At 34.7% G+C, this 60,402-nt stretch overlaps 4 protein-coding genes across 5 annotated transcripts; 2 read left to right on the plus strand and 2 right to left on the minus strand.

Annotated features, from left to right (window-relative positions):
- Positions 1 to 3,988: 3,988 nt before the first annotated feature.
- On the plus strand, positions 3,989 to 4,972 carry LOC100371818 (5-hydroxytryptamine receptor 4-like). The gene has a single exon (XM_002733971.1). It carries the CDS (start codon positions 3,989 to 3,991, stop codon positions 4,970 to 4,972), a length of 984 nt encoding a protein of 327 aa, XP_002734017.1.
- Positions 4,973 to 14,904: 9,932 nt separating this feature from the next.
- LOC100371967 (adenosine receptor A2a-like) lies at positions 14,905 to 15,888 on the minus strand. Its single transcript, XM_002733972.4, has one exon. The coding sequence runs from the start codon at positions 15,886 to 15,888 to the stop codon at positions 14,905 to 14,907; it is 984 nt and encodes a 327-aa protein (XP_002734018.3).
- Positions 15,889 to 26,463: 10,575 nt separating this feature from the next.
- On the minus strand, positions 26,464 to 40,016 carry LOC146737998 (uncharacterized). 2 transcript variants are annotated; one of them, XM_085504444.1, is made up of 5 exons: positions 39,936 to 40,016; positions 36,939 to 37,135; positions 34,008 to 34,084; positions 31,206 to 32,948; positions 26,464 to 26,745 (listed from the first exon to the last, which is right to left on the minus strand). In XM_085504444.1, exons 2-5 carry the CDS (start codon positions 37,117 to 37,119, stop codon positions 26,728 to 26,730), a joined length of 2,019 nt encoding a protein of 672 aa, XP_085360570.1. In that variant the 5' UTR covers positions 37,120 to 37,135; positions 39,936 to 40,016; the 3' UTR covers positions 26,464 to 26,727. The 2 variants fall into 2 exon arrangements, with proteins under 2 accessions (XP_085360570.1, XP_085360569.1); XM_085504443.1 differs by lacking the exon at positions 26,464 to 26,745 and having other exon boundaries at positions 29,789 to 32,948.
- A 70-nt stretch (positions 40,017 to 40,086) lies between these two features.
- Positions 40,087 to 43,481, plus strand: LOC144357908 (uncharacterized). The gene is made up of 2 exons (XM_078011958.2): positions 40,087 to 40,389; positions 43,228 to 43,481. The coding sequence occupies exons 1-2, from the start codon at positions 40,197 to 40,199 to the stop codon at positions 43,479 to 43,481; spliced, it is 447 nt and encodes a 148-aa protein (XP_077868084.2). The 5' UTR covers positions 40,087 to 40,196.
- Positions 43,482 to 60,402: the final 16,921 nt, after the last annotated feature.

The raw sequence follows: 60,402 nt of genomic DNA on the forward strand, positions 1-60,402 counted from the left end.
ACATTCATATGCAAATGACTAATCTGTGAAACAAACAGGGGCGGAGACAAACCACTCAAATGTTTGGAAACACTCATTGTGTGTCAGATAGCTACTGATAACACATCCTAACATTGCTTTGTCTTGAGTTTATCTTTGAAACTTATAGGCACACAGATTGAATTGAAAAACATCACGTGCAATAGAGTATTTAGTGCAATTAACTCCGGTCTCGAGATGCTCAAGAAAAACAAAAGTGTTGCGTAACAACTATTTAGTAGGAAGGCCACTGTTTGCACTTCATTGAGACAAGTGTGATGTATACATAAGCGGAATCAATGAAATGCTTCCAAAGTAGTCATACGTAAATTCACATGTATCCCTAGTGACATATGTCATGGGGTTCGAACCATCTGAATTGAATCAGGCTGGAAATTCACTATTGACGACTGATTTGGTTGTATATTGAACGAAAATCATAAATTATTTAGCCTTTCACATTTAGACTTTTGATAGTAACATAGAGGTTTACAGACGCTTTAGCCGTTGCCGGGTGCGTTGGCCGTACGACCGGGCCACAGTCGTATCTCGTTCATAAAGGTTTTACCATGTACCTTTTAGGGGTCCTTAAAATTGCAATATTTCTGTGCCTGACGTCTGTCACCAAGTTGCATTGATGTTGTCATGACGATGCTATGGGGCGACGCCCTCAGTGGTGGAGTTCACATGTCGTCATGACAACGCATGCAAAGTTTAAAACTATTGGTTGAACGATTAACACTGTCGGTTATAAAAATGGGGGTTCTAGCGTGATAAGGGAGAAGAGGACCGGGGCATATGGTGACGATTGTAGTTGTAAAGAATATCTGGCTGTACTATACTACTGATGTCCTTATGACTGAATGGTGCGTTTAAGTGTCGACCGATCCTAGTGTACCACTCACTGTCTTGCGAGTTACCCATTCCTCGTTACAACCACTCCCTGTTCATTCAACCTGACGAGCCACCCGCCTATAATAACCGTGATAGACAAAACCCGCATTGTTTACACGTCACACCGTCGACAAGCCGCGCTAGCGTTTTAGCATTCGGACGCGCTCACAACTTATTGGAACTGGGACCCAAAACGCGTAATTTATTGAATGTGGTTAGATTACAGCTCAAATGTCTTTCCATGTTTGAGAGCTAGTGATTGGTGTGATTGTGATTGGTGTTTAGCCAAGCCTAAAACATAATGGGGAAATTGTTTACTGTCAAACGCAATACAAACTATCTACTGGAACTAGACCGGAGTGTGCGTCTCTCTCAGTCTATAAAAGGGATATATGTGTCAAAATATGGTCAAACAGGGACAGGCATGTTATGCACAATGATTACACAGCTCGTTCATCGAGTTACGAAGCCGGGCAATAATCAGATATCAAAAGATATCAGACACTATGTGTTATATCTGAGGTCATGGTTATACACAAATTAATGATTTTGGTCAAAGTATAAATATAATTGACATTCTACTGTTAACTAAGTAACTCAATTCTCGTTTCATTCAAAATGGCATTTACAGTGATAAATTGTGCTAAAGTGAACAAATAATGTCAAGGTCTACTATATATGCTAATGCTGCGTTGATTTACTATCATCAATAACTGTCATTACTATCATGAATATATTTATATCAGTCTAGATATCGGTCACCGATACGACTTGATAACTGGTTTCCAGTGAAGGGCTGGGTGATATCATTCAACGGTCGCTCATACGCTGTTATCATTAGGCGTATACAAAGTACTGGACTGAGATCTAATCAGTGACTGAAATTAATTGCAGATATAAACTTTGCCAAAGGACGGTTGTTTTTTCAATGCATGATAAACTTTGGCGTTTTACGAGTGCATCTAACGATATTGATATGAGAAGTCTCCAAATATAGTGAACAATTAATCACGTACATAATGGCGTGCTAAATACTTCATGTGTGATTTGTTACATTAGTGGAATGTGTGGAGGCCACGCCTCAAGATCTTAAACTTCCATGTATTAGATAAAGGTTTTGGAAAGTGAATAAAGTCAGTCTTGAGGAGTTCTCCACGAGGCGACTGAGCTAGAGGTTGACACGAATTTAATCTTTGTGTGTTTCGGCTTGGCTGAAAGTGTTGTGAACGAGACGATCCAGGCACCTGACTTAACGTTTAAGAACACGAGAATTAAACCGTTATATTACTATGATTAAATGGGAATAAGAGTTCAATCAATATATTGGGTATGATAATGATTTAAATTATTCATATTGGTCATATTTCGTCATTGATTGAATTTCATTGCTCTGAAAATGAGACGTTGCATCTTTGTTGACTCCATCTTATACACGAGAACTGTGTTTGTCCCTGCGACTGACAGGTGCCACCAGCTGATTTGATTGATCTTAAAAAAAAACATTTTTTTAGTGAGTCTGACATTGACAAGACAACTTTAACAATAATCGCTATAAAGTCATATTATATACACTTCGCAGCAGGCACACTGACGTCATATGGTCGTTGATATTAGGTTGCAACGTCGAACAATGCATGTCTATTATTGATACAACTATCACGGGGTATTTTTTTGGGCTCGGGGTTCTCCACACGTGTCAGGGGGGAATCTCGTCTTGTCTCTATATCGCGTCCCCTTGAGGTATGGGATCGGGAAAGTCACTTATACTTTACAGTCAAATAGGACACACACAGCGAAATACGTTTCAACTCTCGTCTTAGTCGGTCTGTCGAACACTCTATAAGACACAGCGCCCTGGGGAAAAATCCCCAAGACTATCGCAAGGCTGACCCAAGACTAGCCCAAGACTGGACTGCCTCAAGGCTCGCCCCACGACTCTCCAGGACTGGACTGCGTCTGTCGTGCTGTACTCGCCAAGACCAACTCAAAACAACTTTATTCATTTTCAAAACCTTAACCAATTACAATGCAGTAAAAAGACTCTAGGGCGTAACCTTCAATCATAAAGCCAATCAAACTAAGTACTGAATACGTCATATCTTTTGATTAATCGTTCACTACATTAATAACTACGAATACTAACTGTCAGAAATAGTAGTCCGAATAGCGACGGTTATCTCGTAATTAGTTCCAAATTACTGAGCCAAGTTCCGTCCAGGACCTCGCCTGCCTAAACGATGACAGACATAACACAGCCATTAGCTAATAATCAGCTAATTAAGTCGATTAACAGATACGCGAAAACAATTTCATCATACAACATTGATTTTCACACGGATCAATTACATTGACAAAACGTCCTCATTTTGAAAACAAGTTAAAAGTTGATTGTATTTGAGACTGTGTAAAATGTTGATGTTGGAAAACTTCTGTATTCAGAGTTGAAAAGGCATGTATGTGATTGTATTTATTTGATAAACATCTTTAGTATACCAACCTAACTAATTATCCTAAAAAATGACAGTTGCAGCACAGACAACGATGTACATCAACACTATATCAACATTACCTCCCAGAAAATGATTTACGTGGCAATAATGCTTGTATAATTTACTATTTAATCCCTAAACAGAATACAGTTTAATAAGATTGTAAAATATTACAAAAGAAAAATATTACAAAGGGATGCGTATATCACAATTGTTATGTGTCATGGGTGGCAGTCTAACCCAGATGTAATCTCTTCGAATTCAGTTCAGTTTCAATGTCTAGATGCAAAAATCCCAAAGCATACAATTACACAATAGATCACCTGCCAAGAATATCAATTAGCATGTTGGTGAAATTGACTATTTAATTTTATAGATGAAATCACTACATGACAGGTCACTCTGTGGGTGGCAATGCGCTATATCGTTTCGAAGAGATCGTCAGCTAAGTTCGAATCTCGTTGTTGTGTGTTTTTAATTTGCCTGTAATTGATATCACATACACACAACTTAACAGGCATAAGTGTGTTAGCCGAGACTGAGCTGTTATATTCAATGTACTAACATTTGTTCACATTTTTGTGAGAATGAATGTGACAAAAACATTTACTGCATGGCACCCCGAGAATTTTGTCAATAATGGATCTAACTGGACAAATGATGAACGTGACAAATACAGCACCTTGGACTGTGATAGTTTGATGACGTTATTCTACACGGAGCTTGGGGTGTTGGCATTTCTAGGTATTCCCGTCGTGATTGGAAACACTTTAGTGATACTTGCAGTTTACCAGAATCACAACTTACGGACACCTCCAAACTACTTTATCGTCAGTTTGGCATTTGCTGATTTGATGATTGGAGTAACAATGGCTGCCCAGAATGTACTATTGCATGGCCAGGGTGTTATAACTCACAAATGGGCATGTGTAGTTATAAGTGTAATTGCATATAATCCTATAGGGGCATCACTTTCACATTTACTAGCAATCGGAATTGACAGATACATTGCAATTCTTCACCCTCTTCGTTATCACCAATTGATCACCGTGTCAAGAGTCAAGGTAGTCATCGTCATAATATGGGTCTATTGTTTTGTTACCATAGCTCCAATCTGGTTCATGACTGACAGTAAAGCTAATAGTTGTTATGAACTAATGATACCAATTATTCGTGGACCGGGAATTTTTATTACTATAGTAGCATTTGTCGTTCCATTGATCATCATGGTTGCTATCTATGCCAGAATATTTGTAATTGCAAGACATCATCTGCGGAGAATAAATCCGCAGTCAGAGGACACTCAGCAACAACACTATATGAAACGTGAGGTTAAAGCAGCTATAACGCCATGTGTCGTAATTGGAGTCATGCTTTTCTGTTGGGTTCCACAGTTCATTGTTGTAGTCATGGATCGTTATGAAGTTTGTGCGAACCCACAACGTTTTGTTTCAAATCTGTTTATGCTAATTAACTCTGGAGCTAATCCTCTTATTTATGCACGACATAACACCGAGTTTCGTCAGGCATTCAGAAAAAGCATTCAGAAAATTAAAGCATCATTATGTTAATGAGCAAATCATAGCAATATATCAAATATATTACTGATACAATCTTACTTTGTTAATTTTAATTATTTCAGACCTTTTTTCAGAAACCTTGGTAACAATACTTTGCAATATTGGATATATGTTTGTTTTCTTATGACTGAAATATAAATACTGGTTTGCAATGTTTCTTGGATACTTTTATTCTATTAAGATGTACAAATATTTATAAAAGCATATATTTGAAAACAATATAAAATATGTGGAGCACTACTAAGAGATCATTTTATTGAAATATAAGAGTATCACGTAATGAGGCGTTAAAGGTAATTAAACAAATAATATATTAAATTGAAAGAAACTTCGTTTAAATTGTCTTTTCCAAAACGATTTCATTCTTACTTTTTATATACACTACAACTACAAAGTCATTATACTGTTATACATTATACGTTCGATTCGTATCTGTAATTTATATTATAATATAATATAAACACTTTACGTATATTTGACGTTTTTAATGGTTTTCAATGTTGTTGTACCATTATCCGCCATATTCAAGGAAAGGTTTAGTTTTAATTGAAAATTTTTAGGGTTTAGGTAAAGAGTATTCAATGGGTCGTTGAAATAACAATGGTATATTATTACTGTGTTCACTTCTGTATCTGTTGACGTTATTATTCATAAATATTCTTCAAATCGATCGTACATGATTGTAAAACGTCTTTTAAATATATAATTATCCTTGTTGATCATTCTATTCACGTTTATATTATGAGTTGAGTGTTTGTTGTAACAAATGGTAATAAAACCTTGCAATTTCTTAGAGATGTTTTGAGTAACCACATTCAACTTAACACACAGATCATTACTATTTGATCGAATCATCATCATCATCATCATCATCATCATCATCATCATCATCATCATCATCATCGTCACGCCACTGCTGGCGGGTGGCCTCCACAACAGCTTCATTATGTTGTGGGGTTGAACCGTAATTCACTACGCTGGTTCAATGCGGGTTGGTGAGTTGCCTATTGCCCAATCGCTTGGACAACATGGCTATGAGGCAGGCAGTACGAGGTTACATTTTACCCGTAGTAAGCCAGTTCAACCTAACCTTACTAACTATACTATAATCCTAGATAATACCGTACTAGGTTGTGGAATTGTGTGATTTGATTTGTGATTTACATGATAGGCATTCACAATCACATGAAAGGGATTCACATTACATGGCAGGCAATCATCATTACACAATGGGCATTACTCAATACAGGACAGGTATTCACCATTGCATGATAGGAATTCATCATTACATGGTAAGCTTCTTGATTACATGTCAGGAATTCATCATAATGACAGGAATTTACTATTACATGATAGACATTCATCATTACCTGACAGGCATACATCATTACGTTATAAGCATTCACCATTACATGATAGGCATTCGCCATTACATGATAAGCATTCACCATCACATTATAGGCATTCGCCATTACATGATAAGCATTTATTACACGACAAGAATTCATCATTACCTGATAAGCATTCACCATTACATACTAGGTATTCACCATCACCTGATAGGCATCCTCATATTACATGATAGGCATTCACCATTGCATGACATGCATTCATCATTACATGACAGGCATTCATCATTACATGATAAGCATTTATTACACGACAAGAATTCATCATTACATGATAAGCATTCACCATTACATACTAGGTATTCACCATCACCTGATAGGCATCCTCATACTACATGATAGGCATTCACTATTACATGGCAGGCATTAACTATTACATGATAGGCATTCAACATGACATGGCAGGCATTAATCAGTACATGATAGGCGTTCACTCGTACATGATAAGCATTCACCACTACATGGCTTGCATTAACTATTGCAAGATAGGCATTCACATTACATGGCAGGCAATCACCATTACATGATAGGAATTCATCAGTACATGATAGGCATTCACTATTACATAAAAGGCAATCACCATTACATGATAGGCATTCATCAATACATGACAGGTATTCACCATTGCATGATAAAATATCATCATTACATGATAAGCACTCACCTTTACATGATAAGCATTCATCATTACATGATACGCATTCACCATCACATGATAGGCATTCACTATTACATGATAAGCATTCACCATTACATGGCAGGCATTCATTATTATACATGATAAGCCTACACTCTTACATAATAAGCATTCACCACTACATGGCTTGCACTTACTATTACATGAAAGTAGCTTATCATTACATGGTCTACATTACAATCTACATTACATGATGGGCATTCATCAATACATGATAAGCAATCCCGATTACATGACAGAAATTCATCATTACATAATATGCATTCATCATTACATGACAGGCAATCACTATTACATAAAAGGCAATCACCATTGCATGATATGCATTCATCATTACATGATATGCATTCATCATTACATGATAAGCATTCACCATTACATGATAAACACTCAACAGTATATGATAAGCATTCACCAATAAATAATAGGCATTCATCATTACATGATATGCATTCACCATCACATGATAGACATTGCTATTACATGATAGGATTCACCATTACATGGCAGGCATTTATCATTACATGATAAGCCGTCGCTCTTACATGATAAGCATTCACCAGTAAATGGCTTGCACTTACTATTACATGAAAAGCATTCATCATTAAACGGTATGCATTAACCATTACATGATAGGCATTCACCATCACATGATAGACATTGCTATTACATGATAGGATTCACCATTACATGGCAGGCATTTATCATTACATGATAAGCCGTCACTCTTACATGATAAGCATTCACCGGCAAATGGCTTGCACTTACTATTACATGAAAAGCATTCATCATTAAACGGTATGCATTAACCATTACATGATAGACATTCACTATTACATGATAGGCATTCACATAACATGGCAGGCAATCATCATTACATAATGGGAATTCATCATTACATGATAAGCATTCTTGATTACATGACATGAATGCATCATTACATATTAGGCATTCATCATTAAATGACAGGAATTTACTATTACATGATAGACATTCATCATTACCTGACAGGCATTCACCATCACATGATGGACATTCACCATTACATGATAAGCATTCACCATTACATGATAAGCATTCATCATAATTTATATGATAAGCATTCGCCATTAAATGATAAGCATTCACCATTACATGTTAAGCATTCATAATTACATACTAATCATTCATCATTACATGACAGGTATTTTTTCATTGCATGATAAGCATGTATTGCATGACAAGAATTCACCATTACATACTAGGCATTCACCATCACCTGATAGGCATTCACTATTACATGATAGACATTCACCATTACATGGCAGGCATTAACTATTATATGCTAGGCATTCCCCATTACATTGCAGGCATTAATCAGTACATGATAGGCATTTACTCGTATATGATAAGCATTCGCAACTACATTACTTGCATTGACTATTACATGATAGGCATTCACAATTACAAGATAGACATTCACATTACATGGCAGGCAATCACCATTACATGATAGGCATTCATCAATACATGACAGGTATTCACCATTGCATAATAAAAAATCGTCATTACATGATAAGCACTCACCATTACATGATAAGCATTCACCATTACATGATGAGCACTGACCATTACATGATAAGCATTCACCATTACATGATAGGCATTCAATTTTACATGATAGACATGCACCATTACATGGTAGGCATACACTATTGCATGATAGGCATGCACCATTACATGGTAGGTATACACTATTGCATGATAGGCATTCACCATTACATGATAGGCATTCACCATAATATAATAGGCATTCACCATTACATGATAAGCACTGACCATTACATGATAAGCATTCATCATTACATGATAGGTATTCATCGTTACAGGATAGGCATTCACCATCACATGATAGGCATTCAATATTACATGATAGGCATTCATCAATACATGACAGGTATTCACCATTGCATGATATAATATCGTCATTACATGATAAGCACTCACCATTACATGATAAGCATTCATCATTACATGATACGCATTCACTATTACATGATAGGCATTCACCATCACATGATAGGCATTCACTATTACATGATAAGCATTCACCATTACATGGCAGCCATTCATTATTACATGATAAGCCTTCACTTTTACATAATAAGCATTCACCACTACATGGCTTGCACTTACTATTACATGAAAGGCATCCATCTTTACTTGGTATGCATTAACCATTACATGAAAGGGACTAACATTACATAATAGGCATTCATCATTAAATGACAGAAATTCACTATTACATGATAGACATTCATCACTACCTGACAGACATTCACCCTTACATGATAGACACTGGTATTTTTTATAGATTAATTTTTTTATTCTTATCGTCTGTTCTTTTTTCCAGTTTAAAATATCTTTTTATATATAGACATCCCTTAAGTTCATTTCTTTATACGTTATTGAATGTGTGTCTGTCTTTAAGCGTTCCAAGTAGATGACGTCATTCTTAATGAGCTTCTATGGCCTCCCCGTTTCTCGTTTTACCATTTCCGACGTAACGGTTCAAATTCGTTTTTACGTTACCTAGAAAACTTGAATTTATCGGCAGTGCGCTGTACCACTCTTCTAGGAATATAACCGCTCACTGTACGCGTCTTTGTTGACTACGCAAGTCGTTTTCGCTCCGCTCAAGTGTTACCACTCGTACTATTATTTCACTTTTCCTGCTTGTTCTGTTCTACGATCTAGATCTGCCACTCTAATTACATCAAACATTTATCCAAAACATCTCGTCATATTGAATTATCAAGGACTACGATTATCTGCAATCAATTTCTACAACGTACATGGAAGGCATATATTGAGAATGATTCTAAGGATAAGGGAAATCGTTAAAGGAAAACCAAATCATCCATCGTGTGTCACCATGCCATTATGTTTTCAAGTAAATAAATCGAAAGTGCCACCATGCTCATAATGACAGTGTGTTCACTAATAATACATGTAGTAAATGCATTACAGTACTTGGGCCGGGTCGCTATGTTGTTTATATTTTATTTATTTAACCAAGATATTACAATTCATTTTTTCTCCAACACGAGCTCTATAATTTCCAATGGAGTACTACAAAGCGTTAAAAAACACAGTACACAGAAACACAAAACAAATTAAAACATTCATTAATATTAATAATGATTATTAAAGATTTATTTAATTTAACAGGCAAACTGTTCCACGAAGAGATGCCTCTATAGAAAAAAGTATTATCATCAAATAATTATTAGCAACAGCTCTTGTAAACCGAGTTAATTGTTTTTGTGAAAAAAACATTCATAACATTTTGATGACAAATACAAAGGTGATATGAAATGCATGTATTTAAACAGCATTACTGTTAACTGACCCGACGCGGGTTAGAATTTAATGGAAGCCATAAATAAGAAATAACGGAAAGAATAAGACAAAGCTATGAAAGGAAGGCAAATGCGTCCATTCATTGATACGATTACATCTCTATATCACTTTTGCGTGTGACAGTTATCATATTGACATCCTATTCATATTTTAATATGTATGCTTAGTAGCGTAATGCTGTGAGTTTAGAACGAGAATTGTATGGGCATTAACGATTCATTTTTACAAAAATGGATATTTTTCTATTAGCAATATTACAAATAGCAAGGTCGCTGTATTCAAGTTTTTTTGACATATTGGCATTATATATTAGCATTACGTAAACAATGACTAGTCGAAATACTTAAATTGATTCAGGAACGCATCACTATGAAGTAGAGGTGCACTTATGTATGTAAAAAAATTTGTAAAATGAGAAAAGGGTTTTATTTCACTTTTGATATCGACCTCTTACAAACACATCCATGAATGTAACTATTTGTATGAAAGTTGTTTTTTATGATACGAGTAATGAATAAGGGCACTCAACAAATGTAAATTAAATTAATTTTATCAACGTTTTCACAAAATACATTTACTACCAACTAGATTTCGGCGCCGAAAAAAACATGGATTAAAACTGCGTAAAAAGGGAATAAGCAAAGATTCTTTGGCATAGTTTCAGTCATAAAATCGACGTAACTGCGCATATTCTTTGTCAACAGGCATATCTCTGAAATATATTCATGAGATGTTAAGAATATAAACAAGTTAAAGGTATAATTTGGATATAGCAATGGTCTAGCTCACTAAGTATTTGAAATAGCTGTACATTACTATCATAGTGACAACCTAAAAAGTTATGTTATTTTTTGAACCAGCCAGCCAGAATATTTATTTTTCTCCATATTCTCACCGAGCAAAATTGTGTGATATTAACATATATCTTTTTCGTAAGTTTGGGCATTAATTTTGAATACAAATATAGCTGCTTTCAGAAAAACTGTTATCATTTTTTATAGGTAGTTTATAACAAATGTATCGAATGTTCATTCACATGTAGTTGAAGGAAATAATTTGGTGAAATTAGGTCTTTCACGATGTGCCCCAAAGCCAATCTACCAGCACTAACTGTATATTTTTCATGCTGCACATGCACAAACTGGGTCGTACTTTTCATGGGCAATATGTTAATGTAATTTGATCCATGTCAATAAGATATGGTTATACCAAGTATATTTAACGTGTTTGGTGATTGCAGTTTGAACAGTTCTTGTGTGGCTACACACATTGGGTCGTTGTGTTACGGAGAACACTTCACCTCCCTTGTAATCAAGAGATTATCTAAGTGAGTGGATGGGATTCTTTAGCGGCAGTCAAAGAAAAGGATAAGAATATAGCGACAAATGTCGGCGAAGCGTGTGTATAAATAATTTAGACGATGATGAACAGAATTGTTAAAGGAATTGATAATTGATTTATGCACTGATTATATTGGTTCAACTCGAGAGAAAAAACATTCAAGATATAATTCTTTCTGTTTACCAGATAGATGACGAGAATATACTACTGTAAAACATGTCTTTTTAGCGAATTTAGCGAGAGAACTGATTCGCTAATTCAAGATGTCGCTAATGACTTTATTATAAATTCAAAATGGCCAAAAAACATACACACACACTTTGTAAACAACACACACAAAAAAACGTACTGAAATGATAGATACACTTTATTGAAAAGTAAATTACCACAAAAAAAAACGTATTCATTGTGGTCATTATTTCAATGAAAATAAATAAATGAAGTGATACTGATATATTATTACGGAAATTAGTATTACTTAGTAATTTTTGAGTCCAATATAAAAGGTCAATATTCTGGATGTAGCGCAGCAACGATACCCGCTTTTTCAAATTCCTGTTGAATCAGTTTGTTATAATTGCGAACAGAATCAAATTACACTTGACATTTTTTCTTTGTTTTTATGGAGGTGATAACTGTGCATTTGTTTTGGCACGCGACAGACAAGTATTGTGAAAACAGGAAATCAACAATGACAAGAGAGACTCGCTAAATCAACATTTCGCTATTATCATTTTACCACAATTCGCTAAAATAGCATGTCGCTTTTTTCAACATGTTTTACAGTATGTTTTTCAAGAAGATTTGGATTGACTATTTCGATTGATATAACTAACCATGATATGGCAGATACAAACCCCGAGACGAGACATTTTAAAAAATGAAGTGTATTCTATTTCATCACATGGGTAGAATTTATGAAGAGCTACATTGTGAAATTAACAATAATGCTTAATAATATTGAGGCATTAAAGATAAGTCTAAACGTTGTTAATACAATTATTAGTGTAATGGTGACAGGCAAATCAACTATCGGATATTGTATCAAGAGTAAACATTTGCGCATGAATGAATAAATCTACTGAGTTTTTGAAACAGCGAATCCCAAATTCGGCTTTAAAAATAAAAAATAAACTGCCATGTGCATTTTCTCGTCGAAGAAAAACATTGATTTACAGTTCTCATAATAGAGCCGTTATTTTCTGATTTCTTGAAGTCTAAGGCGTTTAATTGTGCCACCCAATGAACGTGTAAGTATTTTGTAATTATTTGAACGCAAGTTGTGCACTGATTGATTACTAGTCTTCTGTTCTAAACATCCGACGTTTTGTGGCAGATTGGTTAATGGTAAGTAAAAGCATTGCGATTGAAAAAGTTGGGTGTGTCCTTGGTATTCAGAATTTTAATTCGAGGCTGTAATTCGGGCCCTGGTTGAATGGGATTGATTGTATCGAAGGGAACATATGCTTCACCATTAGACCATTTTCCGTACGCTGCGAGGTTATGCGTGAAATCGAAAGTAAAAACAAGACAAACAAGGGCCATAACGTCGTAGTGGCGTCAAACATCGCGTGGAATTCAACAAACGCGAAAGTATTTTGGGGGATATTTCCATGGTTTCCATAATGTGCTGCACGCATTTGATAATGGTCAATTTCGATGAAGTAAGGCTATTCAAACGCAATATTTCCCTGTCAAAGATATGCCTATCAATGTGAGCTACGAAATAAAGAAATTCGAGTTCAAAATCAAATCGGTCGATTTTTGTGGAAGACGGTCGGTGCGCGAGATCTCGCAGTTGAACGAAAAATCACCTTTTCAATAAAGGATGGCTAAATAAAGTGTGTTATTGACCGATTGTGTATTCATTGTTGTCGATGGAAAACTCGGTTAAAATATAGTTTCGAGCATTTGACTCACAGGTACCAAAACACGCTCACATGGGCTTAAGAAACGATTACCCACATATGTTGATTCAGATGCTTTTCAATACATGGTGTGAAATATGCACACATGTCAACAAATTCAAGAGTGTCATTCTGCTTTGTACTCCGTTATCATGTATCTTCGTTTACCAGATAACACAGAACGTTAGAGACACAATGTAATGAAATTGAGAAAGGAAGTTATCAATTAAATTTCGGGAGAGTAACGGCTTCAATTGCAGTGGAATAATTTGCGCTCTTGAAGTGCCTTATAGTCGTACAATTTGCCATTGACAACATGCTTATGGCCTGCTTGCTTGTACATGCATTAGTAGTAAACAAATTCGTATAGCATAATACTGATATGATAACGATATAGATCACGTAGGCAGTAGTAAGCTAGAGCTCTTTCCACGCAATCTAGATTAGTGTACTGCTTATTTGGCAACATTTAGATTACGATTCAAATTAATATGATTAAACGACAAAACAATCTTGCTTTAATTATTGTATATACGTACTACACCAAACCAGAATTAGGTTAGAATAAATTTAATATTCAGACTACTAAAACTAGATTACAATACAGAAAATGAGTATTAGAAATGAATACTATATAAACAATTGCTTGTAAAGAAGAAAAGAATAGAACGAATACACAATTATAACGAGCAAATATCTATTTAATGTAAGGCTTGAGATAAAAATGTCCTAATGCAGCTATTCAATGTCAAACCTTCAGTGGTTGCCAGTTCTTGTCAACACGCTGTTCTGTTGATAGACACCAATACATTATGCTCGGTAATATATTTGACATTGATAATCAATGTCAATGCGACTAGGTCGATTAGTATTTATTCCGGTAAATGCCACTGTAATTGCAACACAATAATGGATATCGACTCCAAGTGGCTTTGTTTGGTGGATCAATTGTTTGCAAGCTACATATTAATGTAATATGGTGACAAAACGTTTGAAAATATTTTTTAAACTAAAAAACAAACAACGTCAAATAACAAACATAAGTGGAGACACATATAGCAATATACTTAGTACATAATTTTTAAGATATCATGAATTGTGATTAACTAATAAGCATTCACACATTTATGATTCGCCAATTCTTTAAAATATATTTAATTGATACATTTATTTACATAATTTTGCTTTCATTTTAAGAAAGATTTTTCTGTAAGCTTGACGAAACTCCGTATTGTGTCGCGCATAAATGAACGGATTAGATCCGGAATTAATTAGAATGAAAACATATGCAACAAAACGTGAAGGGGTCAAACACAACTCATATTTAGTTAAGCATGAGGCAACAATGTGTGGAACCCAACAGATAAATAAAACACCAAGCACGATGCATGGCATTATAGCTGCTTTTATCTCTTTTTTAATAGAAAGTTGTTGCTGTGTCTCTTCTGAATTTGGATATATTCTTCTCAAATGGTGCCTTGCAGTTGAAAATATTCTCACATACATAGTAACCATTATTATAAACTGAACAGCGAAAGATATTAAAGATATATACATTCCAGATCCACGTATAAGTGGTATAATTCGTTCATGGCAACTTTTAGCAGGATTATCATTCAAAAGAAAGAATGGAACTAGGGTTAACACAGAATAGGTCCATAATATTGCAATGGCAATCTTGACTCTGGGCACAGTGACCCATTGATGGTAGTGAAGTGGGTGCAGAATGGCGATGTATCTGTCAATTCCGATTACAAGTAGATGCATCAGTGATACGCCTAACGGATTGCTTGCTAATATGCATACGACAATACATGCCCACTTGTTAGTCACTAAGCCAATTCCATATATCAACGCACACAATGGAGTTGATGTACATCCAATCATCAAATCAGCAAACGCTAAACTGACAAGAAAATAGTTTGGAATTGTTCGTAAACTGTGATTCTGGTAAACTGCAAGTATAACCAACATATTTCCAAACACGACAGGGACACTTATAAATGCCAACACGCTAAGTTCCGCGTGGAACACAAACAAACCACCACAGTCTGAGGATTTGTAGTTATCAATTTCTTCATTCGTCCAGTTAGATCCATTATGAATATCAGCATGCTGGTACCATGTGTCAGATGAATCTGATGCATTCATCGTGTCCTGTGTACTATTATCGATGATACTTTCTGCAAATAACAAGTTGAATAATTCAGTCCTCCGTAATATAACGCATTTGACTATATATATCTACTCAAAGTGTTATTATTATTCTTACATATGTTTCACAATATTCAGTAAAGCTAATATGACCAACTATTCTTTATTGATATTGTACAGTGTATATAATATTTGAATGGAAGTGATAATAGTAATTAACGAAAGGTATATATCTTTTTTGATATCTGTCTGTCACGATGTCTGTTGCGTTACAGTATTTGTCAAAAAGTTAAATCGAACGCACCACCAGGTTTTATACATAAATATATATATAGAAGACGATATCTAAGTTCGAATGACAATTTTAACATATATGTGTCAAAGAGAAATGCAGTGTTATAATATAGTTTAACAAGACTTAGTGGTACATGACCTGTGCACTAAGGTGGACCGATTCAGTTTCGGAAAGACAGATGCGAATTCATATTATGATATATTTAAAAAAAATAAAAAAACATGCCTTATTAATAAATATGACGGACAGAAAAAAGAAAACATGCTAGTTAAAATAGATCAAACTTGTATATAGTAATGTGGCTCCCTAGCATACTGAAACAGATACCGAGAGGAACCAAGTTCATTCACACATTGAGTCATTAAACTAGACATCTTCGATCGCGACGCCGCGCCACTCCCAATTTTACCCTGCTGCAGTATTTTGAAATAATTGAAAACTAAATAATTTATGTATATAGTTTATCCGCAGTCTGCTTACTAGTATTTCTGTTTAACTGTAATGCGCATATTAATTATATATGATTAAGACAAGCTAACGTCCAAGTAACGAATGAACATGTTCGTGGATACTAGGAGTATATCACTCAAAGAGTCGAGTCATTACTGTGTTAATAGATATTTTTATATACCTTTATCAATGGTGAAAAAAATGTTTGTAGAAAAGCGTTGAAAGAATCCCGATAGCCATAGCTTATAAAAACGCTTATTAATCATTTTGTTCGTGTTATGTATACACCAATAAATTATAGTGTCAAACAAATGAAACATGATCAAATTCCCCACAACCTTCTGAGGTTTGGACGCCCTCGCAAACAGAATACACGAAACGGAGATAAGACTTATTATAACATTGTTCGTGTGAAATTGTAAAACTGTGTTGTTGTTTGCCTAGATTTGTTTGACATATTTGGGCAATTAGAAATCGAATATATGACATTGTATACATAAAAACCAACTGTTGAAAACAAAACAGAACTTGAAATTACACATGGTCAAGTTCAAGACTACGTGAACATATATACTTCCCCCTTAAGCATATCGATATTTTATACCATTCTGAATGATTCAACTCCCAACGAACGCGTCAATACCAAATTAAAATAACGGCGAAAAGTCTGAATACATATACGATGTCACTTGCTTACCGCAAAACGCACATTTTAATACAAAACGCTTCGAAAGTTGGCTCCACAATTGCACATTCTTAGCCTGATCATTACTTTGATAGTCTAGGGGCACACCAGTCGCGCCAAACCCGTGTACATTAAGTCATTAAATTCGCCTTTGTAAGTTCCCTGTGTGCGGGAATCATATACATATACATACACATCAAATATTCGCTACTCACCGTAAACTACACAACTTGACACTGCAATCTGTAGTCAAGAGTAATGCTTTGGAACCAGTAAAACTGGTCAATATCCAGCCATTTGATGCAAGCAGGGCATATCTCTCTTTCCTAGGATGGGGTTCCAACATTTTCAATATTACATTTGAGCCATAGAGGGCGCTTTCTAACACGGGTTGGTAAAGGTCAAAGTGCGCTTAGCGAAATATTACAGGATCTCTAATGTCGATTTTTTCTTGAAGCTTGCGTCGTCGAACGAATAGGGTTATATTCACCGAAAAATTATATTCTGTTTTATCAAGATGAAATATATAATTATATAAAAAACGCTAAATACAAAATATGTTTTGAAATGTTCTCTCCCCATTGCATCTCAGCTATCAGGATCATAATTCCTTATACGAAAAACTCGCTAAAATTTGATGGTGGTCGACTGCAGCAATAATTACGTCATCGTACGTAAAGACGGGCACTCGCGATTTAGACTTAAATACATTCATGGGAGACATGGTTTACTATTGTAACGGGAATGGATGCGTATATGAATGGAAACTACTTTCATGAAAAGCTGCGAAGTTTGGATTTTACTGGCCGACAAACTATGTGTATAACCAAGTTCAATGCAGTTCTGTAAAATATATCTGACAAAATTCACATTCAAGGCTGCTGCCTTAGAAAACTGATCACACTGAATAGTAACGGTCTTGATATGGTTTTTCGTTTTGATTTCAAACGACTCGAATTGTGTATACTTTTCAAAGGAAAACATTGCTTCTGGGTGGTAATGATTATTCCATTATAAAACCACACCGCAACACTAATAATATTATTAATTCATGTTTTGTTTTCCTTTTCAATTCGAGTGTAGTAAATTAATTACATACACCATATGTGTTCTACTTGTTAGCAAATAGCCCCATTTTGAATTATGATTATATTTAAGTAATATTTGTGTATCCGGCCGCGTTTCCAACGCAATATATGGTATTTTTGAAATAAAACGACATCCATTAATACGTAGATATATGATTGAATTATCATTATATCATATAAAATGGGATTTGGGTATATCCTAAATATTTATCTCAAATTACACGTGTTGCCAACGTTGCCTTTTCATCAGAGCTCAACGAAAATAATAATGATGTCCAATTTCAAATTTCATTCACTTCTCACTCGGTCGATGTATTTTTAAAGATGTATTTTGTATTTTGTGTTTTATTCGTAGTTAATTCACCTACATTATAATGACATAAATTAATATCAATAAACCATCGACCAGCCAGATAGATTTTCCAAGGAAACACTCCATCGATCGTAGTTGAAGTGATTGTGCATACACTATCCCGACGAAACGCTGGGCAACAAACACAGTGAATCACAAATAACGGACGACTTTCTCATTTCCAGTTGAAAGGAAATTTGCATAATATTTATACAATAAAATACCACGCTTTTCATCATAGAGACTTTGTGAATAAAAAACATCAATTACGATTTTACTATCCCGGAGGTAACATTTAATGGAGTCAAGTAATTAAAAATGGAAATCAAATGCATATGTTCAATATAATATATAAATATTACTTTGTTCTGTGTATGACAGTTGCTCTAATAAACATCATGTTAATGGTGTTTTGGTTATAATATAAGAAAGAAGATGTTTGAATGACAAGTGAATGAGAGTGTAATTGTAATAAGGGCAGAGAGATATATCTCTAAATGTAATGTGCTAAGATATAGAGTTTAAGCCTTGTGCATCAAATACATTTATACAAAATCCGTTTTCAAATTTGTTTCACGTGTTGAGAATATTCTATTATCAAAAAATTATAACATTGTTCATGTTAAACTGTGAAACGGTGTTGTTATTTGCCTATATCTGATTGACATCGTATGGCAATGAATTAGAAATCTAATATATGACATTGTATAAATAGAAACCACGCTTGCTGACATGTTTTAGTGTATTTGAGATGTGGAATTATACACTGTAAAACATTAACTAAATACACACAATAAGTGTGTCAAAATATTGAACCAAGAAGAAATTGTACAGGAAAGGAAATGCAGCACTATAAAGTAGAAAAAACGTGTAGATATCGGAATATATCCGTGAGAAAGGTTTTATGTTCACTCTTGAAATTAATCACCTCGTAACTGAGAAACAGGTATAAATACATACATATGTGAAGATGTAGCTATTGTTTACGATCAAATCACGCTATATCACGTGTCGTTTGGATTTGCATGATTAATCAATCAAAATTAACATGAGTGATATAAATACTATATGTAAACGTCAGAATGACATGTTGATTTGTGCATCGCAAGATTTGTCGTCAATCGACCTTATTTTATCTAAACCCACAATAAAATGACAGGAATAGTGTATATATGCATATCATTAGTATTTAATTGCAAAATTGATTGCAATATAAGAAATTATACGTAATAATCAAATTAAAAAAAGATCACTACTTTGAATCAAATCATGGATCAGTAATCCACCATGTTTGATGAAATGAGGAACTATAAATTACGTGTTTAAATTATTTTCGAGGGCTGTGGAGAAATAACTTCAAACATGTCCATCAAATTAAATGTCCAATTCATATCACAGGTAGCTAAAGATTCGCATGTTGGAAAGGGTGGCGTCTAAATTCATTACTTTAAAAGTAGCTGAAAAGGGAGTTAAATACTAGTTTAAAAAACATTGCAATAATTATGCATGTATCATATGCTAAATATGGGACTCACATTGTTTTTTTATTCGAAACTCTACACTATCATGTTTGTCATAAAATATGAACAATTTGATTGTGTGTTCTTTGTTGTTCGTCCGCTTATCTGGTGTTCTTTGGGCAGGATTTGACAAACGATTTTCACTGGATATGAATTCATTTCGGATGGTGTCATAAATGATTTGGCTATTGTTATTCAGAATTTAGGTTATTACAATACATTCTTATTTTCACTAAGTCCAGGGTAAAGATTTTAATTTCAGTAATAATATTTTTTTTTCAGTTATATTGTTTATATCAACAATGAACTAACTAACTAATTAATACTACATATTACCAGCGGACCCGGAATTTTCACAACGTTGAAAACGTTTTCTACTCTTCTACAGTTACAGGGGATTTCGCGCTAACACCTCCATTTCGCAATTTAGTCTATTTTATTTAAACTACAAAAACAAATTAATCGCCCGACTGCGCCGATTTGCTCGAAATCCCATGTAACTGCGAACATCTCCATTTCGCGATTTTTTTTATTTAATTTAAACTACAAAAACAAATTAATCGCCCGACTGCGTCGATTTGCACGAAATCCCCTGTAACTGCTAACACCTCCATTTCGCGATTGAACCTTTTGGTAATAAGATGGCGCTATCAGTGATCGACAGTACAGTTATGGGTAATATGACGTCATATTCATCGTTACTAAAATGTCGCTATATGTGATTTATGGTGAAGCTATCGTAACGTCGATGGCGCCATCAGTGATTTATAGGGTATCGTTGAATGTTATCATGGGTATATTAGAGACAAGGGGTTTTGGAACTCAATCTAACGCCTTGCCAATTTCCCAGTCAGCTGGCATCGATGTCACACCCAGCGACACCGATGCCAGCTGACTGTGGCCAATTTGGTGATGTTCCTGCAATGATCACATGATCGCCCCTGTATTTCGCGATTAAACATCTTAGAAAATACTTCATCAATACTATCAATTTTATCTGTCATGGCTATCGAATCCTTAGTTTGCTTGGAAAGAACATTCATTTCCTGACCTCAAGTAGTTTGAATATTACCGATATTTGTGTAGGGCCAAAGGTTACGACTAAGACTTCCCTGTAGTGATGACACATCCCTCAATAGAGATATCGATGACATCAGGACATGTCATATTTCAGGAGAACCAAACAAAAGCGTTAAACCTCCAGCTGGGCCCCACTTGCAACCTACTATCACATTGGTCGTCCCATTCTAGTTTCCACCACTAACTACCCTTTCCACGTTTTTCATGTTTCTAAAAAAAAGTTCACTCACCGTTTGTTTAATACAAACGCCCTCACACGATTGCCATCTATCTTGTTCATTTTGATAAGATTGATAATCACATGCATCACGAACTACTTAATATATCTCATAAAAAGTGCGAATCCAGTCATCTGATTGAATAAAGTAAGATACTATGTTACTGTCCTCGCAATACCCTCATATAATTATTCTTAATATAATTGCGAATTTTCTTGTCAAAATCAGTTGTTTCATTTCCCCCCAACAAATACAATATAACTAATTGCTATTGACTAAAATGTTTAAATTATTGCACATATAGTGTACTTGTTTTGCTTTATAGTTTACAAATCGAACACGTGACGTTGTTTGCAAATGGAGTATGTCCTTGCCACTCACCTATCGTCTATTTCGTCACTGCACGCAATCTATATTATGCACGACATAGTTACACAATTATCATATATCTGTCTGGGTCTTTTGACCACTGTCAACTATGAAATATATATTACGTGCATTTTTACGTCATTACCGGAGATAACCGAGTGAAGCGCGTGTAATTTCCAAACCTTTTAGTAGTTACTCGTGTCCTGTATGGTACAATACACTCATTTTATTCAGATACTTCACAGATGAAGAATCATTGTCCGGCATCATTTTCTAAATGATACGAACTTTGACTAAAACACTAATTTGTAGCTCCAAGGTATTTTTCTGTGTTCATTTCTACCGTGTCTTACATTTATAATCCTGTCTTTTTCATCATCTGATCCGTCTTGTTTTCATCTCCAATTGTTTCCCATCAGGTTCCCACTGCCGAATATTTTGATTAGTTGTAATTTATTTTATCTACTATTTTTCCCATAATACAACACATTGTTGTTGTTCGTAATTCTATTTACTTTTGTGTTTCTGTATATATTCTGTTTGATCTATTAATTTTGTTTGTTTGTTTGTTCGTTTGTTTGTTTGTTTGTATCTATCGTCTTTAGATCCGATAATGTGAAACGTTATAATTCCAATAATCAGAAATCTTCGATGAATAACTGGAAAAATTAGGAAGAAAACAGATGAAAAGAGGTCAAATACACGTTGTGCCCTATTCAATGATATGTAGAACCCACAAGAATAAAACACCAAGCACACCACATGGTTTTATAGTAACTTTCAGTTGTTGGTGCCGACTATTTTTAATTACACCTCTCAAAACAATCATGATCACGGTTTATTGAATCATGAATTGTTCAACGATTGTTCTTAGGCAATTTTGCACCATCATCGTTATACATTCAATGATAAAAACCATAAGTAAATATAATTTCGCTGTTTATTATAAAGCGAGTAATATATAACAAAAGAATTGCAAACAAAACAAAAACAATTCGAATTATGGCATCTACTGCGCATATAGAGAGTGTATATAAAAGTGTGAGCAATGCCATATAATTAACATGGTAGTATAGTGATAGGAGTTAGCAACCAGTGTCAGAAGGTGACATGTGACGATAGAGGTTAGTGTTTAGTGTTAGAAGGTGACATGGTGATAGAGGTTGGTGTTCAGTGTTAGATGACATAAGGTAAAAGGGGTTGGTGTTCAGTGTCATGTGACATATCGTGATAGGTGTTGGTGTTCAGAAGATTAAATATGGTGATAGGGGTTGGTGTTCAGAGTTAGAAGGTGAGATATGGTGAGAGGGATTGGTGTTCAGTGTCAGAAGTTGACATATGATGATAGGAGTTTTTTTTATATATATATACTTTTTATTAGGCGCTTCATTGATACATTACATTGTTATGAAATTACATTGTTGTTCTTTCCTGTATTCTATTATACATATATAGTAGTACCTCTTTTTATCTTACATATGGTAACAAAGGAGACCACTTTTTTAGATGTGAAACCATCTTATTGTACTTTTTTGCAATATAATTTTCACATTGGTAAATTCTTTTACAGTAAGATAGGAAGCCAACGAAATTTGGCTTCATTTCCTTCATTTTACAAAAGTATACATGTTTTCTTACCAACAGAGATATAAAGTTTACAATCAAAGTATCATCTGGGTTAGATATAATCATACACAATCTACTTGGTGGTGACTTTAATTTAAGTGGTTCCCCCCACCAAAAGAGGATTTCACTCCAGAGAGATATAACATATTGACATTCATAAAACAGATGTTCATAGCTTTCGGCTTCTCCGTCACAGAACGTACACTGTGGGCTGCCATACTTCTGAGGGTTTATTTTGCGTAATTTTTGGTTTGTATAAAAAATATTATGAAGGAGCTTGAACTGGAATTCTCTCATTTTGCTTTCAGTTGTCATTTTCATCATAAGTTTATATCTTTTTCCCCATTCCATGCACCCCTCCCTCAATTCCATTTGTAGTTTGTTTTGGCTTGTAGGAATAACAAATGACCTTTCACATAACTCATTTTTGATAGCTTTCTTAGTTAAGGTTTCCAGATCCATAGGAATTCCTGTAATTTTGAAATAAGTAGATTCCAGATCTGCTTCTCCATACTTTAGATCCCCAGGAATAGCTGATGCTAAACCTAGCCATCTTAATTTATGTATTAGGGTAAATTCCTCCTGTGCTATTGGCTGCCACGGTATCAAACCATTTGCGTCAAAAAGATCAGATACTTTCATTATTCCATTTCGGACGAAGTCCTCCATATATACCGATTTTCCCCCAATCAGTATTTTTTCATTATTCCATATGATTTGATCTTTACCCTGTTTATAAACTTTAATTTCTTGTGCCCATATATCTAAGGTCTCTGTGACAAATTCACTCAGTTTCACCGGCAAAACCCTAGTATTACAATTGCACCTGAAGATCATTTCCCCTCCCACTGGTTCAAGCTGCTTGTCTAGAAAGAGTTTCCAGGGATGGTTAAAGTCCGGATCTAAGTAATGTTTGATCCAAAGGATCCTTTGTTGTTTTTTCATGATATACAGGTTCGGCATAGCCAGACCTCCCTGGCCCACGCCTCCCATCATTGTACTTCTAGCTATTTTGTCTTTGCCTTCCCACAGGAATTCATACATAATTTTATGCACTTCCTGAATAGTCTGTTTTTTCAGGGTAATTGAATTTAGAATATACGAGAATTGTGATATTCCAAACGTTTTTATAATCAGAACTTTTCCAAATAAGGACAGTTTTCTTCGTTTCCAAGAATTGAAGATCATTTTCATGTTACTCACTGCCTTATTGACATCTCTTGCATAATTTTCCCTTTTATCATACGAAAAATGAATTCCCAATATTTTGATGGGAGACGTGGGCCACTTCACCCCGAACATGCTTTCCTTTTTATTTCTCCATTTTCCTAACCAAGCTCCCTCTGATTTTTCTTTATTTATTTTCAGCCCTGAACAAGATCTAAATATATTAAGCAAGGCAAACAGTGCGCCAGCGGATTCCACATTTGATACAAAACACGTCATATCATCAGCAAATGCTGCAGCTCTAATTTCGGTTTCCCGTATTTTAATTCCGGATATATCATGGCTTTTTTTTATTGCTAGCAATAAAGGTTCTAAAGCTAACACAAATAACATTGGAGACAAGGGATCACCTTGTCTCACTCCCCTTCTAAATTCAAAGTAGCCTGTACTGAACCCATTGTTCATTACGCACCCTTTAATATTACTGTACAGTGTAGTTATCCACTTCATTAAGATTAAAGGCGATCCATTGATCTTGCATTCAACAACAAGAAGTCTACCCTCATTATCTTGTACAATATTTAAAGCCTCCAAAGCTAAATTTCGGTCAATAATCATTACCCCCTTACTGTTATTAGAGCCATGTGAATACCAGATTTTGGCCCTAAATTGAGCTGACCAAAATTGTTCATCCGCTGGCACACTGTGTGTTTCCTGCAAGAAAACCACATCCACTTTTTTTGCTTTTATCCAATTAGATATCTTTTTTCTCTTTTTAAAATCTCTCATCCCTCTCGTATTAAGTGATAGAATTGATAACTGTAAGTCCATACATAATATTTTGGCTTTTACAGGAATTTCCTAAGAATAGTAGCACCCATTTTTCGTCGTAAACACAAAACACTAACAAACATACTAACAAAAGAAACGGTAAAAACAACATAGACATAATCTAAGATATTTAAGGCAAGATACTGCGACGGCTCGGTAACCTCATTATTTTAATCCTTATTCTCTCCGCCTAAGATAGTACCACTTCATATGTAGCACCAAGGAATTAGCATACAAGATAATAAAATAATTTCCAAAAATCCTTATAGAACTGTTCAACACTGATAGCTGATAAAACTTACAAAGTTCTTAGGCTTTTCTTCTTCTTTCCTTTCTCGTGGTCTTTCATTCCTATAGATCTTTCACCATAATCGCTTTCATTTTTCCTTCTACTTCTATCATGCACGTAGCTGGAACCCTCCATGAGATATAACTCTTTTTATTTGGATTCTCCTTCTGGTAGTCTTTACGAAATTTCATCAATCTTTTCCTATCTTGGATAATTTTTTGACTCACGTCATCTGTTATGAAGATGTCCTTTCCTTCGAACTTGTTGTTCTTAAGTGTGCCTGGAGCTGCAAATAATATTGATCTTGATGCACTTGCGTCAACAAATGCTACTGTTATGCGTCTTGGCTTACCAGACCGCAACGGAAACGAAGGCACTCTATGAGCTCTTTGAATGGCCACGTGGTTTTCGACACCTCTGACCTTCATATGATTCAAGACGAATTTCTTTATAAATTCTGAACACGATTTCTCGTGTTTTTCTGCTCCTTCTGGGAAGTTATGGAAGTTTAAGTTCATTCGTCGCGATCTGTTTTCCAAATCGTCGTTCTTGTTTTCTGAATCACTCAGTCTGCTTTCCATTTCCCGGACTTTTAATTTCAGTTTTTCCACCATCTTGTCATGTGTCTCCCCGATCTTTACTGGATAACTTCATTGCCTTTTGGAGGTCGCCATCTTGTATTATTTGATTCTGGCCTTCCGCACTTTCACTGGATGCCGATAGCGTTTCGTCCACTTTCCTATCCTGTTTCTCGGCTCCCTTTGCTCCATCTGCTTTCATGCCAACCCTCGGTGACATATTACTTCCGTATTTTCCTCTCGGCGGGTTAAATTTCTTCTGTTTTTTAGAGCCGTTCGGTACCGATGTTACTTTAGTTGATGCATCTATGATGATAGGAGTTAGTGCTCAGTGTTACAAGGTGACATAAGGTGATAGGGGTTGGTGTTCAGTGTCAGAAGATCACATATGGTGATAAGAGTTGGTGTTCAGTGTCAGAAGGTGACATATGGTGACAGGGGTTGGTGTTCAGTGTCAGAAAGTGACACATGGTGATAGGGGTTGGTGTTCAGTGTCAGAAGATCTCATATGGTGACAAGGGTTGGTGTTCAGTGTCAGAATGTGACATATGGTGATAGGGGTTTGTGTTCAGTGTCAGAAGATGACATATGTTGAGAGGGGTTGGTGTGTAAGAAGGTGACATATGGGGATAGGGGTCGGTGTTCAGTGTCAGAAGGCGACATATGGTGAGAGGGGTTGGTGTTAAGTGTAAGAAGGTGACATATGATGATAGGGGTTAGTGCTCAGTGTTACAAGGTGACATGAGATGATAGGGGCCGGTGTTCAGTGTCAGACGGTGACATATGGTGATAAGGGTTGATGTTCAGTGTCAGAAGATGACATGTGACGATGTTCAGTGTTAGGTGACATATTTTGATAGGGGTTGGTGTTCATTGTCAGAAGGTGACATAAGGTGATAGGGGTTGGTGTTCAGTATCAGAAAGTGACACATGGTGATACGGGTTGGTGTTAAATGTAAGAAGGTGACATATGGGGATAGAGGTTGGTGTTCAGTGTAAGAAAGTGACATATGGTGATAGGGGTTGGTGTTAAGTGTAAGAAGGTGACATATGGTGATCGGGGTCGGTGTTCAGTGTCAGAAGGTGACATATGATGATAGGGGTTAGTGCTCAGTGTTACAAGGTGACATAAGGTGATAGGGGTCGGTGTTCAGTGTCAAACGGTGACATATTTTGATAGGGGTTGGTGTTCATTGTCAGAAGGTGACATATGGTGATAAGGGTTGATGTTCAGTGTCAGAAGATGACATGTGACGATGTTCAGTGTTAGGTGACATAAGGTGATAGGGGTCGGTGTTCAGTGTCAGAAGGTGACGTATTTTGATAGGGGTTTGTTTTTAGTATCAGAAGATGGAGATAGGAGATGGTGTCAGTGTAAGAAAGTGACATATGGTGATAGGGGTTGGTGTTCAGTGTCAGAAGGTGACATAAGGTGATAGGGGTTGGTGTTCAGTGTCAGAAGATGACATATTGTGATAGGGGTTTGTTTTTAGTATCAGAAATGGAGATAGGAGATGGTGTCAGTGTAAGAAAGTGACATATGGTGATAGGGGTTGGTGTTCAGTGTCAGAAGGTGACATATGGCGACGGGGTAGGTGTTCAGTGTCAGAAGTTTACATAAGGTGATAGGGGTTGGTCTTCAGTGTCAGAAGGTGACATAAGGTGATATGGGTTGATGTTTAGTGTCAGAAGGTGACATAAGGTGAAAGGGGTTGGTGTTCAGTGTCAGAAGGTGACATAAGGTGACACAAGGTGATATGGGTTGATGTTTAGTGTCAGAAGGTGATATATGGTGATAGGGGTTGGTGTTCGGTGTCAGAAGGTGACATACGGTGATATGGGTTGGTGTTTGGTGTCAGAAGGTGACATAAGGTGATAGGGGTTGGTGTTCAGTGTCAGAAGATGACATATGGTGAAAGGGGTTGGTATTCAGTGTAAGAAGATGACATATGGTGATATGGGTTGATGTTTAGTGTCAGAAGGTGACATATGGGGATAGGGATAGGTGTTCAGTGTCAGAAGGTGACATAAGGTGATATGGGTTGATGTTTAGTGTCAGAAGGTGACATATGGTGATAGGGGTTGGTGTTCGGTGTCAGAAGGTGACATAAGGTGATATTGGTTGATGTTTAGTGTCAGAAAGTGACATATGATGATAGGGGTTGGTGTTCGGTGTCAGAAGGTGACATACAGTGATATGGGTTGGTGTTCAGTGTCAGAAGGTGACATATGGTGATAGGGGTCGGTGTTCAGTGTCAGAAGGTGACATAAGGTGACATAAGGTGATATGGGTTGATGTTTAGTGTCAGAAGGTGACATATGGGGATAGGGATAGGTGTTCAGTGTCAGAAGGTGACATATGGTGATAGGGGTCGGTGTTCAGTGTCAGAAGGTGACATATGGTGATAGGGGTCGGTGTTCAGTGTCAGAAGGTGACATAAGGTGATATGGGTTGATGTTTAGTGTCAGAAGGTGACATAAGGTGACATAAGGTGATATGGGTTGATGTTTAGTGTCAGAAGGTGACATATGGTGATAGGGATTGGTGTTCGGTGTCAGAAGGTGACATAAGGTGATATGGGTTGATGTTTAGTGTCAGAAGGTGACATATGATGATAGGGGTTGGTGTTCGGTGTCAGAAGGTGACATACAGTGATATGGGTTGGTGTTTAGTGTCAGAAGGTGACATATGGTGATAGGGGTTGGTGTTCAGTGTCAGAAGGTGACATATGGCGATAGGGGTTGGTGTTCAGTGTCAGAAAGTGAAATATGGTGATAGGGGTTGGTGTTCAATGTCAGAAGATGACATATGGTGATAGGGGTTGGTGTTCAGTGTCAGAAGGTGAAATATGGTGATAGTGGTTGGTGTTCAGTGTCAGAAGATGACATATGGTGATAGGGGTTGGTGTTCAGTGTCAGAAGGTGAAATATGGTGATAGGGGTTAGTGCTCAGTGTCAGAAGGTGACATAAGGTGATAGGACAGGGTTGGTGTTCAGTGTTAGAAGGTGACATACGGTGATAGAGGTTGGTGTTCAGTGTCAGATGACATATGGCAATATGAGTAGGTGTTCAGTGTTAGGTGGCATATGGTGAGAAGGATTGGCGTATAGTATTAGTAAATGATATACGGTGATGGGTGTTGACCTCCAGATTTAGAAGAAGTCATATGGTGATAAAAAGTAATGTCAGGTGTTTTGAATTTGTGTACAATGTTCTGACTGACTAATTCGCTAATTTACATTAATTATGCATTTGTGTTTAAGGCACTACCGTGAGAATTGTATTATTATATTTAGTAATTAAATCAACAAAAGCAATATTTACAAGTAAACAAGACAAGATGGTAAATAAAATTTGAATCATTATTTTAAAAATTTATTAAAATTGTCAATATTACTATCTGAAATATCAAAGTTGTCCATGTCATGATTGCTTAAATCTAAAAAGAATCATGGTATTATGAATAAAGACGTAGATATTTTCAATTATAACACTGTTAGTCGAAAGCAAGGCCTTGTATCTGGCACCAGAAGACCTGTGATCCTGCCATGAAACTGAATGAACTGGCTTAAATATCTAACTGAATCTAGATCATATGACTGTGGGCTCTGTTCATTGAAGGTGATTGAAGGTATGAGATCAAAGCAGGAAATAACCTGGTACCAGTATGAATTATTATTGCCAAATTCATATTGTGCATTTTGTGCATTTTCAAATTAAGCATGTGAAATTATCAATGCAGCCACTTGCCAGGCCCATCATATGCTTCGTAAAATGATGTAAATGCAAAAAATCACATTTAAAAAAAATTACTTTTTATAACTTTTTTTTGCTCTGTTTATGTGCCAAAATAAAGCATGATTGGTTTACAGGGAGTTCCTTGAAATATACTAGAATTGTTGTTGATTTTGTCATGCGTCTTGTATATATGTATGTTGTATGGAGTGTGTTTTAGTGCTGGAATTTGAATATAAAACACAACACAGTGGGTAAATTCTGATCCCTCAAAATGTGTTAAAATGTCAGTTGTCACAAATAAAACCTGTAATGTATGTGGAAATCATTATATAACACAATATAGTGAAAATCAGGGTATTTAGAATTATCAACAATTAAGTGTTTTTAAAAACATGAGGCTTTTCATCACCTTTTACAATAGTGATATAATCCAAGAAAGAATTGGAAATTAACACATAGGAATGTGATATAAACAACTATTTTGTAGTATATATTTGCTGTCCGAAATATGCTAATTTTACCTAGAGAAGTTTTAGATCCACCACCAAATACCCTGGCCTGTCATTTATAACCTCTGAATAATACCATGCATTGTCTCTATTAAGCATCAAATGTGCAACTATATTGTGCAGAACATTAACCCAGGGCTCAATCTTGAAAATAAATCAGCTCTCAAAATAAAGTAAACAAGTCACAACAAAAGTTGAAATGGTCACATGATTAGTCAGATCTACATGGAATGTTGCTGTATCATGTTTATGAATTATGTCTTTCAATAAACAAAACAACATTCAATCAGCTTTATACTATCAATAGTGATATAAATTTGGGAACGATTGTGTCTGTCAATATCAACATACAATGCAACATTCATAAGGTTACAAACTAAAAACACTGGCTAGTCTGCAGCCAGTGAATATGGACATGTATCTTCATAGATAACACGATATCATTCAAATACATACATACATGTATGCATGAATGTTAAATAAAACATTGTTATTCGCTAGTTAATTAATTTAATTACCCATCCACCACTAGATGTTGAAGAGTCTCTGCTTGTTTCTCCTCCTACATTTCCCTTGTTCCCTTGACTACCAGAAGATTGATTTCCAGTCTTGGTATCATAATGTGGAGACATTTCGTTTCCATGACTACCAAATGATTCATACTGAGTTTTGTCACTATATCCTGAAGATATGTCTCTGCCATCATGCCATGCCTGCATGGGCCTATCACTTCCACCACCGCTGGATGAATATCTATCAATTTCAGATGAATAAACGCTGCGTCGCTGATACGATGATGGCTGAAATTTTTCCCAAAACTTGTCTTTTATAGCTGCAGTACTGTCATAATCAATATTTACTACATGAATTTCTTGCAGTATTCCACGGCGTTCCTTACACTCACAGAATTCATCTAGTGCATTGAATAGTGAATCAGAGCATATTTCTTTGGGAACTCCAAATATACCAGAGCTAAGAGCAGGGATAGCAAGTGAAGTTAATTCATTAATTTCTGCTTCCTTGAAACAGTTTAAAAAAGTCTGTTTTAGTAATTCTTTGCATTGACTTTTGTCATGAAAGTCATACCATCGAGGTCCTACTGCATGAATAATCATTTTACATGGGAGCCTGTATGAATCAGTTGTTAATACTTCACTCACATTCAGAGATCCTTGATTGCGAATAATGCGATCACAGTCAGTTTGTAGTGTACGACCAGCAGCTTTTAAAATAGCACCAGCCAAACCTCCAATATGCGCCAGCCGTTCATTTGCTGCATTTACTATGGCATCTGTCTTTTCATGAGTTAAATCACCTCGATAGACCTTTATATTGATTCTTTTGTTTGTGGTGATATACAACTTTTCATTTTTTTCATTAATTTCAGCTGACAATGGACCAGATGAAGATTGTGAAATTCTGGCTCCACTCTCACTCTCCCATTTAACTGTAGGTATATCTGTCTTTGAAGCAGTTATAGTGCTGGATTCATCATCATAAGTTGATTCATCATGTTCCACATCTTTGCTATCTTTAGACATACCAAGTAATTTCAAACAGGCATCCTTGGCTTCCTTCACAGCTTCTTTAGTACCATACAGAACTACATGTTTTCCAGTCTCACCAGTTTTGATGAAGACATTAGGATACTTCATTTGAATGTCACCCACTCTGTAAATGTCATCACCACAGTCAATATGTTCTTGTATTACTGTGGAAACCGTCTGACGGTATAGATCCATTGTTTTACGTGTTGCTTCATGAAGTTGCTCTCTTGATTGCGGGGTTAACGACTCTATGAAGAACTTTATTGAACCATCATGTGTTTTATTCTTACTTAACTTGACGTTATATTTACTTTCAACATCTTTCACCTTTTGACCAAATACGTGCATAATGTAGGATAATATGTCAGGCGTCACATCATCAAGACAGTATCTGCCATCATCATCTGCTGGCTTTGTTGATTTTTCTTCACGTCTAAACATACTTGCACTGGTGGCTTGGGAAGATTTCTGAATTCCAACACCTGCATCTTTTGGTGGATGCCTACTACGTTTGGTTTTGTGATGCTTATTCTCAGAAAAATTTTCGAGGCATTCCAAAGCTTTTAGCAATTGGTAATAACTGCCACTGATTGTTACTTCAGCCCTATCATGTACGGCGACTCCAGTTTTTTTCAGCTCACTCAGGAATGCATTCTTACTTTGAAGCCCTTCAAGAAAGCCCTTGGTAACAGTTGCACTTATATTACTCAGAGGCTGTGAAACAGAACAAATGAAAATATGCATCAGTCCTTTGAAGTCTGTTAATTCATTCAGTGTAACTATCTATGCATCAGTCCTTTGAAGTCTGTTAATTCATTCAGTGTAACTATCTATGTATAACCACAATAGAGCAAACAGTGTCGCACAGGGAGCTATTTATGGCCAAATTTGGCTGAGTTGATTTGCATACAAATGGGCAGGTCAACTTCTCAAGAATAAATTTCTATCTACACAACTGAAGGGAGTTACATGTACATACCAAGAGAAGAAGTGACCCATAGTAGTAATCCCCCGAAAACGTTTGGTACATTGGCAAGTCATACCAAACTACCATTATTTTCATTGTGACCTGAGACAATATTGTTCATGAGTTATGCATATTATAGTAATCTGACTCATTTTCAATGATTTGCAACATAATTAATAATAAACTACTCTAAATGTGTAATTTCTCTTTCCTGCTAACAATTTATTTTGTTGTTAATATACTGGAAATGCATTGTTGTTAATATACTGGAAATGCACAGATTTTTTCCAGTGGGTTCTATTGTTATTATTACATGTTTACATAGATTTAATTTAAAATAACATATATAAAACCCAGTGTTCAATTAATGACTTATATCTAACAAATGTCAACTGTTATCCTATGACTTCTGTAAAAACAAAGTAGTTGACCAGTAATACAGTCAGCCGTAGAGGGTGCTGTATAACTATCTTGCAAGACATTGAACAGGCTTTCATCACATACATTGTTGTTGCTGTAATATGTTAGTTTTTATTCTCACTTGTAATTTATTTTCGGCGTCTTGGTGTCAGCAAAAATCAAGTCCAGGATTGTATACAATACATTATTTTGTAACCAGGTTTTAATTGTTTTGGTAAGTGAAATATGTTAAACTGAATCTTTGTGAACATATTAGACGGAAAATTAAACTTGTTGTTTGGTTTATTGTATTTTAGTGTATAATTCAAATACAATATCTTATATTTAAATAACTTATTTTGTAATGTTTTGTTGCTGCCTTTTTCATGCATTTTATGATTGCTTACCTCTGGTGGATGTAGGCTAACATCAACATTATTGCCATTGATCTTGTGGTGCTGGAAGCCCACAATTTTTCTTGCAACTAGGAATTAAAAAGAATGAATAAATAGAATTGTAATGTATGCATTTCAGTTCACTTTACATGTATGACACATAAAATGTTTGCAGATAATTACATGTACATTACTGAAAACAAATATACATAAACAAGTGGTCATCTACATGTACATTGTTTCCAATTAAGCATACATTAATTATTTCACTGAAAAGTTATATCCTACACTCCTCCTGGTAGCTGTTAAGTAAAGACCAGTAGTTGACATGTATAGACTGGTAACTGACACATATATACTGGTAGCTGACACATATATACTGGTAGTTGACACATATATACTGGTAGCTGACATATATATATACTGGTAGCTGACACATATATACTGGTAGCTGACACATATATACTGGTAGCTGACATATATATATACTGGTAGCTGACACATATATACTTGTACCTGACACATATATACTTGTAGCTGACACATATATACTGGTAGCTGACACATATATACTGGTAGCTGATACGTATATACTGGTAGCTGACACATATATACTGGTAGTTGACACATATATACTGGTAGCTGACACATATATACTGGTAGCTGACACATATATACTGATAGCTGACACATATATACTGGTAACTGACACATATATACTGGTAGTTGACACATATATACTGGTAGTTGACACATATATACTGGTAGCTGACACATATACTGGTAGCTGACACATATATACTGGTAGCTGACACATATATACTGGTAGTTGACACATATATACTGGTAGTTGACACACATATACTGGTAGCTGACACATATATACTGGTAGCTGACACATATATACTGGTAGCTGACACATATACTGGTAGTTGACACATATATACTGGTAGTTGACATGTATATACTGGTAGTTGACACATATATACTGGTAGTTGACACATATATACTGATAGTTGACATGTATATACTGGTAGTTGACACATATATACTGGTAGTTGACATGTATATACTGGTAGTTGACACATATACTGGTAGTTGACACATATACTGGTAGTTGACATGTATAGACTGGTAGTTGACACATATATACTGGTAGTTGACATGTATAGACTGGTAGTTGACACACATATACTGGTAGTTGACATGTATAGGCTGGTAGTTGACATGTATATGCTGGTAGTTGACATGTATATACTGGTAGTTGACATGCATAGATCTGTAGCTGACACATTTAGACTGATAGTTGATATGTATAGACAGGTAGCTGACACATATATACTGGTAGTTGACACATATATACTGGTAGTTGACACATATATACTGGTAGTTGACATGTATATACTGGCAGTTGACACATATATACTGGTAGTTGACATGTATAGACTGGTAGTTGACACATATATACTGGTAGTTGACACATATATACTGGTAGTTGACATGTATATACTGGTATTTGAAATGTCTATACTGGTAGCTGACACATATATACTGGTATTTGACGACACATATACTGGTAGTTGACACATATATACTGGTAGTTGACATGTATATACTGCTATTTGAAATGTATATACTGGTAGTTGACACATATATACTGGTATTTGAAATGTACAAACTGGTAGCTGACACATATAGGCTGGTAGTTGACATGTATATGCTGGTAGTTGACATGTATATACTGGTAGTTGACATGCATAGATCTGTAGCTGACACATTTAGACTGATAGTTGATATGTATAGACAGGTAGTTGACATGTATGTACTGGTAGTTGACACATATATACTGACAGTTGACATGTATATACTGGTATTTGAAATGTATAAACTGGTAGCTGACACATATATACTGGTATTTGAAATGTACAAACTGGTAGCTGACACATATAGGCTGGTAGTTGACATGTATATGCTGGTAGTTGACATGTATATACTGGTAGTTGACATGCATAGATCTGTAGCTGACACATTTAGACTGATAGTTGTTATGTATAGACAGGTAGTTGACATGTATAGACTGGTAGCTGACACATATATACTGGAAGATGCCCCATTTAGACTGGTAGTTGACTCATGTAGATCAGTAGCTGACATATAGGACTGGTAGTTGACATGTGTAGACTAGCAGTTGACATGAATGTATAGACTGGTAGCTATCACATATAAACTGGCAGTTTACATGTATATACTGGTAGCTGACAAAAATAGATGAGTAGCTGACATGTATAGACCTATAGTTGACCTGTATGGACTGGTAGTTGATATATATGGATTGGTAGTTGCCATATTTGAACCAGTAGTTGCCATATATGGACTGGTAGTTGATATATATGGATTGGTAGTTGCCATATTTGGACTGGTAGTTGCCATATTTGGACTGGTAGTTGACATATATGGACTGGTAGTTGACATATATGGACTAGTAGTTAACATATAAGAACTGTTACTTGACATATTTAGACTGGTAGTTGACATATAAGAACTGGTATTTGACATATTTGGACTAGTAGTTGACATATATGGACTGGTAGTTGCCATATTCGGACTTGTAGTTGACATATATGGACTGGTAGTTGTCATATATGGACTGGTAGTTGATATATATGGACTGGTAGTTGAGATATAAAGACTGGTAATTGACATATATGGACTTGTAGTTGACATATATGGACTGATTGTTGACATATAAAGACTGGTAGTTTAACCATATACTGGTAGAATGGTAGTTGGCATATATACAAAGTAATATATTTATATACATATTCACATATAAAAGGTGTGTCATTTCATGTCATTCAATGCTTTCAAAACCACCACATATTACATTGCAGCAAATGATATGATATACTAATTAAGCCATGCAAAATCATTTTAAGATCATACCTTTTGCATCAGGACAAATGATAATAGCAGAGTTTGGTTTTCTAGTTGACAAGACCACATCTACTGTATAACCTCCAACTTCTGGTTTCTTAAAATAGTCCTTGAGACATTTTTTAATACCGTCATCATTTTGAGGTGATATACGACTGAAACCAGACACTAGGACATTCTTTGTATTCATTATAAATAGTGCACTGCTGTGGGAAAAAAAAATATTATAAAAGTAAATTAACATCATAATGAAAATAAAGTCAAATTTATTAGTTTTGAGTAATGCCATATTTTATTTAGCTCTCTTAACAAAGCTAAAAATTATTATTACCAACTAACAGTGTTGGAAATTAGTCCTAGAGGGGTGAGAACAGTTATTCAAGAATCTCTCAAGTACGTTCTAAAACACCTGTCATCATTCCCCATTTAGATTCATTGTGGATTGAACTGCAATTATCACTGAGGTCCACATTTAGATATTATATATAGGAAACCAGGTACGAGTGTTGGAGAATTTACTTCAGGACTTGAAAGTTACCTAGAAAATATTAACTCCAGCCTGTTGATCTCATATTAACCATTTCAATGCACCCTCCTCCCCTAATTTTGAACAATTAATTTCACAGCCACCCCCAACATGATTAAAATCCGATGTAGGTATGAGGCTCCAATTTTTTTTTTTTTTTTTAAGAGGCGACTGGGACACGATTCTCCAAAAACTGATTAACGGCAAGTAAAACCAAAAAAATCTTCAAATCAAAATACAAATAAATATTATATAAAGAAATAATAATAAAAAAACAAAAATTGGTGCCTCAAACCTACATGGGATTTTAATCAGATTGAGCCAACCCAAAATAACAATTTACTTTGCAACGGTAACAGACCATATTTATGCCAACTATTCTGAACACTGTGACGATTGTGTAAGAGTTTTTACTGACATTATCGATTATCTTCTACTCATATTGACAAATTCCACAGAAAACTTATTTATAAATTGGTCCAATAATTTTAACAATGTTGACTCTATAATAAATTTGTCATTAAAAATAAACACATCAAACCATAAAAATATAACTATATGCAAAACATGTTATAAGTAATTATGACCCAAAAGTTCAAAGAAATCACAATTTGTACAAAAATTATCTTACCTCTGTCCTAGATCTAAAAAAATGGTCTTAATAATAATATAATAAAAGAAGATGGTTTCACCACATATTCAGGGTTAAACTATTGATAAACATTTTACATGGAAACCCCACTAGTGAAAATAACACCACTTATTGGTCTGATTGGTAAACTATGGCAGTATCTTCCTATACATCTATAACTCACATATTTCATATGTTTTGGAGACAACGGGCAGACCACAGACGATATTCGAAACAGCCCCACCAAAGAAACCTAATGAAGCTATTGGTAGAAAAATTGTGGTATCCAAGAACATTGATAAGACCTCATTGACTATTTATTTTTACCCTCAGTATATATTTTCTGCTATTTTATTAGATCTTGTATCATATTGTATTGTCAAAATATGTGGATTACTACTTTGTTAATGATCATTTGATTTTTAAAACAAATACATAGCAAAACTGATTTAACAGTTTTGTTACAATTAAAGTGCCTGTGAAATGCACACCCACACATTTCCCATTTTAGATTTGTGTAATACTGCGTAATTCAATATACTTTTACCCCGATAATGGTATACATTTTTCGGTCAGAGTTTTTAGAAGTTGTTTTCACAACAAACATTTATGATGGTTAAACATGGTTTTGTGGGCGGATGCAGTAATACGTATAAACGCAGGATAAGTATTTACATGTTTCTAATTGATCCGAAGGTTGTCGACATTGTGGACAAAAGCAGTGAAAGCAACAAGGAAATGTTGAACCTTCTGCGTAAACATATGTGTACATTTTTTCTCTGATTTTTTTGCCGAACAACTGTCCTCATTTATGCACACAACTAGGTTTTAAAGAGAAACGCAGAAAACTTAAACCTGGTGCAATACCAACACTTTTTAAAGAACAAGATTCTGGACCAGCCCATGTTCACAGTGGCGTAATTTTAGAAGAGAGAGAGACGTCCAGTAAGTGTTTCAAATTTGACATTTTTGCAATCCTGAATATCGCTGTATAGAGACCATTTAGTTTGTGTTATGTAATAGGTAGCAATAATTTTGATAGTGATGTGATAACCGAAGTGTCGGACAAACAGGAAATTACGCAGAACTTACAAACTGTTAATTGTTTTTCAATTTCGCTGTCTAAAAGTTTCTGAATTGTGATCGGTGTTGAATGACGACTTCACATGTCTGTGATCTTTACTGGCAGCTTGATCTGTGTAATAATCTATGGAAAAGGAATACAGGCCTGGGCTGTGTTTAGACCAAGTAATTTTTAATATGATGTCATAATTATGCCGGTGACAATTAATAATATTGATGTACCAATTTAGACGAGAAAGTAGCATGCATTTCACAGGCACTTTAAAGAGTGTTAAAATTTTATGGAGAGTACGTGGCATATGGTGGAAAATATGATGTACTAAACACGTCAGAATTTGATGATCAGTTCAGCTTCAAATTTGCATTGTGTTTTTTAACTATTGAATACATGTATACGAGTGCTTGTCAACCCCTAGATTTTGTGGGAATTCTTATAGTTTATCGTTTAGCTTATGGTATGATATCTCCCAATACTAAATATAGTGTTAAAATTAATAGTATATCAGAGTGCAATTAACATTTCACCTCGAATTAGAATCTAGAATAGATCCCTGTATTTACATCAAACACTTGAAACAATTGAATAGATACGAATAGTGTATATGAACACCGTTAATATTAGTTGTCAGTGCAGTTGAATTGCATTCTAAAAGCAATTGCATTGGAACGATCGAATTGTCAACGACGAAAATACATCATCATGAACAATCTCGTCTTTGAACCATAATCAGTCCTATATGCTCTTTGGAATAATAATAATACTCACAAACGAGTCAACAGTCGAATAAAATAAAACGCTGAGGGAAATAAAAATGTCTTCTCTGCAACTCAGGGGTTGTGTGTCTGCGCAGTCGTGTTGTGAAAGATGGGAATTCCCGTATGACGTAAACGGTCCAACAACCAATCACGCAGGCACAAATACTGGGTTTCCCCGAACTGACGACTGGACAGTTTCTGCGTATACCCAGACGCGGAAGAACCACTATGTAGCAGGTTTTTACAGACCATTTCAATTCATCACAGAGAAATGGCTTATTCCTCTCAATCGATTTTAGTCGCGGGTGTTCCTGCCAACGCCGACGTCGATACAGTGACGAACAAATTGACCATACACTTTCAAAAAAAGGAATTTGGTGGCGAAGTCGAACAAGTGATACTTCTTGGCAACGATCGTCACAATGGCGACCAGGTATGCTTGGTCGCATTTCATTCCCCTCAAGGTATGTATCGAGTTATAATTTTTACTTGAAAATTGTAGTGTCCGTGGTAAGTCATAGGTTGTGTTTTTCGGCACAGTATGTATGGAGCTCCCGGGGGGGGGGGGGGTACTTGGCTGCTGATATGGTATAGGTGTGTAGCCCACACTGCAAAACCCAGAGCCCATTTAAGACCAAATTGGACCAAAAATGTATACCCCATCTTAGACCAAAATGTTGTCTGGTAAACCCCATTTTAGACCCGTCATTTGTCCAGCAGACCCCATTTTGGTCTTGGCATATTAAAAGTAGACCGAAATTATCTTAATAAATACATATACTTTGTATTAAACCATACAAGTATGCATGCATTCCATCAAAATTATAGATAGCTGAATAAACCCCTTTTTAGACCCATGTCCATTTGACAATCAGTCATTGTGGACCGCATTTTAGATCAAATTTCTAAATTTGTGGATCCCATTTAAGACCAGATGGCTGAAAAAACACCCCAAAGGGAGCACATCTGCGTAAGGTAAATTGCAGGGAGTAGCAGCCCCCCAATCCCCCCCCCCCCCCCGATGGAGCTCAGCCGTGTATACCGACAGACAAAACCAATGACCTAGTACGCACTGTTTCAATTCTGTGCTCCTAGTTTTCCACATTCGTGAAAATATTTATAACAATTTTATATGCCTTTTATAATTGTCTTCGCAATTGTCAACCACCAATCGCATATACTTTCGTTGACTTTGCATGATGGATGTTAGTGTCACAGCATTTCAAAATTCAGGTCTATTTTCAGCAAATCCAAAATCACTCAGTACTGTAAAATCATTTAATTTCACTGACATTTAATTTCACTATTTTGATATTTTGAGCATATTCATTGGGTTTCAAGTTCACGAATTTACCAGTGAAACAATGAGTTCTTTTGTTATTTTACATGTTCACATGGATTTAATTTAGTGGAATTTAATTATTAGCAAAAATAGCAAAATTAAAACCCAGTGAACCCATTTTTTTTTTTACCTTTGCATGATGCATGATGAGTTTATTTAATATTTGCATTTGCATAACACCATGGACCATAGAAAACAAGGACATTCCAACTGCCTGTGTGCAATTTGGGTTATAATCTCCAGTAAAGTTGTTTACATTAGTCCATATAACTGTCAACTTTAGCATCTTGAAACAGTTTCAGTACAGTTGTTAATTATTTATAGTTTTTGATATATATATATGCTTCGAAATTTGTGCTGTTATAATATTTTTCATATTAGTATAATTGGTTAACAAGGCTATGCCAGTTTTAAATATTATAACAAATTCTATTTATCTATGGATACAAAAGTTGACAGGTCATTTTACGATTTCAGGCAGTTTTGTTTTCTTGTATATAAAACTGGTTATTTTTGTTACTCTTTTCTGTTCTTATAATGAGATAAAAATCATTATCACAATAGTGGAAATGGATCGTCTATTTGCCCGAATAGTGGAAATGAATGTGATATTCGAATAACCACTGCCTATACAAAATGCGTCAAAAGATGCTTAAAAACTTTCTGCTTCACTGAATATATTGACATTTATACAGTTGTTTTTTAGCAACTTTGTGAAAAGCACACTTGGTTTGGCTGCCATATTGAATTTTTTTCAAACAGGAAGTATTTTTTTTTTACAGATATGCCTGATGTAGTTGTCCTATTTCTTCAAAATTTGCTATGTTGCATCTCTCAATCATGTAGTTTGTCCACCGTATTTTTGGCAAAAATTGCTACAATTTGGGGCATGTCCATGTGTCTCATGAATGTTTTAACCAATCAACTTGCTATTTTGCATGTATAACCAAAGCATCTTCTACATATCTATGTGTACATATTAGGCATATTCAGCCTTCAGCTTTAATTTTAGTGAATATTCTTGCCATTTTTGGTAAAAATTATGCTATTTTCACCTGTCAGACTAGCAGAGCTATATCAGCTAACATTTAGACTACATGTTACTAAATTTAAGAGCATGAGATGCAAATGTTATGTTTATTAAATTTTGTAGCAGAATGGCGAAAGTAAATGGATTGATGTGTTCATCATATTTTTATGAGCATTGTCATAGAAGACGACACAGCACAGATGTTCATATTATCAGCCATTGTTCATTGATCATTCGTGGTTCATCAACAATTCTATATTTTTGACTTCTTTTTTTATCTTCAATTCTCTACTTTGAGAACATAATTTTTTCATTTTTGGTAAAAATTGCTATTTTTATTTCTGCTTAAAAACTACATGTAACTGGCTGAATTGCTTTTGGTATTTGGGTTTCATGGACAGACCTCTGTGATATTTGTTTATTTTTGTGACGATATTTTCAATTCTCTCTTTTTTTAATGTCAATATTTTTGTCCTATTCTGTAAAAAAAATGCCATGGTATAGTTTAAAACAAGTTGATAGGAATTTTAATTGCTGTAGAAAAAACTTGTAAACTACTATGTTTGTGATATGTTAAGAACGTTGTGGGAACAATAACCATAGAAAATAGCTAATACCAGTACATCATCATATAGCAGAGCATATTTTAATTTTGATCCTGAAGTCAATTGTTTAATGAAATTTTCAGAAACCTATTAGCACACACCTGAATTTTTAAACAATTATACTTATACAACTGACCATTGGTTTGCTAATTGGAGTATTGTACATGCCATGATAGACCCGACAACCTGTGGGACCCATGCTGACATTGTCAATTCTGAATAAGAACAATTTAAAAAACAAAATTTGTAGCCATATTTTAATTAATATTTCTACCTTTAGAACTTATAATAAATATTTATCATACATGTTTTATTTTATTTTTAGGAGTGAATGCAGCTCTTAGGACACATGATGACAGAGTACATAAGGTTAGTTTTGGAAAGAAACTGCAAAAAGTACAACTTACAGTCACAGCTTGTCCTCTGGATGTGGAATCAAAATATTTAGGTAAAGCGTCAGGTGATTCATCAATCAATGCACAAGCTGGCAGTATACATGGAAAGAAACCATCAACAGAGGTGAGATATCTAGTAGATAATGCACTGAGATTGGACTTTATACATCTCACAATACAATGAACATAATTAGCCCTTTTGAACTTGCATACATATTAAATGCTCAAAAGGTACTAAGAAATAATTGTAAATTCCCCTGTCATTTGTTGGTGTTATTTCCTATATGTGATAAAAGTGACAATGCATTATGTAAAACAAAACCTGTGTTACTTATACAAAAAGAGCAATTTAACTAAAGTTTGCTGAATCATTTGTATGCATATATTACTCAGGATAGTACACACCTCAGTGGTGCCATGGGATACTATTAGTTTCATTTTCAGGCTACATGTAGTATGTACCAGCTAAGATTTAAGCTAATCGAATGCGACTTTGGGGGAACCTTGGTTAAGGTCCGCAGGTGCTTGTGTTCGACCGAGCCTGGTTGACGCCAGGATAGCGCATTAAATTGCCACTTGATAGGGAGATGGCCGCACAGCCCTGTCATGGAGTCCCAAACAGGAAATTACTTCTGTGGCAAAATGCACTATGTGTCAGCACTTGCAATTTGCACGTACAAAAAAAAGTCAGAAGAGACAACAGTGACATTCAAAGTCCGGAACTGTCGCCTGGCACAAAAAATATTTAAAAAAAAAAAATGATTTAAGGTAGCGAGACTATTATTTGTGTTGAAAATAACGATTTTCACATTTATTTATTAATTGATGAAATGCACTATAAACTTTCATATGATAAAGTCAACATAACATAGAATGTCATGTAAGTTGGTTAAAATGTATATTTTCTGAAGGGAAGCAAGGCAGCCTCAGTAGTGTTTTCCAAAATCAACAATACAGGTTTAATCTGTGTGCCTATAAGTTTCAAAGATAAACTCAAGATAAAGCAATGTTAGGATGTGTTATCAGTAGCTATCTGACACACAATTAGTGTTTCCAAACATTCGAGTGGTTTGTCTCTGCCCCTGTTTGTTTCACAGATTAGTCATTTGCATATGAATGTGTCAGACACAAGGTCACACAGCCACTGAAAAAAAATCATTGATTTTGGTGTTTTCATATGCCGAATTTATCCAATTATAGCTATCCCATTCCTTTATTTTTTTGGTTTCTAATAGCCTTACACATTTGGATGCCCCTACACATGGTAAAACAGACCTTGATGGGAAAACAAATTGATTGTGCCGATAAACAAGCTTGAAAATCTTTGCTGTTACTTCATGGACGTTTTCTAGGAGTTTATGTTTTTCAAAATACAAGGTCTTTAACAAAAAATAACGTATACTTATTGTCGTCGGATTAACACCAAATTTTCACAGCTTTAAGGTGACAATGAGAGGAACTTGAATGTGTCCAGACAAACTATTTCATCGATTATTTACCAACGAGTTGTGGTTTGAGTTGGGGGCAATGTGACTAAAACAGTAATTGAAATTCAGCACACTATTTTTTAAAACGCGTTGCTTGAATAAAACTGACCAGACACATTCAATTTACCAGACTATTGAACAACTAGGAAAAGTGAAAAAAAATACTTCTTATTGCCAGTGTAAATGCGTAATTATTTTTTTTACAGAAAAAGTAATTTTTCACCTTTGATTGAGTAACGCGTCGTAGAATGCAGATACGGGCATGCAAAATACACTTGTGAAAAGCTTGAAGTCTGGCGATTCTAAAAATATATACTTTCCCGGGTCTATTTGTAGTCATTTAGTCACAATTAGAAGATGAAAACAAGTATGCAAATAATAGTCTCGCTACCTTAAGCTAATCTCATATGTTTGTATATTGGCCAGACGCACAGCTATGGCGCCGATCATGGAGCTAGAAAGGGAAGGAGAGAGGACACTGTTTAAACTTGTTTTAAGCTGTTGACATAGCTTTGTTTTAGGCAGAATTAATCCTATTAAAATAAGCTTTTTACACCATGATTGAGATCGCATATTTACTTATGCTAATTGCTGCATTTCAAGATATTGCTGAACAAGAAAATATTTTTTGTCCATAAAAACGAATATCCAGAAGAAACAACAAAAAATACATGTACGTGTTTTCTTCCAAGTGACGTCAGAGGTCACACAGTCCTAGATACATTCTCAGCTAAGTAATGGCCATGTACTTGTTGTGTATGCGGAAAAGAACCCAATTACTCAAAGCTAAATATTTTTCTCCCGACAATTCCTCTGAAAGATTTTAAAGTTTGTATAGGTTGATATTTTCGTCTTCTTGTTAAAAACCGCAAGTCCGATTGCTTTGATATTACATATATAGGTACTACATGTGGATCTCTCTATTTTTGTCATTTTTGGTAAAAAGTGATATTTTCGACTTCCTGTTAAAAACAGCTAGTCCGATTGTTTTGATACTACACATATTGTTCATTTTCTAATGATATCTTCGATTCTTAATTGAAATGTGCATGGCTAACAGCGGAGCTATCTCAGCCGAGAGGCTGCTTGTTTACGTTTCCATTGTTTGTCTAGACGATGTCAAACTTTTTACATGGAGGTAAAAAATGTGGGTTTTTAATTATGATTGGTGGGTGTAGATCGATTATTTTTCAGGTCATTGAGTGTAGAGCGAGTAAATGTACAATTCATGATGATATTCTAGCAACTCTGTCCGTTTTTTACTGTAAATCTTTTATTTTTTAAACACAAGTTGTTGCCTATCCATGACCAATTATATTAATTATATTTTAATGCGTTTCCCAAGCTTCCCGGTTTTATTCGCAATATAAAAATCAGTATTCTAAGTGCCCTGAACATAGTCTTGAAATCCCTCAAAACATGTTGTTTTTTTTTGACATCGTCTTATGTAAATAAATCTCATGGTAACCAAGTTTTCACATGTTAGTGACATTACGGTTCAACATGGATTTCTATTTTTATTGTAGTCTTACAAAAATTTATCAGATATACAACAGTTACTTTTGTGAGCATAAAGGCAAAACACCATGTAGTGTACTTCACAATTGAATATTTCATTTCGCAGCAATTATATATTTTATGATAGCTACTTTACTTTGTTTTATAACATGAAAATAAAAATTACTATTTCATATAGCAATTTGATGTAGTTGATATAGTCTCCGAACTTACTGTAAAGGGCTAATTATTCACTGGGTTTTAATTTTGTCTATTTCGCACTAAATTAAAACCCAGTGAATATATGTCTGAAATGGTAAATCAGTGAAATTTAAACCCAGTGAAAATTAGTCATTTTACCCATATGAAAATATCTGCATAAACTGGTTTTAATCCGTGTCGAAAACGTGCACAGGATGGTCATTATGTGCATGTATTCGACACGGCTTATCAGCCACCTCAAGTGCCAAATCCATGAAATAAACAGCCAATATCAATAGAGTAGCCGAGGTTTTAAAAATGGATTAAGTACAAATCTGTTGAGATTTCATGTTTTCCCCGTAAAAGTCATGCTGGCTGTTCCTTGTGTGGACTCCCTCCCTGCGTATACTAGTACAACCAACTCCTACCATATCCTTATTTGTTGATGCATGTCAAGCTATAAATGGGCATCAATACTCATTTCGCCTAATCTTTCGCTTTTATCGCATTTTAATCAACTGCATATCGTTTACTTTCCGACCAGAAAACGGCCATATTTTTATCCCTTTCTTTTCTCACTCGCGTATTAAAAACGCTGACCACTTGTTTAAACACTGAACACTGGTACACGAGTTGTCGAAATGGTTGTTTTAGTGCTAAAGTTTGAGGATTCGACGAGTATTAACCATAATAATTTCGAACGGCACTTCCAATCCATCATACTTTGTATCGTTCGCGAACGCAACTTGAACTATGACCTCTTGTTATGTGAACGTTCCACAACAAGCTGATAGAGCGAGACTGTGTTCCGTTTGAATCCAGGGTTGCTACCTCTTTTCAACAATATGATTATCGAGACATTTACGTGATACGTACAGGCAATGCTAAATCTTTAGGGCAGAGAGCACATAAACCAGGAATAAAAAATATTCATGTAGGTCCAATCAGTACTGTTGTATCGTCTATTTTGTCAACCGAATGTCACAACCCGGACCTGCTCATACATCATACATTATATATGATATACAACAATGTATGCACATGCATTTGTTTCATGATCTGATTTAAGATGGCCAATTGGCATCCATTTTAAGGCCTAAAACATGTCAAAATCACACATTTTAACCATGGTGCAACCTGATCTCAATCATGCATGAACGGATTCTGTTCTAACTTGGTATATACATTGTACATAAATGGGTCTTTGATGGCCTCCATTTTATTATTCTGATTGGTTTTAAAATGGGCATTTTAATTGTTTCAAAGAGTGCAGTTCCAGATTCATATACTATACTGACATGCCTGAACCGATTGAGTTCAAATTTTACACAAACATCATATTGTACTAAAAAAACATACATTTTTGTCTTTTTATCCAAAATGGCTGACTGGCAGTCATCTTGTTTAAACAAATGTAGTTCCATGGAGCCATATACTTGGACATATACTTCACTCATATATCACACATTAGGTCACACGTATGCCAATAACTGTTATATGTGCTATATAAGAAATATTATTATCTTGCGTCTTTAAGGTAGCGAGACTATTATTTGTGTTGAAAACTATGATTTTCATATTTATTTATAAATTGATATTTGCATCCTTTTTGTTCGAGTGCGCGAAAACAATTAATAGGAAATAGGGTTCTTCCATATTTAGACAGAGTTCAGTCAAAAACACTAATGTGAAAATATGACATTTAAAATTAATTTTTCTCGCTGCCTACTACGGCATGAAAGGTCCGACATACTAGAAGTTCTAATCACGCACACAGCTGTAAGTATGGCAAAGTTCTGAGAAGTATGAATGTTATTGTTCTCACTTTGAAATCAGACTACTATCTATAGTCATAGATGTGTTAGTACGTCCATGCTATAATAGTCTGAGCCCTGAACAATCGATGCAATTTTTCAAAACTAATCAAAGTTCTAGAAGCGTCTATTGTACATCTGCTCGAGCCTTGGGTTTATGTTGTCGACTGCTTGATTATTTTATGGCCTTAACTGAATTAACTGCTGCTTGTCTGCATGCATTTGGGGATCTTACACTCTTTCGCATCTCATGTAATCCATAAAGTTAGTAGCTATCTGACACACAATGAGTGTTTCCAAACATTTGAGTGGTTTGTCTCCGCCCCTGTTTTTTCACAGATTAGCATTTGCATATGACTGTGTCAGAAACAAGGTTACACAGCTACTAAAAAAATCATTGATTTTGGTGTTCTCATCTTCCGATTTATTTTTTTGGTTTCCAATAGCCTTATACATTTGAATGGCCCTACAACATGTTAAGACAGACCTTGATGTGAAAACAAATCGTTTGTGCCGATAAACAAGCTTGAAAATCTTTGCTGTGACTCCATCAACGTTTTCTAGGAGTAATATGTTATTCAAAATACAAGGTGTTTAACAAAAAATAATGTATACTTATTGTCGTCGGATTAACACCAAGTTTTCACAGCTTTAAGGTACCAGTAGAAGCCTACTCACAATTTTTGACAAAATTGGCCATGAATCACATGACAATGTTCGTTAGTTTATTTAGTTTATTATGTACAATCATGAAGCTAATGTCCCATGAAATAGCATTATTTTGTGTGTTACAGTTAAGATTTTTGAGAAACGTGTCCTAATATTTTTTGAAAATCGCTATTTTTAGAACAATTCCATAGAACACAATGCTAAAAAAAATCGCATTTTTTGACACGTTTTAAAACCCATATTATTAAAAGAATTCAGAAAAACAAAAAGTACTCCTTCATTAACAATGTATGATTTTTCCAGCCTATGTCACCAGGCTAGATTTTAGATATTGCATAATATCTCTGCCATAGGAACCTATGGTAAAAGCATTATGATTGTGCCAAAATGGCGACTTTCCACTAAAATAAAACCATCAATACATGGATCTCGAAAATAAGGCTAGTGACCCCCAACTTTTTTTAAGTCAATATCCTTATATTGCCTTGGAGTACAGTTTGTTGCAACAGGAATAAATTCTGGGTTTTTTTAATTTATGAGTAGGCTTCTACCTTAAAGTGACAATATGAGGAACTTGAATGTGTCCAGACAAACTTTTTCGTGGATTATTTACCAACGTATTGTGGTTTGAGTAAGGGCAATGCAACTAAAACTGCAGTTAAATTCATAATAAATTCAGCACACTACTTTTTAAAACTGACAAGACGCATTCAATTTACCAGACTATTGAACCATTAGAGAAAGAGAAAGAGAAAAAAACACTTATTATAACCAGCATAAATGCGTAATAATTGTTTTACTGATACAGGCATGAAAAACACACACTTGAAACTCTTGAAGTCTGGCGATTCCAAAAATATATACTTTCCTGTGTCTTATTGTAGTCATTTAGTCACAATTAGAAGATGAAAACAAGTATGCAAATAGTAGTCTCGCTATCTCAATACAAACAGGGACTATGTTATTGACAAAAACTTGTTTTAAAAAAACTGAAACTGTAGGTAGTCCCAACAAAACTGAAAAGCAAAAAAAATTTTATTCAAAAAAGGTGGTTGTTTTGACTGGTGGTGGTGACAGTGGTGCACACAGGAATGCGAGAGAAGGCAAGCCCAACTTATTTGGAAGCAACAGACAATAATACCACAATATACATGAGCCCTGCATATGGTTTGTTTATAATTGCCAGATATCATTTATTTGGCAGTTGTGAATTTAGTACACATCAGGCCAACTTAACAATTAATTGTCAGAAATCATACTGCACAGAAAGATTACTGCTATAGAATAGTATCAGATCCAATACACTTAGGTTACTTGACTATTGATAATGAGTGGACATAGTCCAAAATGGGGACTTAAGTTTTGGAATCTGTCCGTGGGTACTGACATACCTGGACTGATTTAGTCCATGGTACAAAGATTTAGTCATTATTGATTTATTGTTTTTTTGTTTTGATGACCTTTGACCAACTTGACGCCAACTCATAGAAAAGAAATACTTTGGCTAGTGCACTACTATATGTATCTATTCATGAACTTTTAAATAAATAAAGTTAAAATATTTGAATGCATATACTTTAGGATGTGCTTATTTACATGGCACAGTATCAGTGCATGCACCAATGGAGGTTGATTGTGGCACATGAGTTGAAATCTTGTGGTGCATGAGCCACAACAGTGAACCAGAAGACAGAAAATTTGTGGGATAATTGTTCCTCCCAAATCTTTAGTAAATTTACATTTATTATATCATATGAGCAACTATGAGCAGCAAACTTACAATGTTATGGCTTCATCTTGTTGACAATGAGCTCCTTGGGTCATCGCTGTTTGGGTGAATATCGATTTGTATGTTCAAGTCAATTCTGAAAATGGGGATGATGTCATTGACGATGGCTTGTCTCAAATTATTTGATATTTCTTACATTAATTCATACCTTCACTCGACCACTTCCATATTCTCAATCTGCATACAGTAATATCAAATTGTCTTTGATTATTATTGTCTTCGATTAATAGTAATAAATTTCAAAAACATTTATTAACTTTGAATATTTGTCTTATTAAATCAGGTTATCACAGGCAGTTGTAGTTAGGCCTATGCTAACATGATAATTTTGTGATTTATCTCATTCATATAATAATAAACAGCTGTCCCCAATTATTTGAGGACCAGTGAAACATACATGAATGAATCATTTTGAACATTTGTGACATTTGTCTCCACTACCATTATGTCTATAACATATGTGATTTTACATGTATTTTAACAATTATAAACATATTTTGATTTATTATTATAGGCTTCCTCCTCAACAACCATTCCATCTGATGCCAGTAAACAAACAACGGGATCACCATTTAATTCAGTGCCACAAACTCACTATGGTGAGGGAGACAAAATGCCACCACTGGCTGGAATGGTGCCAAATGTAGTGATAAATAAACAGCCTGGTATCAACCTTCACAATCCAGGACAGTCAGGACTACCTCCAAACTATGCCTCTCAACCCGGTCAGACAGGACTACCTCCCCAATACCCTTCTCCACCAAGGCAGTCTGGCCCACCTCCAAACTTTGCCGCTCAACCCAGACAGTCAGGACAACCTTCCCAACAGTCCTCCCTTGTAGGTCAGTGTGGCCCCCCTCCAAACTATGCCTCTCAACTCGGTCAGTCAGGACCACCTCCCCAACACCCCTCTCCACCAGGTCAGTCTGGACAACCTCCAAACTATGCCGTACACCCTGGACAGCCTGGAGTACCTTTTAGCTTTGACAATCCAATGGAACAATATGGACCACATTCTCAGCAACCATATTTTCATCCCCATCAACAACATCCTATGTTATTCATGCAACAACTGTTTCATAGCCTTCCACCTGCTAAACAACAAGAAATGATGATGATGATGAGCCAAAACATGTCTGCCAGTATGTCCACAAATCATCCAACTTCAGAGATAAGAACTGAAACACACCCAGAAAAAGAACAAAGTCCTGCTGACCCTATTTCTAGTGATGATGAAGGTGAGATTATTACTATCATTAAGAATTATAGCTAAATAGAACATTGAAGAAATTATATTGTGTACCATAGTTGTTTTTATATTTGTCTTTATGTTTTGGGTTCCGGCGTGATAGTCATCACTATCGCTATTGGTAAAAAATGTGAGATTATAGCGAGAAAGTGTCATTCACACAAATTCTTGGTGCACTATTGGCACAAAAACAAATTCTCACTGCTCCATTGCTTCTAATGCAAAATCTTGCCATTTATTAGGAATCAATACACCGATGATTAACTCTCTAGAGGGGGGGCAAGAGGGGTAGCTGGTACAGTTTTACCGGAAATGAAAAGGGCTTTATATACAATTTACAAGAAAAAAAAGACGTTTTTACAGTTTACAATGAAAATTGAATTTTGCAGTGAATTGTGTCATATAGTAGTTTTACAGTTTCGAAAAAGTAATTTCCCTGGATCATTCTTTACGACTTTTTTTTATTTTGATGTAAATTTTTGTACGTACCGAGAAAAATTACAGATTTTTACAGTGTACGAAAACAAATATTTGATTGATTACATTGTACGACTTGCCTGTGATTACAGAATTACGGAATTTATTTTTTCAATTTACGTTGTACGAACAATAAAATATTGCAATTACGTCTCTAATTTTGATCAAGAAGATGAAAATTGGCTAATTATGCAAATTATGCAAATTATGCAAATCAGCTCTTCTGCATTTTTGACCAGGCACCTATGTTTTATTGAATCCAATTATAGGTTGGAAAGCTGAAAATTGGTTATTTATTTTGCAAATTAGAAAAGTATGCATAGTTCTTAACCTCAAACTGAGGTCTATGCATTGTCTCCTCTCGCCTTGGGGTAACAAGTTCCATTGAAACGTATTGAGAGGCAGAAAATTAATTATTTTCCAATTAGATAATTAATTCAGCTCTAAACTGCTAAGGTCTGTGCATCGTTCCTGAGCAACTATGTACTAAGTTTCATCGAGATGCAATAAATCAGTTTTTGAGATATCAGTGTAAAAGCTCACAAACTAATTATTATGCAAATTAGGTATATACAAAGAGATTAACCTAAGTTTCGTCAGGTCTTCACATTGTTCAAGATCATAAACCAAGTTTCAGTAAAATACAATGATTAGCACTTAAGATACCGGTAAAGCCAAAAGCCAAAAGGTGAATAATTATTATTCAAGCTAGGTGATTAATATGCACATATTTTAAAGGTTTTACAATGTACCAGAGCATTTATCTACAAAGGTTCATTGAAATGTGATGATTAGTACAAAGGGAAAGTTGAAAATTGATTATAATGCAAATTTGTTATACATGTGTATTGATTTTAACCCACAACTAATCAGATGTGTGCATTGTTCCAAAGCATCTATGTACAAAGTTTCATTGAAATGCAATGATAGTTTTTTGTGATAATGTTGGAACAGAAACACATACATATGGATCTAGAAAGACAGGCATACATACATACATACAGACATGTTCACACATACATGATTACATGTAACTGCAAAGATTCCCTTTGTGAATTTTGCACATGGAAGTTAAGAATGCTATAGAAATCTTTGGCTAATCTCATTGCTCTGAAATTTGATATATCATGTGTATAGTGAGTACATTCAAGTTTTTTTGTAATTGCATGGTCGCATGGTTCTGCACCTTTTATAATATTTCTGGGGTAATATTTTCTTTTATTTCTTCACTTGTTCAATACCTTAATGGTATTGATCAATGAATACTAATTTGACTCTGTCAGCTGTACAATAAACCAGTATTAAATATTGTGTAACACTCGGTAGGTGTATGACGACTCTATTGTGGCAGCCTGTCATCACAGATGCCTAATCTAAACCATGTTCTATTACTTCACATTTCAGAATATTTTTTCTCTCAAATTGTTGTAATTTTTGATAACGAATGTTTTTTTTCATTTTTTGCAAATGAAATTTACTTGAAGGAGCTGATACATACCAATTTGTTTGTAAGATGTAGATTATTTTAGTAAGATGTAGATCACTCTGTGAGGTAGAACTATATATACCATGAAAATTATTGTTTCCTTTACCTAGTTTTTTTTTTAAGAACATGTGACTGTCAAATTTCTACAAATATCTTGAGAACCGCTAATCTAAATTCAATGAAACTGGACATAGGGATAATGTTAAATATTTATTATTAAATATTTTTTTAAATATGAAATAACATTTTATTCCCTTACTCCCAAATGATATGGCATCTGTTTTTTGGCAAAAGCCTTAGATGTACTGGCCAATTGGCCTATTTTTAAATTGTTTCAATTAATTGTAGATTCCAACACTTGAACAATTGCCGCTTGAATGTCTTTGATGCTATCATATGATGTGTGTCAAATAATTTAATATTTCCCACATTTATTCATTATCTCAATCACTTAAATCTATATTCTCGATCAGCATACAGTAATATCAAAGCTGTCCTTAATTGGTAAACTCTTTGACTCAATTGATTAAAATTATCATATTACTGACTCAGTGTGACATTTTTGACTTCTTATTTTTTGAAAACCATTAGCCCCATTGCTTTGATATCTTTGTAGGTACCTTGAACAGACCTCTGTCAGATTTGTTCTTGATAAAATCTTCTAGTTTTGTCATTTTCCCCAATTGCATTGCTGTATTTTATATTAGCTATTTTGATGTCAGATTAGATAAATATAAATATAAAAAAAAGATAAAGCACTTGGGGCTTGAATTTTTGTCTGATAGTTGTTCAGTAACATCAACAAATAAAAAATTCACACAGGAGAACTATCTAGCATCTCTAGTTTGAGAAATATTGACATTAAATGAATGAATTTTTTTTTACTATAAAACATATACAGATAATAATATATACATATGATATATAAACAAATGAGTACATTAAGTAAAATTAAGTACTAAATAATTGACTCTATAATTTGAATTTTGAGTTACCGGTATATTTTTGACTCCCGTGTGCGAAGCACAAAAAGGGAGTCTTTGCAGTTAGTGTGTCTGTATGTGTATGTGTGTGTGTGTGTGTGTGTACTTGGATTGCTATATCTTGCGAGGACAAAAATACAGATATATAGCTACTTCCGAGGACATACACACCTTCCGAGGACCTTTTTTATAGTCCTCGGAAAACATAATTTATATTAATAGTTAATTCGATTATTAATACGTTTTGCGTAGCTTAGGTTTAGTATCGGGGGAAGGTATGGTTCACGTTATATTAATATTAATATAATTATACCATACCTTACCCCGATACTAAACCTAAGCTTCGCAAACATTTCTATGTTCAGTCACGGGATATTCAACTCTTGTTTAATTAAACTTAATTAAAATGCAATTCTCCATTGTATTGCATTGTAATTGAGTTTAATTAAACTCCAATTAAAACGCAACCCTATATAGGAACGCGTTTTAATCGAGTTCATATCGCAACTATATTAAAAGTTAATTCAACTATATTAAAAGTTAATCCAATGAAGTCCTCGGAACATATTGCAATACAAGTATAGGTGTGTGTGTGTGTGTATGTGTGTGTCCGTCTGTTCCACTGATCTCAAGAACCATACATCAGTTTTTGATGAAACTTTATGCATAGATGCTCTGGGCCAATGCGCAGATTTGATTCGGTTTTGGTAAAAATCCATGCATATTAATTACCTAATTTGCATGATAATTAGCTGATTTTTAGCTGTTCCATGACTGTTCCACTGATATCTAAAGAACCACTCATTGGATTTTGATGAAACTTGGCACACAGATGCTCCAAACTAATGTGCAGATTTGATTAGTTTTGGGTAAAAATCTGTGCAATATTGATTACCTAATTTGCATAATGATTAATCAAATTTCGGCTTTTCCACTGATATCTCAAGTACTAATCATCACATTTCAATAAAACGTGGTACATAGATGTCATAGGACACTGCACAAACCTGATAGCTTTTAGGGTAATATCAGTAGATATTAATTACCTAATTAGCATAATTAATTAATTTTCAGCTTTTGATATTTCAAGTAGTAATCATCACATTTCAATGAAACTTGGTACATAGATGTCATAGGACACTGCACAGACCTGATAGTTTTTAGGGTAATACGAGTACATATTAATTACCTAATTAGCATAACAAATTATTTTTCAGCTTTTGATATTTCAAGTAGTAATCATCACATTTCAATGAAATTTGGTAAATAGATGTCATAGGACACTGCACAGACCTGATAGTTTTTTGGGTAATATCAGTATATATTAATTAGCTAATTTGCATAATTAATTAATTTTCAGCTTTTGATATTTCAAGTAGTAATCATCACATTTCATTGAAATTTGGTACATAGATGTCATAGGACACTACACAGACCTGATAGTTTTTAAGGTAATATGAGTACATATTAATTACCTAATTTGCATAATTAATTAATTTTCAGCTTTTGATATTTCAAGAAGTAATCATCACATTTCAATGACACTTGGTACATAGATGTCATAGGACACTGCACAGACGTGATAGTTTTTTGGGTAATGTCAGTATATATTAATTAGCTAATTTGCATAATTAATTAATTTTCAGCTTTTGATATTTCGAGTAGTAATCATCACATTTCAATGAAATTTGATACATAGATGTCATAGGACACTGCACAGACCTGATAGTTTTTAAGGTAATATGAAGACATATTAATTACCTAATTTGCATAATTAATTAATTTTCAGCTTTTGATATTTCAAGTAGTAATCATCCCATTCCAATGACACTTGGTACATAGATGTCATAGGACACTGCACAGACGTGATAGTTTTTAGGGTAATATGAGTACATATTAATTACCTAATTTGCATAATTAATTAATTTTCAGCTTTTGATATTTTAAGTAGTAATCATCACATTTCAATGACACTTGGTACATGGCTGTCATAGGACACTGCACAGACCTGATAGTTTTTAAGATAATATGAGTACATATTAATTACCTAATTTGCATAATTAATTAATTTTTAGCTTTTGATATATCAAGTAGTAATCATCATATTTCAATGAGACTTGCTACATAGATCTTCTAGGATTATGCAGAGACCTGATTAGTTTTAATTGGATATTAATTACCTAATTTGCATAATGTTCCACTGATATATAAAGAACCACAAATTGGATTTTAATGAAACTTTTAAACCCAATTAGTTTTTGGTAAATATTTATGCTTATTAATCACCTAATTAACATAATTAATTAACACTGATATCTCAATTACTGATCATCACATTTGAATAAACTTTGATACATAAATGCTTTAGGACAATAGACAGGCCTGATTAATTTTGGGTTAAAATTTGTTCATATTAATTCTCTAATTAGCATAATAATTCATAATTTTTTCTGTTCATATTAGTTACCTGATGTACATAATTAGTTTTCAGCTTTTCCATCAATATCTCATGTACAAGTAATTTTGAATTAATTTTCTTCAATACTCTCAGCACACGGGAGTTCTTTCTAAGCTTTCTTTGATTAGATATTTAATATGTAAATTCGCTAGAACAAGTCTAGTCCATGAGCCTTGAAAAGAATAAACAAAAAAAAAAACAGTAATTAATAATAAGTTATATATAAGTACATAGTTTTGTGAATAATTGAATAGATTCGAAGTCTTAAATTGTTCATCTTATTTCAGAAATGGTTGATGTATCTGATGCTGATACCAATTACACTATAGAAGTGAGTAGTTATAACCCAAACACTAGCGAAGAAACCATAGAGATGTATTTTGACAACAAACGTCGGTCTGGAGGTGGTGATGTCAGTGACTGTCGACAGGAAGGTGACAAGTTTTTTGTGACCTTTGAAAACCAAGATGGTCAGTACTGTTATAACATACATGTACCCTATATTTATAGTTGTGAGTCTAGAAACATAACATCCGTTATTCGTTGTTTTTTATTGAATATGAAATTTGTTCTGTTTCAATACAAGATTTTGATATGCCAATCAGACAATTTTAACAATTTCTTACTGGAGCGTCTCCTGTATAAATAGTCCTCTACTCTCCAAAAATTGACAATGGTACTAGCCCAGAATGGACTTCCTGTTTAGCTCATCTTTGATTGTAGCAATGTTTACGACACTGTACGAAAATACACACACTCAAGAATTTGACAACATTCACTTGAGCATTTTAGGATAGTGGGAATAGAAACAAATAGAAGATTGATGATTTGATTGCTGGCCAGGATAACTGTATTTAGTAATCATTTTGATGTAATGTGTCTACACCTGCGATTTTCAAATTTGATGTGTAAAATCATATCGCTGCTATGGATGGTGGCGGCTGACAGATAGTTGTAGTTCTGCGGTTCTCTTGGCACAAGCAACTCATTTTTAGCTTTTTTTTTTTTTACTATTCTGACATTTTCTTGGTCGCAATTTGTATATACCAGTCAGACACTGATATTGCAAAACTGCCTGTTGTGAACTGAACTTTTAAATCTCATTATCATTTCCACATTAGTATTCAATTTATTTTGTGACGATGCCTATATAATTCCCCCCTAGTTTTGGTGAATATTTTTGTCATTTTTGTTATAACAATGTTATTTTTGACTTGAGAACAATCAGCCTGATCACTTTGAAATATGTTATATTATGTTATATTAATATATATTATTATATGTTATATATAATATAGTACCTTGGGTGAACTTCCATCAGATATTTTTTTCTTTAAATGTTTTGTGCCAGGTGACGGTGTCACTGTTGTCTTTCCTGACTTTTTATATGTGCAAATTGCAAGTGCTAGTGCAGACACATAGTGCATTTTGCCACAGAAGCCATATTCATGTTTGGGGCTACAGGACTGTGCGGCCATCTCTCTATCAAATGGCAAGTTAATGCGTTATCCTGGCATCAACCAGGCTTGGTCAAACAGAAGCACCTTCCCATAAAGTCGCATATGTCAGTGAATGAATCTTGACCAGTGGAATTTGCCTTCCCATTGAGTCTGTGATACACTCACCCAGGGTAGGGGTCGACCCCTTTTTGGTGTTCAGCCTAAGGTAGGATTTGAACTAGGTTTTACCGATCATGAGTCTGATGCCGCAACCACTATGCTACCAGTGAATAGTCTATTAGATTTGTTCATTTCAGGCTGATATGATCAATGCTCCATAATTGGCAAATATTTTTGTAATTTTTGGTAAAAAATGATATTTTCAAATATTTCTTGAACACTACCAACATGATTGCTTGATATTTGAGGTATACATTATTTTTGTGAATAATTTTCTAGTTTTAGTGAATATTTTTTTCATTTTGGGTTAAAAATGCTGTTTTTGACTACTTCTTTAAAATTGCTAGTCATTTTAAAATGCTTTGATATTTTATATATTCATAGAAATTGGGTGCATCTCAGTCTGAATGTTGACTTCAGTTATTTAAATTTGAATTTTGATGAAATTTAGTTACACATCAGGCATCACAAATAACAAAATTTGAAACAAAACAATCTTAGCCATGCCTCTGTCGATTTCATTCATTCATAGTGGGTTACTGATGCATGTCAGTTTGTTTTGTGATTTTTGTGACTAGCAGCCATGCTGGTTTTATTTTCATGTTTCTTAACCATTTCTCAGACATGCTTTAACTGATTATATGAACAAAACACTTTATGTTTTGTTTTGTTATTTGATTCATGTGTAGATTATATTGTAACAGTTTTATATGATATGAGAATCATGTAGGTATCAATTTTACAGAACAAAACCTGAATAAGGTACCATTAGTAACTCCATATTTTTAGTATGTTGAATACTTTACCAACATTTTCATCAAAATCTATCCTTGTTTATAATTGTCAGTAAAAACTTATGTCACTGACATTGTATATATATGTTGATTGACTTTCAACTATGATGAGAGTATTGGAACAATCAAGACATGTTGTTGAAGATTCAACACTAACAGTTCGAAAAGCAATAACAGATAACAAATCTACACTGAAAGCTGCTGGAGATGATGAGGGTAAATTTAGTATTTTAATTTTGTTGTCTGATTAATCTCTTTTATTATTTCTTTGATGGTGATTGTCTGCCATGTGTCAGTCTACTTTATGAAAGATAAGTTTCTTATTGCTAGTCTCATTGCTTAGATATTTGACGTTTTAGTTTGGCAGCTTATGTTTCTGCTCGTTGCATTATCTCTATATAATACATCAACAAAAGTTGATATCTGTTACAATCCAGTTCAAGATGGTCGACTGTCAGCCATTTTGTTTGATAATTTGCTGTCTTATTAGATTGAAACTTTGTTTTTACAGGCAATTATGTTCTTTAGACTAGCATACATGTATCAACAACAGTTGATTTGTGTCACAATACAATCGAAGAT

This window comes from Saccoglossus kowalevskii, chromosome 10 (genome assembly GCF_978046115.1).
Source record: "Saccoglossus kowalevskii chromosome 10, keSacKowa6.1, whole genome shotgun sequence".
Taxonomy (NCBI): Eukaryota; Metazoa; Hemichordata; class Enteropneusta; family Harrimaniidae; genus Saccoglossus; species Saccoglossus kowalevskii.

What these genes read in the sequence shown, in the direction of transcription:
- LOC100371818 (XM_002733971.1), top strand. Translation starts at nt 3,989, where the DNA reads ATGAATGTGACAAAAACATTTACTGCATGGCACCCCGAGAATTTTGTC.
- LOC100371967 (XM_002733972.4), bottom strand. Translation starts at nt 15,888, where the DNA reads ATGAATGCATCAGATTCATCTGACACATGGTACCAGCATGCTGATATT.
- LOC146737998 (XM_085504443.1), bottom strand. Translation starts at nt 37,119, where the DNA reads ATGAATACAAAGAATGTCCTAGTGTCTGGTTTCAGTCGTATATCACCT. An exon ending in CATTTGTCCTGATGCAAAAG is followed by an intron (nt 34,085 to 36,938) that starts GTATGATCTTAA and finishes TTTAATTCCTAG; the next exon opens with TTGCAAGAAAAATTGTGGGC. An exon ending in TTAGCCTACATCCACCAGAG is followed by an intron (nt 32,949 to 34,007) that starts GTAAGCAATCAT and finishes TCTGTTTCACAG; the next exon opens with CCTCTGAGTAATATAAGTGC.
- LOC144357908 (XM_078011958.2), top strand. Translation starts at nt 40,197, where the DNA reads ATGGCTTATTCCTCTCAATCGATTTTAGTCGCGGGTGTTCCTGCCAAC. An exon ending in CGCATTTCATTCCCCTCAAG is followed by an intron (nt 40,390 to 43,227) that starts GTATGTATCGAG and finishes TTTTATTTTTAG; the next exon opens with GAGTGAATGCAGCTCTTAGG.